General features: G+C 37.2%; 3 protein-coding genes and 1 long non-coding RNA gene across 6 annotated transcripts; 3 read left to right on the forward strand and 1 right to left on the reverse strand.

Annotated features, from left to right (window-relative positions):
* Positions 1-2,141: 2,141 nt before the first annotated feature.
* LOC138908727 (uncharacterized) lies at positions 2,142-2,897 on the forward strand. The gene is made up of 2 exons (XR_011415126.1): positions 2,142-2,449; positions 2,631-2,897. It is a non-coding gene; the product is annotated as an uncharacterized lncRNA (long non-coding RNA).
* Positions 2,898-13,066: 10,169 nt separating this feature from the next.
* Positions 13,067-16,930, forward strand: LOC104117711 (transcription initiation factor TFIID subunit 14b-like). Of its 3 annotated transcripts, none has more exons than XM_009628796.4 (6): positions 13,067-13,306; positions 13,445-13,542; positions 14,330-14,551; positions 15,241-15,428; positions 15,518-15,630; positions 16,560-16,930. In XM_009628796.4, the coding sequence occupies exons 1-6, from the start codon at positions 13,190-13,192 to the stop codon at positions 16,644-16,646; spliced, it is 825 nt and encodes a 274-aa protein (XP_009627091.1). In that variant the 5' UTR covers positions 13,067-13,189; the 3' UTR covers positions 16,647-16,930. The 3 variants fall into 3 exon arrangements, with proteins under 3 accessions (XP_009627091.1, XP_009627089.1, XP_009627090.1); XM_009628794.4 differs by having other exon boundaries at positions 13,068-13,306; positions 15,509-15,630; positions 16,560-16,793; XM_009628795.4 differs by having other exon boundaries at positions 13,070-13,306; positions 13,454-13,542; positions 15,509-15,630; positions 16,560-16,793.
* Positions 16,931-36,776: 19,846 nt separating this feature from the next.
* On the reverse strand, positions 36,777-37,595 carry LOC138907558 (uncharacterized). Its single transcript, XM_070198157.1, has one exon. It carries the CDS (start codon positions 37,593-37,595, stop codon positions 36,777-36,779), a length of 819 nt encoding a protein of 272 aa, XP_070054258.1.
* A 3,708-nt stretch (positions 37,596-41,303) lies between these two features.
* LOC104117712 (protein SMALL AUXIN UP-REGULATED RNA 12-like) lies at positions 41,304-42,109 on the forward strand. Its single transcript, XM_009628797.4, has one exon. It carries the CDS (start codon positions 41,469-41,471, stop codon positions 41,784-41,786), a length of 318 nt encoding a protein of 105 aa, XP_009627092.1. The 5' UTR covers positions 41,304-41,468; the 3' UTR covers positions 41,787-42,109.
* The last annotated feature ends 29,980 nt before the right edge of the window (positions 42,110-72,089 follow it).

Genomic DNA, 72,089 nt, shown 5'->3' on the forward strand with positions numbered 1-72,089 from the left:
GGTGTAATTGGGACAGATAAAGGATGACATTTGGGCCTTCGATTGAATAATGATTTGAAAAATAAAAGAGAAAAGGAGAAAAGATTTCGCGGACGGCACGAGATTAGAATACCCCCCCTCCCCATAAGGTGAATCACATTGAAATACCATGAAATACAGTTACAGAAGTATAGTATCGCCCCTAGGTGGATCAGTCTAATCATTTCAGATGTTCCCCGATGAGACGTAAGCCCTAGTGGCAATATATTATGTAAGAAGTTTCAAGTTATCAGTAGTAGATTGTAGATCAACATTGAGGTGAATCAACAATAGATGGATAAAGTTCCAAGTATGGGAGAAGATAAGGATGCCATCCTTTAGATGAACAGTAATAACGAAGCATTGAAGGACCTGAATTTATACATCTATGATAAGAAGCGAGAAGGTAGCCTGGAGTTTGGTAGCAAACCCCAGTAACGATAAATCGAAGTAAGAGTTATGGAAGTAAAGTCATGCATATAGATAACCGGGCCGATGAAATAAGATATAGCAATATTCGTAAGTTCAACAAAGTACCGAGCGAAGACCTTCAGTATACCTATAGATGCCCAAAGGGACAACTTGTCATAATTTTGTATATGTTTACAAAGTGAGGCCTAGAGATTGGCTAAAAACTGGAGGAAGAAGGAGAGAAGAGTCGCATAGGCGCACATACAAGGAAAAAGTCATACATGCTGCATGACATAAGGTAGCATGAGTTACGAGATTGGAAGAATTCCGACCACAAACCGTGGTGTGAGAAAGAGGCCTAAAGGGGGGAATGCCCTGGCCTTTGGATTTATTCATAGAACAGTTGCCTAGATGGCAAGGAGAGTACTAAAGTATTCGCAAGAGCTATAGGTTATGATAATGATAAGTGCATCAGTCAACATTCGAGGACGAATGTTCCAAAGGGGGGAATGATGTTACACCCCATATTTTCGTACGTGAAAGTACGCTATAAATAAATTGATGAAAGCTCGAAAATGAGATGTTACATCCCGCATTTTTGTACGTTAAAGTTTCGTCATAAATTAATCGACGTAAGCTAGGGAATGAGATTATTTTGGAATTATAAGTATTATGCTATTTCAACCAAATGATAAGTAAATTCGTGAAGGTGAGAGGGTAAGTGAATCGAAGAAAATGAGTCTTCGTCGAAGTTTATCATTTTGAGAAAAAAAAATACGGTCCGGGCAATAATATCTGGTATTTATGGACTAGTACCATATAAGGTACCACATGGCCATAATAGTAAGGTATACAAAGTGTGCTAAAAGTGAGTAGTATTTTAAGTAATTTTAGATAATTCCTGATTATGTGGATAATTGAATAATTAATAAATTTTAGTGGGAGATTAATTAGAAATTTATGTATAAAATAATTAAGTGTGAACTTTGGATAATTACTAGGGGACAAATATCCACGTGTGAGTGTGGAAATTTGGCAGCAAATTGCCATCTCTTCATGACCTTAAGAAGGTGGTGGCATCATTTAAAGAGATGTCCAACTTTATCTCATTTTGGTGGAAAGATGCTATTAAGCCTTATGACTACAAAATGAAAAGGGCTTCAGCAAATTGAATTGCTCTCTAAATTCACAAAATGAAATTGAGGCTTATGACTACATGTTACTACGGTTGGAATTCAAGACTTCATAATGAATCATTTACATAGGCTTATGGCAACGTAATTCACTTCAAGAAAAGTCATGTAAGATTTTGATCAAATTCATTTAAGAAAGATGTCATACAGATTTGCTTTGGCAAAGTGAATTGCTTCAACAAAATTCAAGCAAAGATTTCTTAGCATCTTAGCAACGTGAGATTTTGCAATTTTAAGAAAGTATGTTGTAATCTTTCTCAAGAACATCAAACGGATTTTTCCCTACTTCGATCTGCCGTTACGTGTTGTCGCAATTGACGTGTGTTAGAAGGATTGTTAAGAAAATCGGCTCAGGTATGTTAAGGCTATCCTTTCTCTCTTTTTGGCATGATCAATACGATACAAATGAAACGAGCAAATGCACAATTTCCATAACTGACTCTATTCATAGAAGTACTAGGGGTGTCTATATTGTTGATTCCCCATGTGAATTATTATTATATCTTCTGTTCATGGGTCTCAGAAAAATACGTATTTGATAAAGTTTATCCGAAAGGCATATTGATTTTATGACATTACGAGAAATCTTATTAACGTATTTCTTATGCATTTCATGCATTTATACATGTACATTGACCCATGACCAGATGGCGTTATATACGCGTATATTATATGTATATAGGATATGGAAAAAGGTTACGGCGTTATATACGCACCACCACCTGATCAGCTGGTATACGTTGATGAATTGCCCACAGTGGCCGAGATGATATAATGGGATGCCCTCAGAGGCTTGATGATGTTATGAACGCATATACCTAAGCATGGTATGATATTATACGCATATGCATGACATTGTAAATATTAATGTTTCACCGAGCAACTCAGACTTACATGTCGAGTCTTTTATCATGTCTATTATTTACTGATTTTCTTTCCTTACATACTCGGTACATTATTTGTACTAACGTCCCTTTTACCTGGTTACGCTGCGTTTCATGCCCGCAGGTCCTGATAGACAGGTTGAGAGTCCTCCAAGTAGGCTATAAGCTCAGCGGAAGGTGTTGGTGCGCTCCATTTGCTCCAGAGTTTCTTATGTGGTCAGTATGATTAGGACATATACTGATTAGTATGGCAGGGCCCTGTCCCGACCTTTATGACAGTTATGTACTCTTAGAGGCTTGTAGTCATATGTCGTGTACGTGAAAGATTGTACGGCCTTGTCGGCCTATGTTTTGAGTTTATAAATGATCATGTTGACCTATTAGGCCCGTATGTCACGTGTATATGATGATGTAATAAGAAAGATACGTTACGTTGGTACTCGGTTGAGTTAGGTACCGGGTGCCCGTCGCGGCCCAACGGTTTGGGTCGTGACAGCATATACACTCGTCATCTTATATATACACCGCCCCAACACATGTAGCTTGTAGTAAATAGACCCAATCACAACCTAATTCTCTCAAATCAAGGTTAACCAAGACCTCCGCTTTTTGGAACAAATCAACAACCCAAGACCGCTTTCCCGTTAAAACAAGCCTCCATACAACTCGAATCTAGTCATCTAATACTCAAATAAGTCAAAACAAGCTTTAGAAACCCTCCTAATACTAAAAAGGTTCGATCTCTAACATATTTGGAAAAGTCAACAAAAAGTCAACATGGGCCCACTTGGTTGAAATCTAAAATCAAGACCAAATCCCGATTACCTTCATCCCTGTCCAAATATGTGATTTGTTTCGAGATTTGACCTCAAATCGAGGTCTAAATCTCTAAAATTTATTATCTTAAGTTACTATGCAAAAACCATATTTCTGATCTATAAAATCCTAGATTTAGGGATGAAAATCGATGGGGAATAATGGAAATTAATCAAAATAAAGCTAAAATCACTAACCTTTGAATTTGGGAAGAAAATCCTCTCGAATCGCCTCCTAACGAAGTCCAGGTCTCAAAAATAGAACAAAATGAGCTAATATCGGAACCTTTACCTTTTTACCCAACTGCAATTATCGTAATTGCGCAGCTCGCAAATGCGAGCAGTAGTCGCAAATGCGAAGGAGTCCCCTAGCCACTAAAGTCGCAATTACGACAAGGACTTCGCAATTGCGAGTGTTGCAAATGCGATTCCAGCTTCGCAATTGCGAACTGACCTCCCCTCCCTAGACCTCGAAAATGTGAGTTAGCATTTGCAAAGCTGGTTATTGCAAATGCAATGACTACGGCACCAGCAATGACAAACTCATCAAATACCGAAATCAATCTAAAACTCACTTGAGCCTCGTAGGCTCCATTCCAAACATCCATACAAGTATATAAACCTCACATGAACTCCTCGTAATCTCAAAACATTAAAAAAAATTAAAACTAAGAATCAAGCATCAAAGCTCAAAGATTCAAATGTTCATGAACTCAAATTTCTAACTTTCAACGATAAGCGCCAAAATGGCCTCGAGTCACCCAGGACACAAACCAAACATATGTGCAAGTCCAAAATCATTATACGAACCTACTAACATCCTCAAAATACCAATCTGAGGTCGTTTACCAAGAATGTTGGCCATGGTCAAATCCAACAACTTAAAAATCTAGAATGAAGATATTTTTGTTAAAACGCATCTAAACTTTTCGGGAATCAAAATGAACCATGCACACAAGTCATAAAATATCAAACGAAACTATTCAAGGTCTCAAACAACAAAACGGAAAGCTAGAGCTCAAAATGACCTATCAGGCCATTACATTCTCCATCTTTAAAAAAACATTCGTCCTTGAACGGATAGAGAAATGCACCTACATTGGTGAAAAGATGTGGATATCTACTCCTCATATTAGAATCGGACTACCCCAGTAGCCTTCTCAGTCGGTTTCCTTTTCCAAAGCACCTTCACGGAAGAAATATTCTTAGATCTCAACTTTCAAACCTGCCGATCTACAATAGCTACTGGCTCTTCTTTATAAGTCAAATTCTCATCAAGTTGCACCGTGCTGAAGTCCAATACATGTCTACCCCTGCTAGGTTGGGAGGCAAAGCAAGCCTATAAGCAACCTCCGCAACTCTTTCTAACACCTTAAATGGACCAATAAACCTTGGGTTCAACTTACCTTTCTTCCTAAATCTCATCACACCCTTCATAGGCAAAACTTTTAAAAGTACCTTCTCGTCATCCATAAAATCCACATCACGGACCTTCTTGACCACATAACTCTTCTACCTACTATGCGCTGTCCGAAGATGATCATGATTCAACTTTACATTCTCTAAAGAAACACGAACCAATTCTATACCCAACATTCTAGCCTCATCGGGCTCAAACCAATCAATAGGAGAACGACATAGCCTACCATATAAAGCCTCATACGTCACCATATGAATGTTGGACTGATAGTTAGTATTGTACCCAAAATCCACCAATGGTAGGAACTGATCCTAATGGCCTCAAAAATCAATAACACGTTCCCTCAACATATCCACAAGAATTTGACCATCCATCTGCGGATGAAATGCAGTGTTGAGATCCACCTGCATGCCCATCTCTCTCTGAACCGCTCTCCAAAAGTGTGATGTGAACTGAGTACCACGGTTTAAAATGATACAAATAGGCACACCATGCGAACAAACAATTTCTCGGATGTAGATCTAAGCTAACCTTTCTGAAGTGTAAGAAGTCATCACCGGAATAAAATGCACTGACTTAGTCAACCTGTCCACAATGACCCAAATAGCATCAAACGTCTTCAAAGTCCTTGTTAATCTTACCTCAAAGTTCATAGCAATGCGCTCCCACTTCTATTTCGCTATAACCAATCTCTGAGTCAAACCACCTAGTTTCTTATGTTCATACTTCATTTACTGGCAATTCAAACACCGTGAAACATGCCCAATAATGTCTTTCTTCATTTTTTGCCACCAATAATGCTGCTTTAGGTCATGATACATCTTCGTGACACCTGGATGAATAGAATACCGCAAACTATGAGCCTCCTGGAGAATCAACTCCCTCAATCCATCAACATTCAAAATATAAATCCGTCCTTGAAGTTGCATAACACCATTATCTCTAATCTCAACCTTCTTCGCGCCACATCTTGTCCATCAACAACAATAATTGAGGATCATCAAATTGGTGAGCCTTGATGCACGACAACAAAGACGAATGCATCACAACACAAGCAAGAACTCTACTCGGCTTAGAAATATCCAATCTCATAAATCTGTTAGCCAAATCCTAAACATCCATAGCCAATGGCCTCTCCTCAGCTAGAATAAAGGCCAAACTATCCATACTCTCCACCTTTCTATTCAAGGCATCATCTACCACATTTGCCTTCCCCGGATGATACAAGAAAGTGATATCATAGTCTTTCAACAACTTCAACCACCTCCACTACTTCAAATTCAAATCCTTCAGCTTGAACAAGTGTTGTAGACTCCGATAATCAGTGTAGACCTCAACTGACATGCCATACAAATAGTGCCTCCAAATCTTGAGCGCGTTCACAATAGCTGCCAACTCCAAATCATGAACGGGATAGTTCTTCTCATGGGTCTTCAATTTACGATACGCTTAGGCAATCATCCATTCATCCTGCATCAAAACTCTACCAAGCCCAATGCATGAAGCACCACGATACACGGTATAAGGCCCCGAATTTGTAGGTGACACCAACACTAGAGGCATGATCAAAGAAACCTTGAGCTTCTGATAGCTCTCCTCTCACTCGTTATAATATTTAAAAGGAACACCTTTCTAAGTCAACTTGGTCAATGGAGCTGTATTAGATGAGAATCCCTCAACAAAGCGACCATAGTAGCCTACTGTAATGACCCTGCTGGTCGTTTTGAGATTTAGTATTTTGTTCAGCAGTTTGAGACCTTGAGTAGCTTCATATGATGTATTATAACTTGCGTATATAGTTGGTTTTGGTGTTCGTAGGGTTCAGAATTTATTTGGTAGAATAATTCTCAATTTGGAAGCTTAAATTAGAAGAGTTGATCAATGTTTGACTTTTGAGTAAACGACCTCGGAATAGGGATTTGATGGTTTCAATAGGTTTGTATGGTGATTTCATACTTGTGCGTGTGTTGTTATTTGGAGGTTCCTAGTAGATTTTGGCCTTATTTATCGGAAGTTGGCAAGTTGAGGAATTAGAGAGTTCATGAGATTGACCGGTAGTTGACTTTGGTGTTATCGAGCTTGGATTGGTGATTCGAGACTTCCTAGAGGTCCATTTAGTTGATTGGAACTTGTTTGTAAATTTTGGTTGAGATCCAGAATGTCTAAGTATGATTCGTACGAGTTCAACAAAGTTAGAATGTTTAGAAGTTAAGAGAATAATTTTGATCTTAGATTCACAATTTTGATATTATTTGTGGTATTTTGGGCCTTTGGATAAGTTTGAAATATGTATATGGACTTGTTTTCATATCCGAACAAGGTCCCGAGAGGCTCGGATGAGTTTCAGAATGGTTTTGGATCATATTAAGCCACTTTGAGGTTGTTGGTTTTCTATTGTTCAGGCATGCATCGCGATCATGATGTGTTGCATGGGATCGCAGAGTAGATTTTGAAGTAGTTGGGTTTTTGTCATTGCGTTCACCAATATGATGACGCGATCACGAAAGGTGGAGGGTTTGGTCTACACGTTCGCATGCACTAGTACGTGTTCGCGTAGAGGATGAGGCTGGCTGAGATTGTTGTTTGCATTTGCGGATCGCATGGCGCATTCGCGATTGAGGCAAAGCTGGAGAGCTCCGCATTCGCGTAGGTTAGGTCGTGATCGCGGAGGCTTATTGGGGCAGCTGCATTTTTGTGCTTCGTAATCGCAAAGCTTTTGACAGGGATCGCAAAAGGTTCACCTGAAACAGATATTTAAGTTGCTATTTTCAAGTCTTTGCCCATTATTTCACATTTTGAGTCCTATACTTCGAGAATAGGAGGATTTGAAGAGCAATTTCACTACTACCTTGGAGGTAAGTAATTTTAACTTGGATTTAGTTTTATATATTGATTACCCATGGATTTCTACACCTAAAACTTAATATTTTGAAAGGAAATATGGGGTTTTTGCATACACTTAAAGAGAGTATATTTTAGAGTTTTGGCCATCGATTTGGACTCGAATTTGATAACTAATTATATACTTGGACTCGAAAGGTTATGGGTCATCGAATATTTGTATTGGTTTCGGATTTCGGGCACGCGGACCCGGATTGACATTTTTGAAATTCTTCAAAGGTCGAAGCTTTATGGATTGGGATTGCTTCCTATGGCATTGTTTGACTTTCTTGGATAATATTTGGCTTGGATTTGCGTGATTGGAGGGCTAGAGCGATATTTTACTGCGGTTTGTGATTGAAGCTAGCCTGGGAAGAGGTAAGTCTCTTGGCTAACCTTATTAAGAGAGAAAACCCTTAGGATTTGACTTGATTTCTATTCGTTTAAGGTATTGGGGTAGTGTATATACGTGGTGGCGAGCGTATATGCACTTACCAAGTTTATATCATGGCCGGGGAAGAATTGAGATACTTTATGCCTTGTTTTGACTATGTGATTTGATTCATGATTTATTTGACTTATGTGACTATGTTGCTCTCTTATTCATGTTAGAAATCATGCCTAGTTTTATGATAATTTACAAAGGCATGGGAACTTATCCTTGATATGTTGAAATGCTTAACTTGACCGTAGTCACACAAAGATTTCATGAGCGCATATCCGTATAATTTTTATTAAGTCATTGTGCATTTTTTATCTGAAATTCTTGAGTATATGCATACATTTTGAATAGGGATACTTGATTTGGACTGAGAACTTTGACACGAAAGGTAAAGCATGCAGGTGAGATACAGTTATGTCACATTGGACATGATGATCAGATATTGATTTATGAGGGATTGCTATTATACCCCTCTTTGCGCTTGGATTTTGTACCATCCCTCCGGAGTCAGGTGATTACCCATGTTACTTTGGGCCCTGTGAGCGTGGTCAGTACATAGATTTATACCGGGTCGATACATGAATTTTGTATCGGGTTACTCTGATACATGGATTTTGTATCGGGGTGCATGGATCTTGTATCGGATACATGGATCTTGTACCAATTTGAGCATGCATGCACCTTCTTGATAATTTTAGCAGAATTCATTTAAATGCTAACTGTTTCATGCTATATATACATGCAGTTAGGAGCCTCGACTCCGTTGATTGAAGCATGCCAACTTTACTTGCCATACTTGAGCAACGTTATGATTATCTATCGAATTGGAAAAGCATGTTTTATGTCTTATGGCTGTTTTATATCGTGATACCTTTTGATTATAAGGATATTTACTGTTCCAGCTCTAGGCTTGTTATTATTTTTATGTTCTAAGTATTTGATGCATCTAGCCTCACCACTACTTCTTCGAGGTTAGAGTTGATACTTACTGGGTACCGGCTGTGATGTACTTATACTACGCTTTTTTGTGCAGCTTATTGCGGTACCCTTTGAGCTGAGTAGGAGTGTGTTATTGGAGACTTCATGGTGAGCTGTTATATTGTTTCGATTTGTAGCATATGGAGTCCCAGTCCTTATTTATCTCTTGTTCATTTTCTTTCTCACGGTCAGTTGTGATCATGTACAGTGTTTTAAAAGGCGTGGGCGTAAGGCGAGGCATTTTACATATGTCTCGGCGAGGCGTAAGCCCCATAAGTATTTAATTTTTAATATTTTATAAAATAATATAATGACAGTAAATATTTATAAACATGTAAAATTGCATAAAAATTGAAGATATGTGGAATATATATATATATGTGTGTGTGTGTATGTGTGTGTGTGTGCTCCATCCCCACAAAAAACTAGTTAAAATAATCTATTATACGCAACTTACAAGTACAATTAACTTGAGTCTAAAAGAATAAAGTTTTCTACATAGAGGAACAAAAATGATGATTAACCAGCAATTTGAACTTTGAACTTGTTGTTATGAAGGAGAATAGAGTTCTCTTTGTATTTGTAAAAAAAATTAAATATTCGTTACTTTTGGAAGATATTAGCAGACAAGATGAAGAATTGAGAAAGACCATGAATTAGGGCTTCAATCAATAAAAAAGGTTTTGACTTTTAAATTTAATACTTTTGAATTCCTTTTTAAACCTTTTGAGTAATTACCAAACTGACTTTTGAGAATTTGGGGTATTATATAAAGGACTTATTCAACAAATTTTGTTTTAATTTGAAAAAGTCTCTCGGGCTTACTCCTCACTAAAAAAATGCGCCTCGCACGCCTCGAACGCCCGAGTGTACACCCTGAATTGTTGGGCGTACGCCTCTTGAGACTTTCGCCCCACACCATCGCCCCGTGGTGTTTTTGGTACGCCTCGCCCCAAAACGCCATTTAAAACACTGATCAAGTATTCAGACTTGTACATATTCAGTAGTTGCTCGTGTATTTGTGTCATCTAGGTCTGGGAGTTGTACTGTTTTGGTCGTGTTTAGACCATGTTATACTTATATCAGATGTTTTACTCCTTTAAGCGTATTCCTGCGTTTATCATGATATAACTCTATTACTTAAAGAAAATTGGTCTTTATTCTGTTGAATGTGAATTAGCTTGCTTAGCAAGTACGGCTAGGCACCATCACGGCCTAATGTGGGATTTTGGGTCGTGACACCTACCAAACCCAAGAAACTACGGATCTTTGTTGCTAATGCAGGTCTAGGCCAATTCTGAACCGCCTCAATCTTCTTAGGATCAACCTTGATACCATCACTAGACACGACATGACCCAGGAATGAACTGAGTCCAACCAGAACTCACTCTTCAAAAACTTGGCATAAAGCTGACGATCCCTCAAAGTCTGTAGTACAACCCCCAAGTGTTGCTCATGCTCCTCTCTACTACAAGAGTAAACCAGAATATCATCAATGAACACAATCACAAAACAATCCAAATAAGGCTTGAACACTCGGTTCATCAAATCCATGAAACTAAATGATATCACCAAGAACTCATAATGACCATAATGGATACTAAAAGTTGTCTTATGGACATCCAAAGCTCTAATCTTCACTTGATGACAGCCAGATCTCACATAAATCTTGGAGAACACCTTGGCACCTTGAAGCTGGTCAAACAAATCATCAATTTGATACAATGAATACTTGTTCTTGATTGTAACCTCGTTCAACTATCGATAATTAATGCACGTCGTCATAGAACCATTTTTCTTCTTTACAAAAAACACGGGTACACCTCAAGGAGAAACATTCAATCTAATGAACCCCTTATCAAGCAAATCCTATAACTGTTCCTTCAAATCCTTCAACTCCCAGCTGGAGCCATACTGTATGGTGGGATAGAAATGGGCTGAGTGCCTGGGACCAAGACAATACAAAAGTAAATATCCCTTTCGGGTGGCATGCCTGGTAAATCTGCATAAAATACCTCTGAAAACTCTCACAACCGGTACTAAATCCATAGAAGGAACCTCCATACTAGAATCTCGAATGTAAGCCAAATACGCTAAACACCCTTTTCTAACCATGCACTGAGCCTTCAGAAATGAAATTACCATACTCGTATAATGGCCAAGGGCCCCTCTCCACTTCAATATAGGAAACCCTAAAACAGTCTTGGCGTGAAAATCTAAGATAGCGTGATATGACAACAACCAATCCATACCCAAAATAACCTCAAAATCCACCATATCCAATAACAAGAGATCAATTATAGTATCAAAACCCTTAATAGTAACAACACAAGACTGGTACACCCAATCAACTACTATAGAATCCCTAAACGGTACAGACATTACAGGAATATCAAGAGAATCACACGACATACTTAAGTGCTATGCAAAATATGAGACACATATAAATAAGTAGAACCTGGACCAAACAACACTGAAGCATCTCTATGACACATTGAGATAATACATGTGATAACTGCATCAGACGACTACGCCTCGGGCCTACTAGGAAATGCATAACAATAGGGTTCAACCTACCAGCCTATCATCTACCTCTATAATGACCTCTACCTGGATAGCCTCTACCTCTAGATGCCTAACCCCTACCCCTAGTTGGTTGGGCGAGTGGTGTAGTAACTGGTGCCGGAATCATAGCACGAGTATCCTGTTGTGGCATACCACTCTACGACCTAGGACAAAACCTCGGGACATGGCTCAAATCCCCATGCGCATAGCAACCCCTCTACTAACGTGGTTGTTGAACCTATAGCTCTCCCTTGACTACCCAAATGACTACTATAGTAACTCTGTATCATAGGTGCACTGAGTGGTGGCTGCTCAAAATGAGGTCCATAAGCACCATGGCTACCTAAAGTACCGCTAAAAATCCGAAGTGCTAATTGAACTAACCGAATAGCATCACCTCTACCAAAATGACCCTTGCCTCCAGTCGAGGAACCATTGAAACCACCAAAATGATGAGGCCTCTTATCAGACGTCGCCTCACTCCCCTAGCCACGAATGAGCTTGCTCCTCCTAGCAATCTCAATTGTTTGAGTGAATGAAGTCTCTGTCTCATCCTCTTTCTCCATGTAAAGTCTAATACCAAAAGCAAGTCCTTATATGAACTCCGCACCTTCTTCCTCTTAGTAGGGATAAAGATAGCTGCATAACGAGACAAAACAGCAAAACCCCATCTCATACCGGATGACTGTCATACCACCCTACTGAAGAACTCAAACTAACTGCGTAGATCATCTCTCTGAGTGAGCGGGATAAACTTCTCCAAAAAAGGTTGTGAAAATTGAGCCTAAGTAAGAGGAAGTGACCATGTTGGTCTGCTCATCTCATACGTCTGTCACAATCTCTTGGCTGAACCCTGCATCTGAAAAATAGTAAAGTCCACTCAATCGGACTCAATCAGTCCCAAATTGCGCAAAAACTCATGACATCGATCCAAAAACTCCTAGGCATCATCTGAAGGCGCACCACTGAAATGAAGAGGAAATAACTTCTGAAACCTATTCATCATCTTCAGCTCATCAGTGACCAACTTGGCACCCCTAACCTCCAAATCCTCAATCCACCCCTGGTTGGGGATAAGGGGGCATGTCATGTAGTGTCCACCTCACCCAAATGACAGTGTCACGTAGGATTGAGCATCCACCTTAGACAGTCTTAACGGAGGATGGATATATTTAAACTATTATTGTAACATCGAGGATATTTTTGGACGAATAGTATAACGGTGATATGATTGATCCTTTTCGCATATTAAAAGAGGAAATTTGGCCCTTTTCCCTCCAAGAAATTGTAGTGACTAATGATATGCAAGTCTCTGACCAAAGGTTAACCACCACAAACTAAAATAAAAGATAATGGGAATGAAGTGTTCTAACATAAAAAAGATATTGAGCCGAAATTAACACGCCAGCTAATTGACTACAATACCCTTTAGACAAAACGATACAATTGGTGTGAGATCTCTCATTAACCTGCAACAGGCCGCAGAGGATCCATTTCCCTCCTTTTCGTTATCCGTACACTGATTGTCCAATCAGAAACCCTAATTATTCCCCAAATTTGACCAATCGGAGAATAGCCGTAGAATGCCTCAAAGCTCGTCGACAAAGAAGCACGCTCAAGACCCGCCCGACGTTACCGGACCCAACCCCAAATCTCAGCATACCAAAATGGTTAAATCTTCAGATGACAGCGATAAAAAGGTTCTTTTAATTAAATAAAAATTTCCCAGCTTAATTTGTTGATATTTCTAAAAGATATTTGGTGGGGTTTCTTAGTTGAGCTAAAAAGTTTTCGCAGCTTAATTTCCTTGAAGATATTTTCATTGGGTGTGCTGTTAGTTTGTGCAGAATAGTGGTAAGAAGCTGAAAGAGCTTGAAGTTGGGGTCCCAATAGTGTATGGAAATATTGCATTTTGGCTTGGTAAGAAGGCGAGCGAGTGAGTACTCTCGCAAAAGTTGATAGCTTTTCTGTAAAGTTGATACTCCCTCGTTCCCGTTTTATGTAGCTCTGTTTGACGGAATATGCAGTTTAAGAAAGATTTTTTTTTTTTGAAACTTGTGGTCTAAAAAAGCCATAAATATTTGTGTGCTATAAATCTCATTTAGGATAAAATGAGAATTTTAGTTAGCGTTTGAACGTAGATTTAGTTGAAACTTGAAAAAAGCAAAGTTGTGTTTGGACATGGGAAGAAAAGTTGAAGTTTTGTGGGCGGAAGAAAACATTTCACCCAAAAACTGCCCTAAACCAATTTTTGAAAACTTGAGAAACAAATTCTATTTTTTTTCAAAAACTGATCATATTCCATGAATAATTAATGTTTTCAATTTTTTTTTTTAAAAGTAGCCAAAATCTATGGCCAAACGAGAGCTAAAGTTAGTATAGAAAAGTGTCATTTTTTTTTTTGGAGTGATTTTACGGTATGCCTCACACAACTGACATTAGTTGTGTGACTGACATTAGTTGTGTGAAGCCTCTTTTTATTTCACACATTTGTGGACCCATATCTTACACATTTAGGTCCACAAAATTCTGGGACCACAAAGTTGTGAGACAAAAAGGAGGCCTCACACAACTAGTGTCAGTTGTGTGAGACAAAAAAATAAAAAATTCTTTTTGAGACAAACTTCAGCAAGGTGTGTCACGTAAACTGGGATAGAGGGAGTAACTTAATTGTATATTACTAGTTGATGAAATATCTAAATGAAGTTTTGATTGTGGAGCAGGTTCCATTCCCATAAATGGACTGTTTACGTTCGTGGTGCAACTAACGAGGATCTTAGTGTGGTGGTGAAGCGTGTGGTTTTTCAATTGCACTCAAGTTTTAACAATCCTACAAGGGTTGTGGATAGTCCCCCTTTTGAGTTGTCGGAGTGTGGATGGGGTGAATTCGAAATTGTTTTAACCCTTCATTTCCACACTGATGTTTGTGATAAGCCGTTGCACTTGTGAGTTGCTTGCTCTTCTGTTATACAGCAGCTCTGTGGTTAATTAGACTTTGCTGGAAATGATTAAACAACACTTGTGCTTGGACCAGACCATTTAAAACTCTAGATTACTTGTACAGTAGACTTAACTGAGAAAAGAAAAAGTTCATGCACTTGTTGTAAGCAATTTCTTAGCTTGTTGCTTTATTGTCTTTAGGTGGATTTAAGTCACATTGAAAGGAAATTGTCTTAAAGGTTTTGCAAGCTCTTGATTTCCATGTGGACTCAGCTAAAAACAGAACGAGATGGAAGCAATTCATCTAGGCAATCGACTAGTTGGAAATAATGCTTGGTCGCTGTGTGTACACTTACATAGTTACATTAGACCCAGTGTCTGACATGAGTCTTTTAGTTTGAGAAAGAATGGAAATAACTGTAAGTTAAAGAACCTCTAGTTTTAGGAAACCCCTGATTTATTGAGTACTAGAATGAAATGAGCCCAAATAGAGCGAAACTGCAAAATGGATGGACGATACATGTAGGCAGTCCTAACTAGTTTGTGATTGAGGTTTAGTAGTTGTAGTAGCTTTTGTTCTTGTTGCTTTATTTTCTTTCAGGTTAGTCTTTGAACTAACTTACTTTCTGTTTCTATTTTTCCCTTTTATTCATGTAAACTATCAGGATTTGATGAAAGTTTTCTTTATTTGCAGATATCACCATTTGAAACTGTATCCAGAGGACGAATCTGGGCCTCTATCCACTAAGAGACCTGTTGTAGTAGAGTCATATGATGAAATTGTATTTGCGGAGCCTTCAGAGGCCTTTTTTGCCCGTGTACAGAACCATTCAGCAGTCAGTGTGCCTAGACTACTGCCTGGCCTAAATTTACCTCCTCCTGGTGTGTCTTCAACTGCTTAATGGGCCGGCAAAATTTACTGTATTCGTGTAGGTTGCTGATTTTGATGTCTTTATCTTTAGTACCAATAGAAGATGTTGATCGAAAGAAACGGGGTGGCACCAAAGATCATCCTCTAAGTCAATGGTTCACAAATTTCTCTGAAGCAGACGAGCTGTTAAAACTTACAGCAGCTCGCCAGCAGGTTATTATCTTTTAAATGCTCTTTCTTCTTTCTGTTATCACTAGTATGAGTATTTCTACGGCTCTCTTTCAGTCAGTTGCACAAATGTGTAATATAAAAAAAGAAACAATGAACTTTGGAGTTGTTTGCTAGCAAGATCGACTGGTGGCTTGGCTCTCCCCTGGGAAAATAGGAGTAAGAGGAGGTGAAGAAGAATCCTAATGATTCGACAAAAATCTGGGGAGAGAGCCCCAGGGACGCATGACCACAGAAGAAGTGACCAGAATGAGTTAATAGCAAGAAGTAACTTATCACAGAAAAAAAGAGCTTATGGCAAGAAGTATAATCCTTTATAATCTTCTGCATTTCTCGTGCAATGAGACAATGAGTGCAAGTGATCATAGGGGAATTATGCTTAACTGTTATGACATTCAAGACTCAAATGAAATAAGTTCTAACTCGGAGAGATATTGAGACATAGTGGACAGATGAATAATCGGAGGAAGTTGTCCTGATCATATGCTGCCATAGGGAGTATACTTCTTTCTGTTTTATCACTGACTTTATGCATTGAGAATTCATTCAAATTGTGGATTAACTGGATGGTTGCTCACTATAATCTGAAGATAGAAAAGTTTCAAATCTGATAAATTTGTGCAACAGAAAAGAGTTAAGTCCTAGAACCAGGTGTCTGTCTATGTATAAAGTAATCTTTCCTTATGGTTCACTTGGACGTGGTCAACTCTCATGGTCTAGAAAGAACAAAATGATGAGATATGCTGTCCATAGAAATTCTTGGTTAATATCCAAGTACTGTACGTCTCAACTAATGCAGATGTTTCATTTAGATATAGCTTGTGCTTGAAAGTTTTGTTGCCAGACAGTAACTTTTAATATATGTAGTGGAATCAGATCAGAAGACCCTTTTATGGTCTGTTTCAATATTATAGGTGCAAGGTCATATTGCAAGATTGAGAAGACAGTTGAGCTTGATAGAGGGCCAGCATCAACAATTGAAACCTGCCTCTGATCTGTGAATGTGTATCATCATAATATCTACGGTCATCCACTTGCTCCCCAGAGATCCCTGATGAAAGTGTCCTTTGCACTTTTCTTCTCCGTTTTCCCTTTTTCCTGGTTATCTTTGGCAGGATCTGGAGAACGAATTACAACTCTACCGTCATAGGAAGATGAGTTGCAATAGATTCATTTCCTTGTAGACTGATACAGATATTAGTCCACCAATGGTATTCTGTTAGCACAATCAATGCAATTTTATAATCTTTTGAAATAATAGAGATTCGTTACCTGCATTGCATAATTTGATTGTCTCGTTCTTTTGTATAAATTGATTCAGCAGTGCTGATTTTTTTTTTTGGCATTGGAATTTCTTATTGGAATAATAATCCTAAGAATTTTCTCCTATATAGCTAGTCCCTTTTTTATCTCTCCTTTTTAGGCGTTCAGACATAATTTGCAAGTTTTATCACCTACGGTTGCAGTTATTGAACTGTCATCAACTTATGTGAACTAGTGCTTGAGCCAAAGCAAGATTATGACACTTAAATATTTTATGTTCTAAAAGTTCTGTAAATTTACTCGGTATTTCTTATATATGGCTATTGGTGATGAACTGAATGTGATTATTAAGACAAGGTCTATCTTTGCACAACAGCTATAACGGCTAGCTTACTCTTCCATATATCGGTTTCTTCTCGTTTTTCAAGCTACATCAATATCTGGTTCATATCATCAAGAATTTATGTATTACAGTCATTCGACAGTGATAAAGTCTCTTTTTCTTGAATTTTCTTGAATATCTCTCGTTGTCTTCAAATAGCATGAAGGATTGGGGGCAAAGCAATCAGTTTAGCATTGGCATGCGAAAAGACACATGTAAGATATAGTTTTAATGTATGTATGCTTTTTCTTGTATCATCTTGAAGAGGAAAAAGAAGAAAAGAATGAAGGATCAGGTGCAAAGCAATCAGTTTAGAATTGGCTTGCGAAAGACACATGTAATATATAGTTATTCTTGCATCATCTTTTTTTCCATACAAATTATGTATAGGAAAACCTTGTGCCATTCTTGGTATTATATCTCCTTTTGATCCATAAAGTATGGGCGGAAGAAGTTGTACTCTGGTTTTCAAGTGACTCTTGCAAGTGCTGGTGTGGGGTCTTCGATTCTCAACATATTCAGCTGGTGCTGGTTTGTGCCTTTGCTACGTATACCATATATAGAATTCCAAAATAGCAGTTATGATGCCTCAATCCCGAATAAATTGAGTGTTGATGTAACGCATGCCTAAGTGAGCACGTCCCAACTTGTAATTCATCATAAATTAACTAATTTTATGTTACCCTCTTTTATCCTAGTTTTTGACTGACGAAGTGAGCAAGTTCACGAAGGTGGAGTTGAATTCCTATTTTAAATTTTGCAGAATTTTCTATATAGTATTCTCTTGAAATTTCCTTATTTTAACCATCCTTATATCTCTCTCTGTCACAGAGTCACAGTGATGATAATGTTATTAAGTTTCTTTTTTGTTAGAGATCCAGGCTTCTTATGCATAGACACGTGTGTGTGGCTATCTACTTTCTTGGAACTCTCCAAGAAAACAACCATGTTTGATAGTTAATTATCATGACATCATTCCCACTAGGGCTTGATTATGTAGATAGTGGTCTATACTAGTAGTATATGTTAGGGTAGAAGCAATTGAAGGTCCTTACACCTTTTATGCTACTGGGTGAGAGTTTCTCTTGGGTGGAGGGATGGTTATATTTCCTATAAATCTTGATCACGTATTAGTAAATAGGACCAATTTCCACTTCATTTGCAGTAACTCATGGATTCTTGAAATTCAGCGATACTTAAAAGAAAAGAGCGATCGCCGAAATGGTTGATTTCTTGTCAAAGCTACTGCATTTCTTTCAACTGAGTCCCCCCCCCCCCCCCCCCCCCCCCATAATTATTTGTTTAACATTAAGTTGATCAGTTATAGAAATTACATAAAGATGTTATACATGGTCAGATATATCTTTTCGGCCGTGTGATGCACCTAGCTACCATCCTCGACCCGTATATAAACAGTTAAATTTTTTTAAAATGTATATACTTATACTATGTTTGTGCCTATAGTCACAAAATTAATAGATGCACATCCATCTTAGTTTTGGTTCTATTAAAAATAAAGAGACGTACGCGATGAGAGAGAAGAGCGTTATCAATTCTAGGGGCCAATGAACTGGGTGTGCCCTAACCGTTGATAAAGTGGGTGATAATCATGTGACAGTGTTAGTGATAGAAAATGTTAGGTAATTTTTTTTTCATTGTCTAAACAGTTAAAGCGCGTACAAATTAATCCAGGCACCATATCAGTATAAAAGGGAACATCAATTCTAGGGGCAATAATAGGAGTGAGGCAGTTAAAGCAAACCAATGAGTGAGGAGGGAAGGAGTGAAGTTAAGCTGGCAGTAGTTTCAAGTAGTTGGTGCTGATATCAAAGGGCCTTACAGTTAAGTTACGGAGGTACATACGTCGGGTTGGTTCAGATTTTTCAATTATCAAACCAAACCAATGGTATTGAGTTTTTAAATTTATAACCAAACCAAATCAACAAAGTCGGGATTTTCAATCTCGTTTTTTCTCAGGATTTTCGGATTAATATTTCCTAAGTCCTAGTAAAATACAACTATATAATGTATTTTCCAAGAAACTAACACAATAATATGAGATAAGTCGTAGCATTATATTAAAATATTCAATAACAAAGATAAAATAATAAAATTACATAAAATAAATATTGCTAATTAATAAGTTATAATGAAAATTAACATAATCTAAAAATACTATATAGGTCAAAATAAGTATAGCTAATAAGTACTAATATTAATTACATAACTAAGCATTAAAGAAAAAAATAAACTAAGTTATGCATTTTCATTATAAACCAATGTAAAACTAAAATAATTATCCAACACTTTCATCATTCCTAGTGTTGAATTGAATTTCTTTTGTTATCATTAGTATTGATTTGAACTTTGTTTGAGTTACTACATTTATGGAGTATAAAATTTATTTACCTTTCAAGAATGTTAAGTCTAAACTTGAAATAATACGTTAAAAGATAAAACTGTGAAAAAAGTTAAGAAATATTTATAAATTACATTACAATATACATTTATATGTATAAAATATATTTAAAAATAAAAGAATTACTAGAAAATATACCTGACTTCATATTATAACAAAAAATGGCCCACATTTTTTTTGTTTTACCCGACCTAGCCTGTTTTGTACATATTTGGAAAGCACTACCAAAAGCATCAAATGACACCCACTGTTTCAAAATCCGTTTTCTTACAATCACTACTTCTAAAAGTTATGAAGTTAAATTTTGTTGGTCAAGTTCTCCATTTTATTTGGTGCTACGACAAAAAAAACTTAGTGCAAAAACTAAGAATATTTTTGTTCTGCAGCCCCGTGGCTTTTGACACTCTTCACGATTTAGTTTTTTAATTTCTCTTCTTTAATCTTTGAGTTAAAGAAGAGATCTGGGTCTTGAGAGTTTGTTAGTTGTTTGGATTGGATTTTGTTCCAATTAATTGAAAACATCAAAAAAAAGTTCAAAACTTAAATATGAAGTGATTTGCAGTAGATTTGAGCTATATTTGAGTTAAATTTTCGAAGAGGCTCAAGGAAGAAGACGAGGTGAGTTTTTGTATAATAATGTATAATGTTGTATAATAATGTATATGCGTGTATAAACACCTCTTATACACTATTATACACTTTTATACACCTTTATACAAACATCTGTAGACGAACTTTTCCATGATTTTCAGTTACAATTCTTGTTCAAAACTAGTACAAATCTCCATAAAATGACTTCAAATTTTGTATACAACCTTCTTATCCTATTTCTAACAAGTCTAAACAACACCCACTCTAAATTTCTTACAAAATCAGATTCGAAATTTAAACTCACGTATTTAAGCTTGTTCAACAACGGTGGATTACCTTAAAAATATAATTCTCACCACCCAAATGGATTTGATTTTTTAAACTAATATTTGAGTCACAATTACTGATTCAAAGATTGGATTAGAAGCTTGAATATTTTTTTTAATTGAATAGTGATTTTCAGACTCTATTTGGAGTTGGATATTGAATTTTAGCCTATTATTTTTGGACTACAATTTTGCAAAGTTGAATATAGGCCACCTAATTGCAATGTATGTGTGTGAGTTGTACTTATCTGTAATTCTCTCTTTAAAAATTATATAAATGTACTATCGGGTTGGTTTGATTTTGGTTTGACTTTTTTTAGTTAAAACCAAGCCAAACAAATCGGGTTTTATTTTTCAATACCAAATGAAATCAAACCAAATCATATCAGGTTTTATTTTCCGATTTAACTCGAATTATCGATTTGGTGCGATTTATAGATTTTCTTTGTACACCCATACTATCCTTACTAGTGAAGTAATGTTTATTTGGGCTGCAAAGAGTAACATGACATTCATGTGCTATACGGAAGCTTGCTGGGTCACCATAAACTCCAATTGCGTTTCGTAATTAGTTCTAATCATCACCTCATTTTTTGTGAGTGCAAAGGACCATTCATCTTTTAACAGCCCAACCGTTTAAATTAAAAATAGTTATTAAACATATAATAAATATATAATATGTGTATAATCGTATTTAACCAGTTTTATAAATTTATATATTGGTTAGAAAACTAAACAGTAAATCCGACTAATTTGTGTAAAGATTCTGTTTCCATTCTTCTATAGTTCTCTTGTTCCTTCAACTTTTCTCTTCGTCCATTGTAGTTATTTACCAACCGTGTCATTCTTGATCAAGAGGTTGTGAGTTTCTGACAAGATGGGTTGCTCTAGTGATAAGCACTCTCCAATTCCAGCCAAGAGGTTGTGAGTTCGAGTCACCCCAAGAGCAAGGTGGGGAGTTCTTGGATGGAAGGATGCCGAGGGTCTATCGAAAACAGCCTCTCTACCCAGGGTAGGGGTAAGATCTACGTACACACTACCCTCCGTTGTTTTTGTCGTCATTCTTGATCAGTCTCCTTTTCCAGTACATTCCATTTCCAGCAAATCCCCTATCCGATCCTCTCTCGTTCTTGCATGTGCCTTTACCTCCTATTGTTGCCTAAAATAATAGTAACACCTTCATATTCTTAACAAAAGTAGTGAAACTCTCTTGTACGTGTAATTCAATGCAGAGAAATGACTCAACTAAAGTGGAAAAAGATGTTGGCCTTGTTTTAACTGCTTTATTTTGGGCGATGATAAAATGGCTATTAATTAAGTTGGAGGACATTACAGCTTTCTTGATAAGTAGATATATGGTTGGGAAATTTTGTTGGTTCTCTTTCATAGACCATGCTCTAAAGATAGTGGAAAGGACATAAATTGTACAATATCTGAGTAAAACAAAAGAAGAAGACATGAGGAAACTGCAGGACGTATTCCGTATCATTGCATTTAATTGATTTACTTTTTTTGGATTGCTTTGTGAGCCTTAGAACATGCAAGAGATACTACTATACACCTAACTTTCTTTTCACCAATATATAGTGGAGCCAAAGCTGGTTTTCCTTGAGAGATATTTCCGTGGTGTTCGATAATTGGAGTTTGGAATAGGCTCAATAACTAGTGCTCTGCAGATGCTGCTGCTGGTCCTGTAATGGAGGACCACTTTCATCTCCCAATCTCCTCCTATTTCCAGTTACTTACCTTTGATCAACTTGAAAAGCCAAATGCCGGAGCTATGGGGAAAATTTATCCATTACTCATTCTTTACATTGTCTAAACAACTTTTTGCACTATCACATATTGTCTGCTATAACATGTAAAGATGACATTGATGGTGGTGTCTATAACTTAAACTCACATATAAATAACTTAAACTCACATATAAAATAAGGAAAAAACTGTACGTATTGATATGTCATATTCTTAGACGCATCCAGTCAGATATATATGTACCATAGACAAGGTACTTAATTTGAAATCATCAAAATATACGATATGAGCAAAAAAATCTATAAATACTTTTATTGGAGACTTGGACGCGTCCACATCAAATGGGTACCCGCAGTGGCGAAATCAGAAAATTCAATAAGGGTGTTCAGAACACCCTTTGCCAGTGGGCTATGCAAGAGTGTTCAAAGTCTATTTTTAATCAATAACAAGTAATATTTTACCTTATACGTAGTATAATTTTTCGGCGAAGGGTGGTCAGTTAACCACCCTTGGGCCAACATAGCTTCACCCCTGGGTACCCGTAAACGAGATACTATTGTGTGCTAATTATTTAAAATACATTCGAATATAGTACCCGTAATCAAGTCCAAGTAATATAGTATATATTAATCAATACAGAGCTAGAATTTTCACTAAGGTAATTTAAAATATTCTTATTTAGGCAATTCATACCATCCATACATATTGTTTTGATTTAAGATTTTTATTCTTTCGTGTTTCAGCAATAACATATTCTCCCATGAAGCTAAGGTTTAAAATATGAAAGAAACAAGCGTTTCCACTTAATCTCTCTTTCATAGCCAAAAGAATTAATCACACCAAGTAGCCGGAATGATTCAGCATCTATTATAAAAAATAATTTTTGATCTTACATAGTGCAATTTTTAGAAAAAAAATTGAGATGAAACCCTTGCACCCTGCTCCATACTAACTAGTATGTCATAGCTTATACTATAAAATACCGCTTCACATGGCATAACTAACATTGGTTCTACAGTAGACCGCAAATCAGCATGGGAGTTGCCAAGGAAGTCAGTTTTCTTGATTGTTGGAACCGGGCAGTTTAAAATCTGAAAGTGCAATAAAATCTTAGTAGTATAGACTAAAACGAAATTCTGCAACTCAAAGATTCGAGAGGTATCTGTTGGACACCATGATAAACAACGTTCATGTAACGCCTCTATACAATACGTGTCAAACCTGCAACTACTAAGAGTGTCTTGCTTTATCTTTGTCTGAACTGACGATTTAAAAAAAACTTCGCAGAATCACAAAAACCAAATTCCAACATTCACAAAATCCAAACCGCTTTTAAAAAGAGGAACTGTTCGTACTTCGTTCTTCTCCAGGTCGTCCGTGATTTCTCCGAATCTTCTAACGGTGGTTTAAATACCACCAGATCTCATATTGCTTTTGAATTGGTACCAGAACTAGTGGTGGTCAACGTCGATGGCACAAAATTCTTTGAATTTGACCCGTGGATTGTGATGATGCGTCATATAAAACTTAGTAGATCATGCTAATGAGCCATGTGAAACTTAGTTTGAGGGGCAGATTATTGGATGTACCAATAAAGTTCACGCAAGTAGCTGAAAGAATTGAGAATCTTCATATAAAGTGCATAGATACTCTTAATGGTGTTAGGACTTTTAAGGAAAATATAAGATTTGACCAAAAAGAATAATATTATTTTATGTTAAGAGTTTTTTAGGAAAATATTACAGAAATGGCCCCGTAAAGGGCTAGTCTTAACAGAATGTCCACGTAATTGGCGGTACTTAAAAATAACCCCCGCCCCGCACACCCGTTTATTGCGTTTCACGGATAACTCTACCTGATTGATAGAGTTTATGATATAATTATTCTACCTATCTGTTAAATTATTCATCAAATTCTATCTGGTTGCTATGATTTTATGCTTGTTCAATTGCACTAAACTTTACCAGATTAGTGTGAGTTTGTGTTATCTGCATTTTACTATTTGTTATACTTGTTCAATTGTTCATCACTCTACTAGATTGACATGACTTTGTGTTATCTGCCATCGACCTATCTGTTATATTGTTCATCAAAATCTATCTAATTGACATAATTTGTCTATATTGTTCAAAAAAATATTTTTTGAAATTATAATTTGGTACGGAACAATATGACAAAATGGTAAACTTTTATCCATAAATATTAGTATATTATTATTAAGGGTGTACATGAGTCGGGTTGGTTCGGCTTTTCTAAATACCAAACCAAACCAATTGTATCGGGTTATTAAATCTAAATACCAAACCAAACCAATAAAAGTCGGGTTTTTTAATCTCGATTTTTCTCGAATTTTCGGATTTTTTCATTTTTTTCCATAAAGTATTCATAGCACAAAACGTAAAATTTGTGCTCCAAATATTTCTTTAATCCTAGTAAGACAGAATTATAAAAGGTGTTTTTAAATAAAATAACATAATATGAGATGAGTGGCATTATACTAAAATATTCAACAATAAAGATAATATAATCGCATAAAATAAATATTATTAATAAGCCATAATGAAAACAAACATAATTTAAAATTATGACTAATAAGTACTATTATTTACATGACTAACCACTAAAAAAAATAAGTTATACATTTTATCTAAACCATGGAAAAACTAAAAAAATAGATATCCAATACTATTTTCATTAGTACAATTGAATTGAATGTCTTTTATTATTATTAATATTGATTTGATTTTGGTTTAGGATTTATTTGAGTTACTAACATTTATGGACTATAAAACTTATTGGAGCATCCAAAAATTATAAGCCCAAACTTGAAATAATACGTTAAAAGATCAAACTATGAAAAAGTTTAAAAATATTTATAAACTACACTACCATAAATATTTTTATGTATTAAATATATTTAAAACTTTTATACATATAATGTCGGGTTGGTTTGGTTTCGGTTTGACTTTTTTTTAGTTAAAACCAAACCAAACCAAACCAAATATGGTCGGATTTTTTTTCTAACACTAAACCATAGTCGGATTTTTTTTTCTCAGTTTGACTCGAATTATCGGGTTAGTGCGGTTTGTCGGTTTCATTTGTTCACCCCTAATTATTATATAGCATTTGGTACATAATCCTACAAGTAGCTAATCTTAGCTAAAACCTACACAAAAAACAGGATGCTAGAGTCATCTATTAAATAGAGAAAACTACCTCTGTAACCCCTCAATATTTTAATAGCCCATGTTATTGCCCATTGACACAAAATGGTCCTCCGGCCCAAACATATTACATTTAATAGTCCGAAATGTCTATTATATATATTTTTTGTATAGTGACAGTCTACTTTGTATATTTGTTGTATAGTGACACTCTATTTTGTATAGTTACAATATATTTTGTATATTTGTTTGTATAGTGACAGTCTATTTAGTATATATCTTGTATAGTGACTGTCTATTTTGTATTTATTTTGTATAGTGACAATCTATTGTATATAAATTGTATAGTGATAGTCTATTTAGTATATTTTTGTATAGTGACAATCTATTTTATATATATTTTGTATAGTGACAGTTTATTTAGTATATTTTTTATATAATGACAGTCTATTTTTGTATATATTTTGTATAGTGACAGTCTATTGTATATAAATTGTATAGTGACAGTCTATTTTTGTATAGTAACAGTCTATTATATATATATATTTTGTAATATACCAATATTCAAAAGAAATGCTCTTGATATTGACATCAACAGGTGAAGAATGAAGATAGCGGTAATCTTTTATTTCAAAGATTTGAAAGTCTTATCTTCCACACGAAAGGGTGAATGCCCAAGTTTTCTGCAAACATTGAAAGAAGATCCTCCAACAGATATGATTATATTGCAAATTTATGTGTTGCCAAATCTGCTCGAAGGCAGGGTATCACAAGAAACATGTTACATTATGCTATTAGATCGGCGAAAGCAAATGGTAAGGAATTAGGATGCACCAGTTCCATAATTGCTTGAATCACCAGAACACCTAAATCTGTTGTTTGTCAGACAGGTGCAGAAAAGGTGTTCGTGCATGTACGTACAAACAACGGAATAATTTATACATTAATTATTTGCAACAGAGGATAGGAAGATTAAGGGATTAATAGTGCAAATTTCCCAAATATTTTATTAGTTAACTGAATAATTTTGAGTTTTTAACCAAATAATAAACATTAATTTCTAATAGAATATATCCCCTCTATTTGGAACATTCTTGAAGAAGAAGAAATTTTGTGGGAACGCCCACTATTTATGTAAGCAAAGAGAGAACGGTGGACAGAGATTCAATTATAGAAGAACAAAAAAGTGATATGACGGCGGTCATTAGGTGAAGGCGGTCCCCTCAGGAGTGGATCACGACGGAGGGCGTTGATTGGTGGTTCAATACGGAGGCGGCGCTTGCGACTGCGGCATTCGGCAATGACTTTTTCGGCCGAAGAAAATGCGTATGATCGCTGAGGGAGAAGGAAGTTAGGGTTTTGAGTGGCAGTGGTATTGGGCTAGTCTTTTAATTAGTTTTGGACTGTTAATTGTATGGGATTATTTTGTGGCTATCAGGTGATATAAGTTTGACCCTAGTGACTACAAATGAACTTTGCTTTATTAAATACCGATAGTTACGAGGACATTTCGCTAAGACCAGCTCCATGTAAGACCATACCGTGCAGTTTTTTTGTTTATTAGGTTGGCCAAGCCCAACAAAATTTTTATTACGAAACTGTTTAATAGCAAGAAAATTTATACTAGTACGTACTTTCAATTAAGCTGCGACTAGGTCACATATCTAAACCTAAAAAAAAAATATTGCGTCACATATTTTATGCATGCTCGTAAATGGTAATCACCTTTAATTAATTTATGGACCAAAATAATTCAATTACTTTTCCATCCAAAATTACAGAAAATGTATCCCATAATCCACAATAAACCCCTCTAATTTCAGTTATTATTATATAATTGTTCTTTTAGTCTCTTGTCTAAGCCACTCTTTTCAATTGAGTTTTAACTCTTATAATATGCATTGATGGTGTAAAAGTTATTACAAAAGTAAAACTAAAATAGATACAAGTAAGTGTTTTATTAATGATTCAAAAACTAAAAAATGATCGGTAACATGTTGGAGTTGGTCCAGTTATTACCTTACATATGGTATACGGTTAAAATCGAGCCCATTCAATTTTTTCATCTGATCGGGACCAGGGAGCTGCATCGAAGATCGGCCCCGTAATGGATCAGACCAAGGTACGAAGACAAGGTACCAAGTTCGGGATTCGAAGTACCTGTCGAGATCGAGGACAGCAGCGATCGAGACCGAATAAGACAGGCATCGAGCAAGATCGAAGATAACATAATAACGGAAAGGCGAAATATCCGTGATTGGTCGAAGATCATGACGGAAATCTCGGAACGGATCAAATTAGGAATAGTTAATTAGCTAATCATGTGATTTTCTTCTGTAATTAGAGTTATACCATAAGCAGACTTCCTCTACTATATAAAGGGGAGTATTAACCATTTGTAAGCCATATATTGTTCATAGATATCAAAGTAATATAATTCTCTTTCTCGTTTACACTATTGTTCATCAGCTTGTTATATTTTAATTGTTCTTATATCAACCAGTTCGAGGGTATCCAAACTCGAGGGCTGAGTTCCATTCTAATACTGGTTTGCTTTACTTTATAGTTCATTTTTGTTATTAATCTTCATATTTATCAATTGGTATTAAGTGAAATCACATATCCTTAGAACCATATTATAAGTTTAATTGTTATCTAATTTTAAGGGTAAACACATATGTACATATATTTTTATATCGTCAGTGAATATAATTTAAATTCTTTTTAATTCAAGAACTAGATAAGGATAGTTACTACTGCACTAGAAAGTAGTGATTGCTCAAAAACAAAAACTTGAAAGTTTGCAACTTAAAAGAATTATGAAGAGGGCTGAAATAGCAGGGAGCCACAAAAGTGGATATGGTGCAAGAAATGAACCTCTAGTCTCTGGCAGGAGGGAAGAGGAGACAGAATGTTGGAAATGGAAACAAGTTTTTGTTTACCCGCAAAACAGTACAGTTGAATTTATACGTAGTGTTTAGACAAGTGAACTAATTTGATCATGAAATAATATAATAATCGAAGAAATACGCAGTACTTAGCCTTGGAATGTAGATGAAATAGCAAAGATAGTGATTCCGTGAACACGATTTTCGAACACAACAATGATGGGATCAAAAAGCAAGAGAGTGAAATTGTATAAAGCTTTGTATAGAATATAATATATGTTCTTGCCAGAAATTTTGTGTCCCTTACAATGATAACTGAGCTCACTATTTATAGCTATGTCTAGGGAAGAAGGTTCTAGGATCCTGCCCTCCTTTAATGTCAATTATGAGGGTCATTGATGAAGATGTAACGTTGAGCGTAAGTGCCAAATTCTTTGTAACGGACCGTCGCTCTTAATGCTGTAGAATATTCCTTAGTAAATGCTACTGGGCGCAGAACATTTAATATACTTTTATGAACGTTATCCGTTCCGGTGACAAGCGCAATGGCTGCGTTCGGTCCTCAGTCATTCCATCTTGGATTGCACGTGTCCTCCTTTTAGTCAGCCACGCGTCATATCATATTTTACCCTATACAGCGATGACATAATTTTGTGTTATCGGGAAGTTGGTAGAAACTCTTTTTTGACGGGAATTACTATAATTCCCTCTGAAGGTCTCTGACAGTTTATTAGATGCACGTCTCTCCGCATTTAATGCCCCGAACACGCATTATCCCATGATTAAACACAGCTTTAGCCGGTTATCGAGGTAATCATGGCCATGAATTTAGCCGCCAAAATTTTACTTATACGCAACTTTCTTTTCCTTTGCGTTTCACAATTGCTTGAGCTTCTAATTTGCATCCTCGTTTTTCATCCTTTTTCTAATTTTCTTCAAACACAAACTCTTTACCTTCTTCCTTTCCAATGGCTCCTTCCTCCAAACGTGGTGGTTCTACGAAGAATAAGAACAAAACCGAGGATTTCGTTCCTCCAATAGTGGATTCCATCATCCCAAGAAGGCTTAGTACTTCGAATGATTTTGAAGAGAGATTTCTTACTGCTAACCCTCGTACATGGACTGTTAGTAGGTACCCTTCTTCCATTCGTCCTTCCAGTATTCCTGCTGTGAAGGAGGACTGCCGCTGCAATGAGTTGGAAATCATCGCTCCTGATCTATTGGAGTGAGTGACCCTTCCCAAGGAAAGTTTTACATACTTTTTCACGTATCCATTTACTTTGGGTGCGTTTTCTTTGAGCGGAGAACTTGATTCCGCAATTGCGGAGTTTTGCCTTCACTACCAGGTATGTTTGGCACAGGTAAGTCCTTCAGTGTAGAGGACGATCGCCTGCCTCCGACGCTTGTGCCAAGAAACTGTGGAGGAGCTAACCTTAGCTCATGTGATGAAGCTTTATTCCCCCAAAATCTTCCGCTAGGGAATGATAAACCTTTGGAAGCGTGGCCACCATGCTTTGTTGTCTAGCATGGATAATGACAATGACTATGGGTGGATGGAGCGATTCATTGCAGTTGCCACCAATGATATCATTCTGACAATGACTTCATCCTTTCCGGTTGCTTGGAACCGCACTCGTAAGTTCTTTGTATAATATTTATCTTACTAGATATTCTTCTATGGTTGTATCATCTCTTCACCCTTCGCATATTTCAGCAACTCGATGGCTCCCACTGGTGGTGGAAGGTTTGAACCGATGGGTTCAGAAGATTTTGGACGTCACAATACCTGAAACTCGCCCGTGAAGAGAACTAGCCTTTAAATACGGGTGGAAGGCCAAAAATCATGATAACTCTAATTTACCTTGCTTCCATTTTTATATATGAAGAACTTGGTTGAACCCTTCTGACTTTGTTCATGGAATTAGGTCTATATGCGGGCTCTGTTGCTGTCCCCGATGAGGACATTCTGGCTGATCCTGCTGATGCAGCGAGGCTGCTTCAGGAAGCACTTACTTGAACAGGTATATCCGGGCCTGTTTCGGGTGCAAATATTTATTTATGGAGTCCCCGGCCGGAGGATAAACAAACAAAGAGAAGACGCTCCTCCGCGACCGGGGAAAAGAATAAAAGGGCAAAGGTTAATGCCCCCGAATCATCTCCGTCGGCGATGATGACTGGTCCTCCTTCTGGGCCGGTCGTAGACACCGTGATGATTGATGATGATGAAGAAGTTGTTGATGATGAAGCTTCTTTACACAGAAGGCGACGATCCTCATCATCTCAATAGGATGCTCGACCTATTGAGATAGTTACACCAACTGAAGATGATATCTCAACACTTTGGGAAGAGTCTAATTTGGTAGAATATGCCAACTCCCATTTTCGGGCCCCAATTACTGCAACCGGTGTTGCGGGGCTGAGTACCAGGTCCTTGCCGTATTTGGTTGGCGAGCATCAAACAACCAGCTCTGCATTTGTTGCAGCTGCTTCTCACTCTTCAACTCCATCAACTTCATTTCCACCTTCACCAATACCAGCAGCTGCTACATTATTTCTATCTTCGTCTACTCTTCCACTAGCGGTTGCTACACCATCTCCATCAGCCGCACCTGACCATGAAGAAGGTGTTCCTCTTCCACAGTCCCAAGTTCATGGGAACTTGGGGCAAAATTATGCCGCTCCTTCTGAAGATCCACAAAGGAGGAGGAACATTACTCTTTCGGACTCTACCAGGTGCAACCTGCTATCACGGCCGGTGGAGCTTGCTAATTACCTGAAGCCTTTGGCTTCAGAAAAAGATTGGGAAAAGATTCAGATACTCTCGGGCGAGTATTTGTTGAACAATGCTATGCATAACGCCGCGGCAGTACGTTCCTTCTTTCTTTTATTATTCCTTCTACTTTTGAACTCGTATTCTAAGTTTTTCCCCTTCCTATTTTATAGGACAACTTTCTTGCCTCTGAGGGCCTTCAAAGGTTGATTCGTGAGAAGGAAGAACTTACTTCTGAACGGGATCAACTTTTGGCGGAACGGGACCAGACTGTTCTTCGCCTCTCGGAACTGGAAACCGGAGCTACTAAGGCCATTGTTTTGGAGGCTCGTTTGCAGCAAAGCATGCAAGAAGTGGTAATCCTCAGCTAAGAAATTGGGCTGCTGAGGGTTAATTTTGATGAGGCTAAGGCCAAATGGACAGAAGTCTAAAACGTCGTTCTTGCTGCAACCGACCGTGAGGTTGCCTTTGCTTAAAGAGTGATTAACTTGGAGGCAGCCTTGAACTCCAAAAGTGAAGATCTTGCTGCTGTGGAGGCGAAATATGCCCAGTTAGAAGAGAAGTACAGGAAAACTATCGAGCATAATAGGCTCTTTAGTTCAACTGTCCGCGAGCTTGATGTCAGCCTCAAATCTGCTAGATCCACCGGGGAAAACCTTTTCGCCGAGGTTATTCAACTAAAAGAAGAACTTAAGCGCCGAGCGGTTTCCCTCATTGTTGCAAAAACTTATTCCATGTATAGCATGAGGAGGAAAACCTTGGAGGCCAAATCTGGTATCATTGATGTTGATGCCGAAATTGCTAAGGCCCGAGAGCTTGAGTTGGCTGCAAAAAATGGACTCCCGGCGCAGTCTGATGCTCCAGGTTCTTCTGATTCCGATTCCGAATTTTTGAAAACTAAAGAAGGATCAGAAGGTGATGAGGCCGAAGACCAAACTGGGGAAAGCATTGAGCCATCGGCGGAACCACCTACCCTTCCCGACAATGCGGATACTTCTCTTCCTCCTGGTTCCGAAGGCGCTGCAGTTTAGCCTTTTCTTTTCCCATTTTGCACTTGAAATGTTTTGGCCCGTTCTTGTAAATAAAGACATATTTTCTTCTTTTAGTTCAAGTGTCGTTTGAGTCTTACTTTCATTTGAATATCCATGCAAGCCTTTAACTTTTGCATTTGCTCAAGTATTCTGCGCATGTTGTTCAATTTACGCTTTAGTATGTATAGTCTCGGATGCCTTTCTTCGAAGCATTTTGGTTCCGAGTATTATCCCTTTTACGTGAGGGTTTTTATGAATATTTGCACAAGTTTCCCTTTTACATAAGGGTCTCTATGAATATTTGCGCAAGTTTCCCTTTTACATGAGAGTTTCTGTGAATATTTGCGCAAGTTTGCTTTTTGCGTCCTTTTCATATGCAGCTTCGGGTGTATTTTTCCCTGATGGCATTTTGGATTCTGGGCATTGATTCTTCCGGAACCAACCCTTTAACGTGAGAGTTTTTATAAGAGAGGGCCCTCTTATGTTTACGGTGCTCTTGAAGAGGACGTCTCCTGTTCATTACGGCACTAACATTTGAAGTACTTGTTTAACTTTCAAATGACAAAGTTAGCTCATCGTTCAGACAAGAAACACGATAAAAGCAAAAGGATTTCATTTTATTCCTTCTATTTTCAGAAATTACATAAGCATTTTGCTATGCAGAAAATAAATTACCATTACTTATGGCTATTTTGTACAACTTATTTTTACGGGGCTGACTACGCACTCCCCGGTCCCGATGATGCATTTTGTTTCCGGATTTTTGTTCTCGATTGACGTGGCAGTCATTGTTGCCGTATCCTAATAGCATTCCCTCTAGTGTTTGAATGCAAAGAATGCGAATTGGAATACTAGAAATTTTGTATCTTCGAAGGTCCCACCAATGAATTGCTAGGTAATCCTTCACTCGGTAACATATCTTATTTCCCCATAGGAATCCATGCTATTGAGCGAAAGAATACATAACAGTCCTCTGGCGGTTTGTGCCCATGAACCGTCGGATAACCTCTGTTCGGTAGCAAACTCAACTTCCCGGTGGGAATTTGCTATCGAACCAAAGATTACCTAATCATCCCCGAGTGGAAGCTTGTTCGTTTGCCTTGCTATCAAAGGTCTTATTGTTGTTGTCTGCGTAGTATGCTTTCCGTCGCCGCCTCATTAAAAACCTTGCCAGAAAAGCCCAATTGGGACAAAAACTGAACGAAGGGAAAAAGAGTGCAGCATATACTTTCTGTTTGAGTGTTGTTCATCAGCAATAATATCTTTTGAGGTGTTCCATGTTCCAGTTGCTGGGAAACTTGTCTCCATTCTAGTTTTCCAACTCATATGAACATTTTCTAGTGACAACTGAAATTAGGTAAGGGCCTTCCCACATTGGACCTAACTTTCCCGTGTTGAGCTCCCGAGTATTTTGTGTTACTTTTCTTAGAACCAAGTCTCCTACTTTGAAAAAATGGAAGTTGGCTCTCCGATTGTAATATCGCTCCATCCTCTGCTTTTGAGCTGCCATTCTTACATGCGCTAAGTCCCTGCATCCCTCGAGTAGTTCCAAGTTGATTAGCATTGCTTCGTCGTTTGATTCTTCGTTTGTTTGAGAATATCTCAAAGTGGGCTCGCCCACTTCAACCGAGATTAGGGCTTCAACATCGTACACGAGAGAAAAAAAGAGTTTCTCCTGTACTTGATTTGGCCATTGTTCGGTAGGCCCATAGGACTCCGGGCAACTCTTCAGGCCATTTGCCTTTTGCTGCTTCCAACCTTTTCTTGAGGTTTTGAATGATCACTTTGTTTGTTGACTCTGCTTGACCGTTTACGCTCGGATGATAAGGTGAGGATGTGATTCTTTTTATTTTCAGGTCTTCGAAGAACTTTGTAACTTTTGCACCGATAAACTGTGGCCCATTGTCGCATGCTATCTCTTTTGGTATTCCAAACCTGCAAATTATATTTTCCCACAGAAAATCGACCAAGCATTCTTTGATTTTCTGATAAGAACCTGCTTCCACCCATTTAGAAAAATAATCAGTCAAAACTAAAAGAAACCTTACCTTTCCGGGAGCCGGTGGCAGCGGTTCGGCGATGTCCATCCCCCATTTCATGAATGGCCATGGGGACAGAACCGAATGTAAGAGTTCTGCCGGTTGATGTACTAGTGATGCGTAGCGTTGGTACTTATCACATTTTTGTACGAAATCTTTGGAGTCTTGTTCCATGCGAGGCCAGTAATATCCTGCCCGTACCAATTTAAGCACCAAAGACTCTGCGTCTGAGTGATTGCCGCATATCCCTTCGTGGACTTCTCTCATGACATAGTCAGCTTCTGATGCTCCTAAACACCTGGGCCAGCGGGCCTTGGAAAAATTTTCTATACAATTGGAATTTGCTGAAGCTATAACGTGCAGCTTTGGTGCGTAACGCTCGTGATGCTTTGGGATCGTCGGGCAACTTTCCGTTCCGTTCCTCCACTCCCAGACCAGGCTAGCCGAATTCACCTCGTAGTAACCATCTGTATCAAGGACTGAGCTCATCATTTGTACCACCGTTCCGGACTCTGATCCTTTTATTTCCGTCGATGAACCTAAGTTTGCTAATGCATCCGCTTCTGCATTATCCTCTCTCGGGATATGGGTTATTGACCACTCACGGAATCGTGCCAAAAGAGCTTGGACCTTTACCACGTATTGTTGCATACGTTCTTCTTTGGTATCAAAGATCCCGTAAACCTGATTTACCACTAGCTGTGAGTCGCATTTGATTTCTATAACCTCGGAATCAAGTCCTTGGGCCAATTCGAGCCCTACAATTAAAGCTTCATACTGTGCTTCATTGTTAGTTAAAGGGATCGTGCTGATGGCTTGACTTAAGGTTTCCCCCAAAGGCTTGATTAAAACTATTCCAAGCCCAGAACCTTTTACGTTCGAGGCTCCGTCCGTAAATAAGGTCCAAACCCCTGATGCCAATTCCGACACCATTACTGCCTCCTTGGTTGCCAGAGGTAGCAGTCCCGGACTAAAATCGGCCACGAAGTCAGTCAAGACTTGTGACTTAATTGCAGTCCTCGGTTTATATTCTATGTCGAATTCACTCATTTCGACGGCCCATTTGGCCAATCTTCCCAAGAGTTCGGGTTTATGAAGGATATTCCGCAAAGAGAAAGTAGTCACCATAGCTATTGGGTGGCATTGGAAATAGGGCCTCGGCTTTCGAGCGGCGACTACGAGAGCTAAGGCTAGTTTTTTCAAATATGCGTACCTTCGTCCTCCCGGACTAAAACCGCACTTACCGCAACTTCTGAAACCACGAGGTAGACTAGCAATGTTTCGCCTTTTTTTGGTTTCGAGAGCAATGGAGGGCTTGATAAGTACTTCTTCAGGTCCCTCAAAGCCTGTTGGCACTCCGTCGTCCATTCAAAATTGTTCCTCTTTTTGAACAATGTAAAGAAGCAATGACATTTTTTCGACGACCGGAAAATGAACCTGCTCAAAGTTGCTAACCTTCCTGTGAGTCTTTGGACTTCCTTTATGTTTAATAATTGATCTGAGATATCGTCTATGGCCTTGATTTTGTCGGGGTTTACTTCAATTCCCCTTTCTGAGACCAGAAACCCCAGGAACTTACTGGAGCTAACCCCGAACGCGCACTTCTTGGGGTTAAGTTTCATGTTATGCTTCCTCAGGATATCAAATGTTTCTTGCAAATGCTTAAGGTGGTCACCTGTATTCAAAGACTTAACGAGCATATCGTCTATATAAACTTCCATGGTTTTTTCTATTTGCTTTTCAAACATCTTATTTACGAGCCGTTGATAAGTGGCTCCGGTGTTTTTCAACCCGAAAGGCATTACATTGTAACAATATGTACCAAAATTTGTAATAAATGAAGTATTCTCCTGATCTTCCGGGTTTGTCTTAATTTGGTTGTACCCAGAATAAGCATCAAGGAAACTCATCAGTTCGTGCACGGCCGTGGCATCAATCATTTGATCGATATTTGGCAGTGGAAACGAATCTTTCGGGCATGTCTTATTAAGATCTTTATAGTCTACACACATACGAAATTTATTGTTCTTCTTAGGAACTACTACTACATTGGCTAGCCAGTCTGGATATCTTACCTCTCTGACCGAACTGTTTCTAAGCAAGAGGGTTACCTCTTCTTTGACGAATTATTCCTGGCCTCGGCAATACGACGCTTCTTCTGCCGTACCGGTGGTACTCTAGGATCCAAACTCAGCTTGTACACGGCTATTTCCGTCGGGATACCTGTCATATCCTCGTGCGACCATGCAAAACAATCAACGTTAATTTTAAGGAATTCAATAAAATCAGACCTCAACTCGGGATGTAGTCCTGTCCCCAAGTGAAATTTTCTTTCTAGGAAATCTTCAAACAATGCCACTTGCTCTAGTTCCTCTGCCGTGGATTTCATTGCGTTCGTTTCTTCTGGAACTTGAAAATATCTCGGCACCTGATATTGTTCTGACGATTCTGCCCCTGGAATAATCTCTTCTAACTCGGGAGTAGGCACTGGTTCCTGTAATTGCTATGACGTACGCTCCTTCCCTTTGCTACTGGAAAATGAGATTGCATTCATCTCCCTCGCTGCCGGTTGGTCACCTCTTATCTGCTTGATTTCTTCGGGCGTCGGAAACTTCGGCAATTGGTGATACATCGAAGGTACAACTTTCATCTCGTGTATCCATGGCCTTCCTAAGATGATGTTGTATCCCATATCGACATCCACTACTTCAAAGAGTGTTGTTTTCATTACTCCTTCAGCATTCGTGAGCAGCAAGATATCTCCCCGGGTCGTCACGCTTGCAAGGTTGAATCTAGCGAGGAGTTTTGTCGTCGAAATAATGCTTTCGGTGAGTTTAGCTTGTTCCAATACTCTCCATTGTATGATATTAGCCGAACTTCCTGGATCCACTAGAACACGCTTAATTTTAAAATCTAACACATTTAAAGAGATTACTAGTGCGTCATTGTATGGTAACAACAATCCGTCTGCGTCTTCCTCTGTGAAAGTGATATCGTCCTCCCGGAGTCTTTTGCTGTGAGTTATCGATACTTTAGTCTTTTTTTCCGCCGAAAAGGTGACCCCGTTAATCTCGTTCCCCACAAAGATCATGTTGATCATTTGGCATGGGGTTTCTTCTCCTGCTTTCGAGGATTCCGTGTTGTCTCTGTTGCGACTGTTATTGTTTTTAGCTCGATCACTCAAGAATTCTCGGAGATGACAATTCTTCAATAGCGTTGCCACCTCCTCCCGAAGATATCGGCAGTCCCTTGTCCGGTGACCGTTCGTCCCGTGGTATTCACACCATAAATTAGGATCCCTCTGGTTGGAATCGGACCTCATAGGTCTCGGGAATCATGCTTCTTTAATGTTCCTCATGGCTGACACCAGTTCCACTACATTGACGTTGAAGTTATATTCTGATAATCTGGGGTAAGAAAGATCTCGAGACCCCAACGTTTGTTTATCTTGAAGTGATCTATTGCTTCTACCACGATCAGTGCCCCCGTCAACGGTAAACTTGTTTGCTCCTCGAAAATTTCTGCCACGGCCTTTGGTACGCTTATAAGGTAAAAACCGACCTCTTGAAGTCCGCCTATCTGCATCGTAGTCATCCTTTGGTTTTTCTCTATTCTTCTCCCGTCCTTTGGCCGATGATGTAGAACCGACCTAGTCATCTTCGATCCTTATCTTTGACTCGTATCGGTTGTGAACACCATCTGCCCAGGTTGTTGCTTGAAACTCAAGAAGGCTCTCCTTCAGTTTCCGGGAAGCGTCTGAACCTCTCGGATTCAATCCTTTGGTGAATGCTTCAGCTGCCCATTCATCCGGGATGGCCGGGAGCAACATTCTTTCTTTCTGGAATCGTGTAACAAACTCTCATAATAATTTTGATTCTCCTTGTGCGATTCTGAATATGTCGGCCTTCCGGGCTTGCACCTTTCTAGCCCCGGCATGAGCTTTAATAAAAGAATCTGCGAGCATCTCAAAGAAATCTATGGAATGCTCGGACAGTAACAAATACCACGTTACGGCTCCCCTCGTGAGAGTTTCGCCGAATTTCTTTAGCAACACAGATTCAATTTCGTGAGGAGCTAGATCATTTCCTTTCACCGCCATTGTGTAGGTGGTAATATGTTACTGTGGGTCTGAAATTCTTTCATACTTTGGAACTTCAGGCATTTTGAAATGCGTCGGGATTAGTACTGATGCCACACTTGGCTTATACGGTAATTGAACATACTTCTTCGAGTTCGGTCCTTTCAATACTGGTGGTGCACCCGGGATTTGATCCATGCGGGCATTTACTTCCTTCATGAACCGTAAAAGCTCATCTTTGAATGAATCGTTCTTGTTGTTAAGTCCTTATCTGCTCCCTCTAGCCCCATCGGAGCGATTTTACCCCTGAGAGTGTTGTTATCGATTCTCTGTGTTGTTTGGTCTGCGGGAATAACAGGATGAATCGGATCGCGCTTGTTCGCATTATTCGAAACACCTGATAGCGCCTGCTTCAGTTCCGTCATAACCTGATCCTACCGCGTGAGATGGCCTAGAATGATTGCTTGTTACTCTTGCAGGATCCTCACAGCATCCGTTACTTGCTCCTCGTCAGCATCATCGGGAGTTCTTTCCTGAACCTGTCGAGGGTACCGTATGTCATGCACCGGCGTGGCGTCATTCCCCTCATTGCGGGTGTCACTGATTGAGTCCTCGAAATGAGGTTGATCCCCTCGAATTTTAGGGTTGTGTGCATCGTTAACAGTGTTATCTGTCATTTATTGCGATTTTTTCTAAGACAAAAATAGTCAAAACACGTTAGTAAAAGAGGCAAGGATTAATTTAATTGCACAACTGTCTAGGCCCCACAGTGGGCGCCAAACTGTTTACCCGTAAAATGGTACAGTTGAATTTATACGTGGTTTCTAGACAAGTGAACTAATTTGATCCTAAAATAATATAATAATAAAAAAATACGCAGTACTTAGCCTTGGAATTTAGATGAAATAGCAAAGATAGTGATTCCGTGAACACGGTTTCCGAACAAAGCAATGATGCGATCAAAAAGCAAGAGAGTAAAATTGTATAATGTTTTGTATAGAATATAATATATATTTTTTCAGAAATTTCGTGTCCCTTATAATGATAACTGAGCTCACTATTTATAGCTATGTTTAAGGAAAAAGGTCCTAGGATCGTGCCCTCCTTTAATGTTAATTATGAGGGTCATTGATGAAGACGTAACGTTGAGCGTAAATGCCAAATTCTTTGTAACGGACCGTCACTCTTAATGGTGTAGAATATTCCTTAGTAAATACTACTAGGGACAGAGCATTTAATACACGTTTATGAACATTATCCGTTCCGGTGACAAGCGCAGTGGCTGGGTTCGGTCCTCAGTCATTCCATCTTGAATTCCACATATCCTCCTTTTAGTCAGTCACAAGTAATATCATATTTTACCGTATACAATTTCATTAATGCCTTGATATTGAAACTTGCTACCAGCCTTAGGCAATGAAAGCCATGTTCCTGGGCGTTAGCCAAATATACCTAAACACAACAGATAAAATCAAATACATTCTGAATTCCTTAGCAATAAAATCAAATATTGCTGAAATCAATGGAAGCAAAACATCAGTAGAATTACTCCATACACTCTTTTCTTTTCAATCTATTTCAAAAGAGTAATCGAATTTTTTAATATTTGAAATTAATTTAAATTTAATCATCTCACTTTACCTTTAGTAATATATTGTATAGTCACAAAACTATTATGGCATAATTAAGATCACAAGTTTTAATTTTTTTTCTTAAACTCAGTAAGGTCTAAACTCAGTAAGGTCATATATAAGAATTAAAAATAAACTATTTAAAAAGAAACTTTTCAGCTACAAAGATATACCTTATGATTTTATGTATTTCAAATCAACTAATGAGGGTAATTTCATTGGCACCCGTTAGCAAAGAAGTAGATCTATATGTCTATGATGGAGTTCATTACTTAAATGGTCACTCAACTATCTGAAAATATCTAGTGAAGTCATATTTCTTTTGTTTGTAACAGAAAAGTCACTTAACTATGCATATAGCGCTCAAAAAGTCACTCAACCAGATTTCTCAAACTTTTGATTATCAAATACCGATTTTACCCTTTAAATTATCAACTTTTATCCTTTTTTTGTTACTTTTTTAATATAATAATTTTTCTCTTTTTAATCTACATTATGGACTTACCTATAGAACAAATATATTTTATTTATAAAATAAAAAATAAAAATTAATTTTCTAGCTTATATAATATCGGAATAATATAACTGAGTAATTTTCAAGAATATATAAAGTATATTATAAAAATACCTTTTTTTTAAATAATTATTTTATATTACGTGCATGGAATACATATTTTATAACTTTTATTTTATTTTATTCTCAATTGTGTAAATATATTTTTGAATTTTTTGTTCTTAATATCAAAATTATTATTACGAATAAATTGTTCTAATTAATATTTTTTTTACTATGCTCAATATTTTATTATTCTTACATTGTATATGCTTAAATACTATTTTTATTTTTTTAATTTATAAATAAATTTAATTTTAAAAAATCATAATATTAAAAAGTTTTAAAATAAATAAAATGAAGATAAAAGTTGATAATTTAGAGTGTAAAATAGGTATTTTGTAATTAAAAGTTTGAAAAATTTAATGTAGTGATTTTCTGAGTTGATAAATACATAGTTAAGTGACTTCGATGTTACAAATAAAAAAAAATAAATTTAATAAATAATTTCGGATAATTGATTGATAATTTGAGTAATGTACTCAATGATTCGGAAGGCCAGAGAAAAAGGCCCTCTTTGCCTTTAGGAGGTTCGACATAGAAATACAAGCCTTTAACCCCCACCTTGTCCTTCTTCTTGTACTCTTACCCCAAATTACACCCTTGCTCTGTCCTTTGCACCCACCCTTACCCTACCCCACCCCCCACAAGATCATGTTCTCTCCCCCACCCCCTCTCACCCTTAAAAATTTTATAAACCAAAAACAGAGCTTTTCCTTTATACCTTTACATCTTCCAATTCCTCATCACCACCACTTTTTGACAACACTTTCTCTCAAGCAAAGAAGTGTTGCGTTGGGCTTCTCTTTTTGTCCCAAAACCCTCTAACTTGTTTTCATTTGCATTACTTAAAAACTTTAAGTGAAGCAAAAAATGGCAATCAGAAAAACAAACAAGCTGCCGCAAACTGCAGTCCTAAAGCAAATCTTGAAAAAATGTTCGAGTTTGGGGAAGAAACATGACTATAACGATGAAGATGGTCTTCCCCTTGACGTCCCCAAAGGCCATTTTGCTGTTTATGTTGGAGAGAACCGAACTCGATACATTATACCAATTTCATTCTTAACTCACCCTGAGTTTCAGTGCCTCTTACGGCGCGCTGAAGAGGAATTTGGCTTTGATCATGACATGGGCATCACTATTCCATGTGAAGAAGTTGTTTTCCGATCACTAACTTCTATGCTTCGATAGAGAAATACTGAAGCAAAAATTGAAAGAGAAAGCAAGGGAAAGTGAATAGTGGTAGTGATAGGTTTTGGGTGAAGAAGATGGGTTTAAGATGAAGCAATTTTGTTGAATTGTTTCTCTTTTTTCAACGTCTTTCTTCACTGTAGTTTTTATTTTTATTTTTTATGTTTAATGAGGCCAGGAATTATTTTGGTTCTTTTTATGGGTCAGATTTGTAAAGAAGAAGAGATTGGAGCTTTTCCCTTGCAGAGGTGTTTTTCTTACACCCTGTGAGAGAGGTTATTAAATTAATGTTAAGCAAAGATCAATTTGCCTCGTTTAGTCAATTCCCAAAAGGAAAATCTTGTTTTATTTGTTATTTTTGTACGGATTAGGTTTTGTACGGTGATATAATTTAAAGAATTTTTACGTGTAATTTAACCTATATTTTAGAAAGTTATATTACTTTATTTTCGAGATTACCGTATTAAACTTGACATGTAAAGTAGGTTAAGTTTATGTGATAGGTGTAAATTATTGGTGCATAAAATTTAAATTCTTTCTATACTGTCTGAAGTCAGCAACTTTACTGCTTTTAAGTTCTGTTTTTAGCTTTTGTTCTTTCGATGCATGTATTTATTGTTCAACCTGCATGACTGAAGTCACGGTAGAAGTAGATGAATGATTTTTCACCTTTTTTATATAATTATAATAACGATAGACAGAGTAAATGCAACGCTTGGGGACTGATCAGTGAAATATGAACTAAACTGTTCTGACATGTATGTACAAGAGTTACAGATGGAGTGGAGTGTGGACTCAAGAGTAGGCCTAAGAGTGTTTCTTGTTAAGAAATTTATACAAAATACCTATTGAGTTAAAATAATTATCCTCCACTGCTCATTTGAAAACTATTTACGATATATGCATATTCAGTTAAAAATAATTACCTAACCTAGCTTATCTTGATTTGACCTGGCTCGGCTCGGCTCGACTTGGTTCGGCTCGGCTCGACTTGACCTGATTCGGCTTGGTTCGGCTTGGCTTGGCTTGATTTGACTTGGCTAAAAAAAATGGATAGGGAGAAAACTTTAGGGGTAGTGGGTAAATAGTTTGTGGCTCCGATCCACTTTATATGACATAGTTTGTCGAATGAGGTCAAATTAACTAATTTTCAATTGAAATTCTAATTCTAATATATAATTTTTAAAATTTTAAAATAAAATAAATTTTTTATATTTTGATACAAAAACTAACTTTAATTAATTTTTATGATACTTAGATATAGTTGAACGATCTTTTATTATAAAAAATTTAATGACTTTAATTAGGATAAAATAAAAGTTAAGTGATATTATGCCAAAGTGCTATACTTTTAGTACATTACTCACCTTACATATTGTTAGTTTAGTGGTTAATTGTGCGACGTTTGAGCTAAATTATGTTGTTTTATGTGTAGGAGCATCGGAAGATAAATACGAGTGAAGGTTGCACAAAAACAGGACGAAAATGCAAGAAAAGAGCACAAAAATGGCAAGTACCCAAACCGTGTTACAGACCAGACTTCGCGAGATCTATAGCCAGCTTGACCCCGCTACAGACCAGGTTTTGAGAGGTCTATAGCCAGCTTGACCGCGCTACATACCAGGCTTCGCGAGGTCTATAGCCAGGTTGACCGCGCTATAAGCCTGGCTTCGCGAGGTCTATAGACCGGTAATTAAAAGTCGCGGGTTAAAAGTCTCCAACCCGAATTTGGACTCAAGGACTTCAACCCTAACCTATAAATACTCCCTAAACATGTCTAATAGAAGGGGGGGGGGGAAGGACATTTTTTAGAGCAGATCCGACCAAAAAGGAGGACATTTTGAGAGGGAATTTCGACCCAAGGAGGCAAGAACACACTAGGAGCAAGTCGAGAATTCTTCTACGAGTTTTTCACTTCCTTCTTCCTATTTCCATTATTGGTTATGAATTCTAGTATTGTACTTTTGCATACTATTATGAATAGCTAATTTGTTATCTAGGGTTTTGATGGAACTTTTTGTAGGATGAATTCTTATTACGTTTTTATATAATTGAGTCGTGGAATTTCTCTACTTGTTCAACTACGTGTTTATTATTGTTGATTGAATGGCCATCAATTGACTGTGCCTATTTAGTGTGTATATTGCTCAAGAGAGAGTACACATTTAGGTAATTGTTGAAGAACATCACTCCTAACGTATGTGAGAGATCAATATAGAGGGTTTAAAGACGGGATTAGAGATAATGAAATATTGGTGAGATCGTAGTGAGCGGTGAGTTAGTGCCAGCTAGCGTAGTTCGAGAGAATATGTCTAGTAAATTATGGTCGTTGCTCAAGAGACACCCGAAGTACTCACAATCGGTAGAGAATACTTAGGCGAAATTATAGAAGACATAGCGAGAAGGATTCTGACAATTGGGAAAATCATAACTCTAGACCTCCTTAATCTTGTCTCCAACACTTAGTATCTTTAGTTGTTAATTCACTCCTTTAATTTGTTAATTAATTAGTTTAACATAAGAATCTTTATATTTATAACTTAGGAATTGTTCGAGCTTGTCTTCTTAGTGATAGTCAACAGTTGTAGCTACACCTTAGTTCTCTGTGGGATTCGACTCCGGACTCTTAGACCGGATTATATTTGCAGCGATCACTTATCCTTTTTAGGACTAGAGTTGGGCGTGATCAAATTTTGGCGCCATTGCCGGGGAACTAACAGTGTAACTGTAGGTGTATTATTGCTAAGTTTCAAGTTTGAACTTTATTTTGTTTTGTTTTGTTTTTATTTTATTCTACTTGTTGATTTGAGAAGCATGACATCTTGGAATTATGGGAGTTTAGGTATTGGTAATTCTACTATTGATCCTCATATATATATATTGTGAAGAAAACCAGCCGTGAAAAAATTATCAAAATATTCCTGAGAGCGAGTTATGTGAACCAACTCAATATTATGTGTGGAATATATGTGATATTTGTGGTGGTCAAGATAATCACTTTTATGATTGTGCTTGTATTTCTTATCCTCCCCCAACCCCTTATTATGATGGTTTTACATTTTCATGTGAAGTTAATAGGAACAAAGAACCTGGAGGAGCTAACCTAAAGGAGATCATATATATGTTAAAGTGCCTCATGGAATGAAGTAATGAGAAACAACTGGAAATACAAAGGCTAGGGGACACTAACCAAAGGCAATGTGATACTATCCAAAGGCAAGAGGCAACTATTCTTAGCCTGGAGACACAAGTGAGGCAATTGGTTGAGGCTTTAAATGCTCAACAAGATAATATTATGAATAGTAGCCATGAGCAGTGTGCACTAGAGACAGAAATTGAGGTGTGAATAGAAGAGTCCATAGTAGAACACCAACAATCAATCAAACTAGAATTTGAGGATGCCGATGTTGTAGAAGAGATACTAGAGTCAACCAAGGACATTGAGGATACATATTTAGTTGACTCTACTGTCATTGGTGTTGATGTTGTTGACAGTCCCAAAGTTCATGTAGTTGAGCGCATTGGTCCTCACTCCAATTATTTTCGACATTGTGTTTGGAATGAGGTATGGAAATTGATCTGTATGAGCCAATGCAAGAGTCAAAGGAAGAGGTGGATGAGCCCTATATTCTGGAATTTTTAAGACCGTCTAGGCAAGGTGACACTTCTCGGTTGAAAGCCAAAAGTACATAAAGAATCACTTAATTTTTAGCTCGCAACAATTTGTATCGCCCCAAGAGCATGATCATAGAGCAAAATCAAAACTTGGGGTCCAATTCATAAGTTCGAAGTTGAGGCAAAAAGTGATTCGCGTCGTGCCGCGACGTTTAAATAAAGCGCTTGTTGGGAGGCAACCCAACTTTACTTCTTCTTTTTTTTTTCTTTTTTTTTTTCTTTTTTTTTTATTTATTATTGTATTATTCTTGTAGTGTTGTTTTTTATTTCTCTAGGAGCATGGGAAGAAAGGCCATTGGAAGAAAGCAAAAGAAAGTGAGAAGATGGTTAGAACTAAGTGTGGGGTGCCCGCACAAAGAACCAAGTATGGGAGAAGTCTGAGTACCTCATGAGCTGCTAATGCTTCGGTCTTTGGCCTACCATGGAGTTTCTTTTACCCTCTTGTATTTATGGGTGTGCATTGGGGACAATGCATAATTTTAAGTGTGGGGTGAGGAGATTGTCTGGGTGACTTTCTATGCTATTTTAGTTGTGTTAGTCTAATTGAATAATTTTTTTTATTTAGAAAAATAGAAAAGATTGGACTTTTCCCCACGATGGATCTATTAGACAGTTTTCCCCCGTGGTTTTTCTTTGTGCCTCGGTTCTTTACCATGGAATGTAGTTTGAACCGGGTCATAGTTTTTTTATTTTTAGAGTAGAATAGGATTTAGGAAAAAAAAGAAGGAAGATGAGATTTCTAGGTGCCTTTTACTTATTTGATAGTAGTATATTTAGGCTCTAGCATGTGTATTACCTTCCCTATAGTTTGAAATTACTTATGATGCCTTATTGAGTTAGATAGCATGTCTATTGGTGCCTATTTCTCATTTTCTTGGCTCGTGTTAACTTTATGCTTAATGCTTAATATTTTATGGCTCCGTAAATACTTGTAATTGTTTGAGAATCGGAATTGAACTGTCCTTAGTGAGTCATGTTCCATGTGTGGTGAGAAATTGTATAGTCCGTGTCATTGCATTAGAGTCTAGAACTTGCCCGGCCTGTGAGTTGAAGCGAAATTTTAGGTTTTGCTCGATTTGAAAAATGATTTTAGGCTTTCTTTGATTTGTTTGAGCTTAATGCTTACTACAAATAAAAATTATCCCTAATCAACCATTTTGAGCCTATAAACTTTTATTTTGCAACCACATTACAAGCCTATACCCCTTTATTCTTAATTATTATTATTTTAATCATTTTACCTCCTAAAGCACTTTAATTATGAAATGAGCGCTAGAAGAAGTAAGGACTAAGTGCGGGATGGCTTTCGAGTGGAGCCAATGAAAGAAAGAAGGGCGCACTTGTTTTGTAAAGTTTTCACGACCCAAAATTCAACTAGCCGTGATGGCACCTAACCTCACCCGCTAGGTAATCCAAATAAAAAACAATCTGATTCAACTAATATATAATTGACTCTAATACACTCCCCAAGAGTATAGTACAAATCATGAGCTTCTAAGATTAGAATTTACAAAACTAGTGTGGAATAAAAATACGTCATCTGTCTAAAATATACATGAACAGATTAAAAATTCTAAAGCTACCATGAACAAGGGGCAGCAATGACTGAAACGCAGGTACATCTTCAAATCCAGCTCTCGTCGTACGCAGCTACATCAGCATCAGAAATCTGCACACAAGGTGCAGAAGTATAGTATGAGTACAACCGACCCCATGTACTCAATAAGTAACAAATCTAACCTTAGGTTGAAAGTAGTGACGAGTTCGGATAAGGGTCAAAGTCCAACTCCAATAACCAACAACAGTTCATAACAATATAATTTAAAGCGGCACAAGTAATAACTCAATAATAAAATGTTCAACTCGTATAAAATTCCGAAAAATAAATTTTTTCTTTTCAATATAACAGTAAAACTCAAATCCTTTGCCGAAAGTCACCAAAAATATGAGTAAGTCTGAAACCTATAATTTTTCTCAAAACTTTAACGACAGATAAGAAATACCATTATCATATGGCATGATGAAAAAAAATACTTCTCTATGCCTACATATCAAGTATGCATGTCTAATGCAATGCACCACAATGATGAACTCATGTACTCACACTCTCAGAGTACTCAATCTTACAGTACTGTATATGGCCAATCCAGCCCAGGGAAGATCCATCCCAAATATATATATACATAATATCTGACATTCAGTCATTCAGTACTGTGCAAGGCCAATCTAGCTCAGGGAACTCCATCCCAAATATAAATAAATAAGGCAACTCCATGCCCAGGGAACTCCATCCCAAATATAAATAAATGAGGCAACTCCATGCCCTGGGAACTCCATCCCAAATATAAATAAATAAAACAACTCCATGCCCAGGGAACTCCATCCCAGAAGTGAATATATATGGCAACTCCATGCCCAGGGAACTCCATCCCAAATATAATATTCATTGCGCTCACTGTGGGGGGTACAAACTCCGGAGGGGCTCCTTCAGCCCAAGCGCTATAGTAAGACAATCGGGCCTGGTACGGCATGCAGCCCGATCCCATAATAATAAAGTATATTGTCATGCCCTGACCTGAGGGAACGCGGCCGACGCTCAACAGAGTTGCCTCGATTGAGCAAGCCTGCACAGTGTCGTCTACCCAACTCACCCACAAATGAAGAGAAGAATACAGTTCATTAATAAGTCAATAAGAAGTCATGTGAACAACACCTATTCATTTCCATTGGTTACGTCATTACCAAGCCTTCAAATCGTACATTGTACAATCATAGTTAAAGTGGAACATATGATACCATTACAACATTTTTAGTTTAACCTTCCCAAAAACAGATACAACTCACACTATGTCTACGGAGCCTCTAACAAGAACAGAAGAGTGCTATGACAATGCCGGCAACAAGGCCCCGGCTATCAAAATGCTTTATACAAAGGATAGAAGATACATGACCCCGAAATGAAATGGAGCTACCAAATCAGCTGAGGAGAGGGTGTGCTGCTATCACTGATCAATACCACCTGTTATGGAATCACCTGCATCCATTAAAGATGCAGCGCCCCCAGCAAAAGGGACGTTAGTACATATGGAATAGTACTAGTATGTAAAACTAAACACCCTGTCAATAGAACGAGAAACAGTAAACGGAGAATAAACATGATATCAATAAGAGACTCAAACGGTATCAAAGTGCCACATTAGGGGAAACGTAAATTTCATGTAGGTTTCGGTAATTTAAGTTGGGAGATCTTTAGCACCGATATACCACCGTATTTTAGCACGGAGTCCAATCTCAGCCCGACCGGCTAAGCCGTCTCACCCCGAGACATACACTCATAATACCACCATATTCGCAGCATGGCGTCCGATCTCAGCCCGATCGACTAAGCCGTCTCACCACAATATCGTGTGGGTCGACATTACATCACATCTAGCTAGCAATAATCTCATCCCATTTAAGGGGAACATATCTCAACACACCAATCTCATCCCATATAAGGGGAAACAGTCTCATCACATTAACATGGGGATTTACCCCTTAATCACTCCTACACCGGCACATGTAATTTCGGGGTTAGGTTGTTCCGACCTACCCTTCCTCGGTGGCTAATCGATACTCCCAAAGCATTTGTTATTAAAAGTATTTACCACTCAATTCATATTCCTTTACATGTCATTCATTTTATTGACATCATTGGCCATAACGTAATATCATTCTTGGCACATAGGTCGTACTTCATAATTCAGCTCATAATTCCATTTTCAATCGTTATCACGAATAAGCAACAAGGCCTTTCAACATTAAGACTTTAATCACCTACTTGAGCAAATTAGGGCCTTAGGCACATATGAATTCTTACACAATTGATATGGTAGCTTTCATAAGAATTCATGCTTTCAAATCATTACATAGTAACACACAACCCATATTAAACCACATCCTCAAACATTAAACTTAACATAACAAGAATCTTTGGAATACCCATTGAACACATAAAGTTACGTCCCGTAGTATTATATTACGACGATGTTACACCCTGTAGTATTGTATGTTGAATTTGTAGCAAGATAATTGACATCATCAGTTCAAGGACAAGATTATTTGGAGATTTTAAGTATTATGCTATTTCAAACAAGTTCGTGAAGGTGAGAGGGTAAAGCAAATCGAAGAAAATGAGTTTCGTCGAAGTATGACATTTTGAGATAAAATACGGTCCGAGCTATAATATCCCGTATTTATGGACTAATGCCATACAAGGTACCACATGACCATGATAGTAAGATATATAAAGTGTGTTCAAAAGTGAATAGTATTTTAAGTAATTTGAGATAATTCTTAATTATGTGGGAAATTGATTAATTATTAGGTAACGAGATATTATCTAATTAACTAATAAGTTATGGATAAAGATTAAAACCACCCCATCCCCACGCGGCAGCAAGCCACTACCAAACCATATGACTCTTAGTCATTATGGGTTAGGTGGCAATCAATTCAACATAGGGCCTTTTAATTCAAAGATAGATATGTATCTTTCAACCATTTTAAAAGAATAGCAAAGATTCTGATTTTGGTCTCTTTCAACAATTTAAAGAAAACAAAGACTCTAATTCAAACAGAGATTTCAACAAGTAAGGTTATAAAATTCATTTATTGTAAGGAATTATACAGAAATGAAAGACAAGGAATGAAGGTGACGAAATTTTTGAAGTTCATATGAAACTTCATAGCGACGACAGTACTTAAATTTGTAAGAAACTCATACGAAATTGCACTGCGTAATAACAACAGGATTTTTTCAATTCTAAGGGAATAAGGTACAATCCATCTCAAGAATATCATATGAATTTTTTCCTACTCCAGGTATGTTAAGGCTATCCCTTCTTTCTTTTGGCATGATCCAAATGATACAAATGAAACGAGCAAAATGCACAACCTCCTTAAATGACTCTATTCATAGAAATATTAGGGGTGTCTATATTCTTGATTCCCCATGTGAATTATTATTATATCTTTTATTCATGGGTCTCAGAAAATACGTAAGTTGAAAAAGTTTAATTCATGATATTATTCAAAGGTATAATGGTCTTATGACACTCCGAAAGATTTTATTGACGTACTTCTCATGCATTGAATTCATTTATATATGTACACTGACCCATGACCAGATGGCATTATATACGCATATATATGTATATATATGTATATGAGATATGAAAAAAGGTTACGGCGTTATATACGCACCGCCACCTGATCAGCTAGTATACGTTGATGATTTGCCCACAGTGGCCGAGATGATATGATGGGATGCCCTCAGAGGCTTGATGATGTTATGAACGCATATACCTATGCATGGTATACCATTTATACGCATATATATGATATTATAATATTAAATGATTCACATAGATATTCAAATATACATGTCGAGTCTTTTACTCCATGTCTCTCTCATGTCTATTGTCTATTATTTACAGATTTTCATTCCTTACATACTCGGTACATTATTTGTACTGACATCCCTTTTGCCTAAGGACGCTGAGTTTCATGCCCGCAGGTCCCGATAGACAGGTCGAGAGTCCTCCAAGTAGGCTATCAGCTCAGCGAAAGATGTTGGTGCGCTCCATTTGCTCCGGAGTTACTTGTTTGGTCAGTATGATTTAGACGTATATTGTTTGGTATGGCGGGGCTCTATCCCGACCTTTATGATAAGTATGTACTCTTAAAAGCTTGTAGATGGATGCCATATATATGAATACTTGTATGGCCTTGTCGGCCTATATGTTAAGTATATAATGGATCACATTGGCCTTATAGGCTCGTATGCCACAAATATGAGTTTCTATATCAGGTTGGGTCATTCTATGTCGGGTATTCCTTCATGTTTACTCTGATTATCTCATGACGCCCCTTGTGGCCCACTAACCTATGATGCTTTAATAAGGAAGATACGTTACATTGGTACTCGGTTGAGTAAGGTACCAGGTGCCTGTCGCGGCCCATTGGTTTGAGTCGTGACAAAAGTGGTATCAGAGCAGTTCTGTCCTAGGGAGTCTACAAGCCGTGTCTAGTAGAGTCTTGTTTATGGGTGTGTTGTGTACCACACTTATAAGCAGGAAGCTACAGGGCATTTAGGACTCTCACTCTTTCTTATTACTCTAGATCTTGTGGTAGAGCTCAGTTGTAAGAACTCAATTTCCTAAATTCTATCTTATTCATAATACGATGATGCCTATATCCAGAAAGACGGTTGGTAAGGGATTGAATGTGGCTTTAGAAGAGTTAAGTTAGAGGAACTCAATTTTTGCATCATGCTTATGATGGATAAATATGAGGTATTCAACAGATCATGTGTGTACTAAGATGCGTAAGATTCTTGATAAGGATCCCTAAGGCAAAAATGTCTATCCACTCTTACGGTAAAAAGGAATAAGAGAATCGGACGGTAGAGAGAAGTTTCAGCAAGTAAAAGAAACAAGATGAAAAAGGGTACGAGCTACCCAGCTAATGAAGATTATCACAGAGGAATATAAGCCTTTTGAGTTACCTTCAACAATAATAGAGGTATGTACAATTGGCCATACCCATCTCAGTTTTGCCCTATGGGGGCTAACAGAGGTAGTATAAGAGAAGGCAGGATATCAGGATCTAGTTGGGGTTAGGGTAACCCAAAATGGTGGATGGATTATTAGCGTTAGCTGACATTTCCGAAGGGTATTGCGAATGTGCTAATAGATCTCCTTGTGAGACACCCATATGATGCACTCTAAAATAGTACAGCTAGATACGAGTACTACAAAGATAGGCACTAGAATCCTGGAAGGGATAAATATTACCTTAGTGTGGCTCCCATCTCTAGTAAAGAAAGAATGTTGGGCAACCCAAAGAGCCAGTAGATGGAGCAAGGGGAGCTAAAAGCAAAAGAATGTCCTGTTGAAATCTCAAAATAAAGTGATAGATAGAAATGTTAGTAGGAAATGAGAAGAGAGTTAATGAAGCATTATGAGTAAGATGTGATACATGGATGACAACGGTAAAAAAATAAAATGAAAATGATGACAGTATTACAAAGTCTATGGCCAAGGGAAAGAAAGGATGAGAGGTGACAGGCCTTGAGACAACAAAAGAGTATAGGCCATAAAGTCATATCTTCATTTCGAGAAATAAGTTCGTGACTCTAACGTAATCACCAGAAGGAAAAGTTAGACCCCAGAGTAATGGAAATCAGTATGGGCGGGTGAACAAGATAAACTAAACATGAATTAGGAACTGAGTAATAGTTGGCATCATGAGAATTTAAGAGATTGCGTCCCGACGATAATAGAATGGACAACAGAAGAATACCCTTTAAAGGTCATTCAGGAAGACGCTTCCCTAAAGTAAGAAAGGTGAGTAAAGTTAAGCTTAAGGGACTGTATGTGCCAGTTACACTAAGTGAGTGAGGAATTTCGTTATCCTTATTACATAAGGATTACCGCGAGGCGAGTAAGGATCATCGATGATGTGAAAAGATGCCAAAGATGGAAAGGTAAAACATCTATACATAGATCATCGTAGCACTAAATCTTAGTACTTCCCTAAAGGGGGGAATATGGAGTGATGTGGCATTAAATTAGAATTAAGTGATTCTAGTAACTATGGAACGGTAAAGGAAGAATGCGATAAAAATGAGAAAGGGATGAGATTGCATTTATTCAAATCCTACTGATATGCTATGATTCCAGAACATTATGCAAACACGATGTCAAAAAGAGGAAGTAAGGGTTCCTGCCCGAGATGTTATTGATAGATGAGGAGCCAGTGCGAGACGTAAGTTAAGACAAAGGAAATAACCCAAGAAAGATTACGTAGAATATTTATATGACAACGGGCCAACGAGTAGTTAGTAATTGATTCAGGAAGAGCCTAGTTATGGCTAAACATGAGGTTACATATGCGTCAGCAGATCGTGCAAGATAAACATAGTAAAACCCAATATAGTGAATTCAACCTCGCAGTAATGTCATACTTGAGAAATATTCAGATAGGAATTGGGGTAGTTAAAAGTACTGTATGAGTATTACGGGAATAAAAAAGAGTGCCACGGGGAAGACAGTCAAAATATAAGTTCAGAAGCAACCCTACAAGCACACGGGCATGGAAGTAAGTAACTACGGATAATTATATGTGAGTACGAACATCAAAAATCCCATCGAGTATACAATGTAATAAGCTCGTAGCCTTGTAAGAATCAGAGGGTCCTCCCTAAGTACTACAATGAAAGACTAGCTGAGGAAGTAAGGATGGAGGATTTAACCTAAGCTCAGCAACCTAAAAAGGAAGTGATCTTATAACAACAGTTTAACAACAACGTTGTATGCACTCCATAAGAAAGTGGCACCTACCGTGGCTAGTGGACGAGAAGTAAAAAAATCAGAAGCGATATTCAAGATCATATGAGTGGTATGGAATTCCAATATGTATGGGTACTAAGGTAAGCTAAGTATGCACACAACAAGGGGCAGAAAGACCAGGAAAAGTAATTACTTATGTTTAAAGAAAGTTGAGAGTGAACGAAAGAAATTATTCGATTAGTAATCCAGAGTTAGTTACATCATGAACGCACTTACGATTTCGGAATATTATCCATGCAACATATATACTGACATTCATACAGCCGTAGAAGACTCCAGTATAAGTTAAAAGAAAGAATTGAGACCATGGTATAAATGAAGGATTGAATTATTATAAGATTGTATCATGGATATTCTATAGCACCCATGGAAGGATAAAGTAATAACTCATACCATGAGCCGCAGATCGGGAAATAGCTTAAGCCTACATAAAGGATGATCAGAAGAAAGAGAAAACTAAAGAGTTACATCAATGAAGTAAATCAGGAGTCTGATTATTGGACCTAGAAAATTATAGAAATCGTGATTGAGAACATAACGAAATCACTCTTAATATCAGAGGTACAAGACAGATAGTACAGTAGCCATATTCTATAACGGCTCTACGATAAAGCCAGTTAGAAGAGTATCAGCCTCATAAGAAGTCAGTATGAAACTTCCATCGGATTGTGTATATACCAGAGGTGCAAGTATTATAATAGAGCTTCAAGTTGTGGATGTGAATTATACCTATGTGGATGAGAGGTCATGAAAGAGATAGAAGATGTGATGTGAGATTTTAAGGTAAGTAACGTAAAGGTGAACAACGTACAAGATACTCAGGTGCAGAGGGTTGCGAATAATCTATACTTCAGATAGAAGGCTAGAAGCACTGGGATTCAGTATCCAGGAATGATAATGGCGTTGTTAATGGCATATCTTCCAACCTATAGTTTCTCTAAGTTATAGAAAGTTCAGTATAGCCTGAATAAACTCAAAGGAGTCTAAGACTAATAATATTTAAAAGAGATGGAATGCTGCCATGATAGTAGAGTGAGGGTGTAATTATGATAAATGAAGGATGGCATTTGGGCCTTCGATTGAGTGATGATTTGAAGGGATTTCATGAATTGTACAGGATTAAAATACTCACGTAAGTGAATCACATTGGAATACTATTAAATACGGTTATGAAAGTATAGTATCGCCTCTAGGTGGATCAGTCTAATTACTCCAGATGTCCCCGATGAGACGTGAGCCCTAGCGCTAGTGTTACATAAGAGATCAAGTTATTAGTGGTAGATGATAGATCAAAATTAAGGTGAATCAACAATGGATGGAAAAAAGTCACAAAATATGAGGTGAGATTAGGCCGTCATTCTTAAGATGAACAATAATGAGAAAGCATTAAAGGACATAGATTTATACATATGGGATAAGCAACGAACGTAACCTAGAGTTTGGTAGCAGACCTTAGTAATGATAAATCGAAGAAAGATTTATGGTACAGTATGACTTACCTTGATGCGCAGTAAAGTCATACGGATGGATAACCGGGTCTATGAAATAAGATATAGCAATATTCATAAGTTCAAAAAAAAAAGTACCGAGAAAGGACTTCAAGTATACCTATAGATGCCCAGAGGAACATCTTGTCAAGCTCTGTATATGTTTACAAAGTGAGGCCTAGAGATTGGCTAAAAGCTAGAGGAAAAGAGGAGAGAAGAGTCGCATATGCGCACTTACAAGGTCAAAGTCGTACAAGCCGCATGATAGAAGGTAGCAACAGTTACGAGATTGGAAGGATTCCGATCGCAAGTCGTGGTGTGAGAAAGAGGCCTAAAGGGGGGAATGCCCTGACCTTTGGATTTATTCAAAAAAAAATAGTTGCCTAAATGGAAAGGAGAGTATTAAAGTATTCGCAAAAGCTATGGGTTATGAGGATGATAAGTGCATCAGTCAACATTCGAAGACGAATGTTCCAAAGGGGGGAATGATGTTACGCCCCGCAGTATTATATTACGACGATGTTACGCCCTGTAGTATTGTACATTGAATTTGTAGCAAGATAATTGACATCAGTTCAAGGACAAGATTATTTGGAGATTTTAAGTATTATGCTATTTCAAAGAAGTTCGTGAACGTGAAAGGGTAAAGCAAATCGAAGAAAATGAGTTTCGTCGAAGTTTGTCGTTTTGAGATAAAATACAGTCCGAGCTATAATACCCCGTATTTATGGACTAATGCCATACAAGGTACCACATGACCATGATAGTAAGATGTATAAAGTGTGTTCAAAAGTGAGTAGTATTTTAAGTAATTTGAGATAATTCTTAATTGTGTGGGAAATTGATTAATTATTAAGTAACGGAATATTACCTAATTAACTAATGAGTTATGGATAAAGATTAAAACTACCCCCACCTTCACGTGGCAGCAAGCCACTACCAAACTATATGACTCTTAGTCATTATGGGTTAGGTGGAAATCAATTCAACATAGGGCCTTTTAATTCAAAGATAGATATGTATCTTTCAACCATTTTAAAAGAATAGTAAAGATTCTGATTTTGGTCTCTTTCAACAATTTAAAGAAAACAAAGACTCTAATTCAAACAGAGATTTCAACAAGTAAGGTTATCAAATTCATTTGTTGTAAGGAATTATACAGAAAGAAAAGACAAGGAATGAAGGTGACGAAATTTTTGAAGTTCATATGAGACTTCATAGCGACGACAGCTCTTAAATTTGTAAGAAATTCATACAAAATTACACAACGTAATAACAGTGGGAATTTACAATTCTAAGGGAGTACGGTGCAATCCGTCTCAAGAATATCATACGAATTTTTCCCTACTCCAGGTATGTTAAGGCTATCCCTTCTTTCTTTTGGCATGATCCAAATGATACAAATGAAACGGGCAAAATGCACAACTTCCATAAATGACTCTATTCATAGAAATATTAGGCGTGTCTATATTCTTGATTCTCCATGTGAATTATTATTATATCTTCTGTTCATGGGTCTCATAAAATACGTAAGTTGAAAAAGTTTACTTCATGATATTATTCAAAGGCATAATGGTCTTATGACACTCCGAAAGATTTTATTGACGTACTTCTCATGCATTGCATTTATTTATATATGTATATTGACCCATGACCAGATGGCATTATATACGCGTATATATGTATATATATGTATATGGGATATGAAAAAAGGTTACGACATTATATACGCACCACCACCTGATCAGCTAGTATACGTTGATGATTTGCCCACAGTGGCCAAGATGATATGATGGGATGCCCTCAGAGGCTTGATGATGTTATGAACACATATAACCATGCATGGTATGCCATTTATACGCATATGCATGACATTATAATATTAAATGATTCACAGAGATATTCAGATATACATGTCGAGTCTTTTACTCCATGTCTATCTCATGTCTATTGTTTATTATTTACTGATTTTCATTCCTTACATACTCGGTACATTATTTGTACTGACATCCCTTTTGCCTGGGGATGTTGCGTTTCATGCCCGCAGGTCCCGATAGACAGGTCGAGAGTCCTCCAATTAGGCTATCATCTCGGCAGAAGATGTTGGTACGCTCCATTTACTCCGGAATTACTTGTTTGGTCAGTATGATTTAGACGTGTATTGTTTGGTATGGCGGGGCTCTGTCCCGACCTTTATGATAAGTATATACTCTTAGACGCTTGTAGATAGATGTCATGTATACGGATACTTGTATGGCCTTGTCGGCCTATATGTTAAGTATATAACGGATCACATTGGCTTTATAGGCCCGTATGTCACAAATATGAGTTTTTATATCAGGTTGGGTCGTTCTATGTCGGGTATTCCCTCATGTTTACTCTAATTATATCATGATGCCCCTTATGGCCCACTTAACTATGATGCTGTAATAAGAAAGATACGTTACGTTGGTACTCGGTTGAGTAAGGTACCGGGTGCCCGTCGCGGTCCATCGGTTTGGGTCGTGACACATAATTATTTCGATACGAGGCTTATTTGATAGAAATTCAATTTATAAAGGGCATCACGAGACTTACAAGGACATTACGGGGTTCAAATGTAAGAGAAGAGTTTAGCCAACATACCTCACTTGAGCTTCCTTAAACTCTAAAATGCTTCAAAAATCTTAGCAACTTCAATCTATTGTAGAAATGTAACAAATTTAACCAAAATTAGGAAGATTCTCATGGTTCTAGCTCCTTTGAGCATTTTATCAAATACTAGGTGTGCATTAACGTTTCAAAGCCCTTTCATGGAGGATCCCATCGTCCCATAACCCATTCTTTACCATTTTAGCTCAACAATCTCCCTACATCCCTTGATAACACATGCATGCAAAATAAACAACTCCCATACCCAAAAAGTATCTTACCAATTACCCATTCCTAGTTAAATTTTGAAATTGAGGTTTAAGGTGTAGAATTTTACCTCTAGGATGAAGACCTAGTGTGATTTCCTTGATAACCTTCCAAGATTTGAGGAACAATTGGTTGAAGAACTTTATCCCTCTCTAGAGCACTTTCTTTCTCTCAAAATATCAGGTTTTTTGCTCAAAAGATGGTACATATCGTCTATTAAGCGAAGTAGGGTCGGGTTATAAAAATCCAAAAAGTGAAGCTCTGGAATAGGATCTGCGGTCGCATATGCAACCGTATAATGCATCTATGGTCCGTGAAATGGACCGCATAATTGCCCTCCGGAACTGGGCAAAACTGACTCGATCTACGGTCATTATGCGGCCCGCAGACCTGTTCTGCGGTCGCATAATGCATCGCAGAACTGGTCTGCGGTCACATAATGCGCCGCAAACCTGAATCATATTAAAAATCATGCTGAGGCTATATGCCGTTATTATTGAGACCAACAGAGGTCATATTATTATTGAATTATTTATTTAAATTGTAATTTCATACTCAGTCATATTTATTCATTTCATATCATATCTCAGTCTTTGTTGCTAATTATTGATACATCATATTATTATTTTTGGGCTGATTTTTATGACATTTTGAGCCCGAGAGACTGGAGAGATTGATGACGGAGTGAGGGCGAGGTCCTGATTATGAGAATATTTATGGGATCGAGATGCACGCCGCAGCAGGCCATATTTATATATGTAAGGCCCCATAAAAGTATGTAAAGGAATTTAAGTTTTCGTGGTGCCGAACTAGGATCACGTGTTTGAGGATTGTAGAAATAATGAGTCGCGACTCGAACTTTTTGGTTGAACAATGCACTGGTGGGTAAAGAAAAGTTTTGGACAGAAAAATGAGTTTCTGCGGCCGCATAATCACTCTGCGGACCGCATAATGGCCGCAGAGTGAAGCAGCTTAGGCAAGTTTAGATTTCTTTAACACATGAAAGTACATGGATAATGCCAAGATTATTTGATTACAAAATTCTACTAAATCAATTACGTCACAAATTTCCACGGTGCACACTCACACGCCTGTCACCTAGCATGTGCGTCACCTCCAAACAATTCATATAACACGTAATTCAGGGATTCATACCCTCAGCTCCAAGTTTAGAAATGTTACTTACCTCAAACCGTGCAATTCTTTATTCTAATAAGCCTTTTCCTCGCGATTCGGCATCTGAACGCCTCGAATCTAGTCACAAATAATTCGATACAATCAACACGAGGTGTAGGAATCAATTCCATATAAAAATGCTAAATTTCACAATAAATCCAAAAAAGTCAACAAAAAGTCAACAGTAGGGCCCACGTCTCAGAACTTGATAAAATTTATAAAATATGAACGCTCATTCAACCACGAGTTCAACCATACCAAATTTACCAAATTCCGACTTCAACTCGACCTTCATATCCTCAAATCTTATTTTCAAATCCCTAGTCCCAAATTCTCGAATTACACCTCAAAAATACGTAATCTAGTCGGAATATTCGATGATAATTCAATATTATTGACTAACAATGATCACAAGTGACTTACCTCAAGATTTCCCGTAAAATGTCTCTAAAAAATCGCCCCAAGCCGTGTTCTTTCACTATTCTAATAGCTCCGTATGGGACCCCAACCACCATACAAAGCTATTGGAACCATCAAAACTCCATTCCGGAGTCGTTTGTACAAAAGTCAAACTTCGTTAACTCTTTTTATTTAAGCTTCCAAATAAGGATTGTTCTTTTAATTTAATCCTGAATCATCCGAAAACCAAAGCCAACAATTCACACAAGTCATAATACACATTACGAAGCTGCTCAAGACTTCAAATTATTGAACGGGATATAAATGCTCAAAATGACAAGTCGGGTCGTTACAAAAGTAATACACCACTAGCGAAAACTGAAAAGGGAAAAATAATAGTAGAAAAAAAAGAGAAAAAAAGAAGGAAAAATATAGATGAATAAATTATTGTCTTGTTCTTGCTAGTGGGTATGAATTAAAGTAGTGCTTAAAGAAAGAGAGAATATTTTTGGGGTGTGATCTTGTTTGTGAAATTGAAGTGGATTGAAGAATTTGCGCTTAAAGTTTATTATGTGATGTGTTAAAGTGCTTGGGAGGATGAACCACTAATCTAAAATATATCTTACCCTTCCCTTAGCCCACATTACAACCATGAAAAAGTCCTAATTAATGTTAGATTGAGCAAGCCTACATTAGTAGAGGTTTACATAATGGGCAAGCATATGGTACTTTGTGCATGCATGTGAGTTCTTTGTGAGAGTAAGAGATTTTTTTGATATATGTGAGTCTTTAAAATATATTTGAGCATTTGATTCGAATGTGTGGATTCAACTTACTCTTTTGTTCTTGTTGTGAGGGCACATGATTTCACAAGGGATAGGTGACATTATTAGATGTCTCTATGATGCTAAGTGTTCAAGCCATGAATGCATTGTGATATTGAGTCGGTTTGTGAGGCTAGGATTGTTATAATCATGTTGTCTTGTTGCTGAATAAAATTTTGAAGTATGACATGGAGTAAAGAGAAGTGTGTGTTGAAGGCATATGTTAAAGTTTAATTGTTGCTATCAACCATAGTCATATGTATGGTGTGCTTTGGATGTGCTAAACGAAAATAAGGTGCTCTAGGAATTGGTGGTTGACTCGAGGACGAGCAACGTTTAAGTGTAGGGTGGTGATGTTAGGCCAAAGTACTATACTTTTAGTACATTACTCGCCTTACATGTTGTTAGTTTAGTGGTTAATTATGCGACGTTTGAGCTAAATTATGCTGTTTTATGTGTAGGAGTATCGGAAGACAAAGACGAGTAAAGGTTGCATAAAAAGAGGACGAAAATGCAAGAAAAGAGCACAAAAATGCCAAGTACCCAAACCGTGCTACATACCAGGCTTCACGAGGTCTATAGCCAGCTTGACTTCGCTACAGACCAGGCTTCGCGAGGTCTATAGCCAGCTTGATCGCGCTACAGACCAGGCTTCGTGAGGTCTATAGCCAGGTTGACTGCGCTATAAGCCTGGCTTCGCGAAATCTATAGCCCGATAATTAAAAGTCGTGGGTTAAAAGTCTCCAACCCGGATTTGGACTCAAGGACTTCAACCCTAGCCTATAAATACTCCCTAAATATGTCTAAGAGAAGGGGAGGACATTTTTTAGAGCAGATCCGAACAAAAAAGAGGATGTTTTGAGAGGGAATTTCGATCCAAGGAGGCAAGAACACACTAGCAGCAAGGCGGAGAATTCTTCTACGAGTTTTTCACTTCCTTCTTCCTATTTCCATTATTGGTTATGAATTCTAGTATTGTACTTTTGCATACTATTATGAATAGCTAATTTGTTATCTAGGGTTTTGATAGAACATTTTGTAGGATGAATTCTTATTACGTTTTTATATAATTGAGTCGTTGAATTTCTCTACTTGTTCAACTACGTGTTTATTGCTGTTGATTAAATGACCATCAATTGACTGTGCCTATTTATTGTGTATATTGCTCGAGAGAGAGTACACATTTAGGTAGTTGTTGAATAACATCACTCCTAACGTATGTGAGAGATCAATACAGAGAGTTTAAAGGCGGGATTAGAGATAACGAAACCTTGGTGCGATCGTAGTGAGCGGTGAGTTAGTGCCATCTAGCGTAGTTCGAGAGAATATATCTAGTAAATTGTGGTAGTTGCTTGAGAGAGAATTACGACACCCGAAGTACTCACGATCGGTAGAGAATACTTAGGCGAAATTATAGAAGACATAGCGGGAATGATTCTGACAATTGGGGAAATCATAACTCTAGACCTCCTTAATCTTGTGTCCAACCCTTAGTTTCTTTAGTTGTTAATTCACTCCTTTAATTTGTTAGTTAATTAGTTTAACATAAGAATCTTTATATTTATAACTTAGGAATTGTTCGAGCTTGTCTTCTTAGTGATAGTCAACAGTTGTAGTTAAACCTTAGTTCTCTGTGAGATTCGACTTCAGACTCTTAGATCAGATTATATTTGCAGCGACCGCTTATCCTTTTTAGGACTAGAGTTGGGCGTGATCATTAAGCAACCATCAATAAAATCAGCCCGTAAAATGCTGGCTTCTATTCCAAGAATATGGAATTCACTAAATATGTCCAAACCCCAAAAAGAAAAAAAAAAGAACAATATTTGGATATCACTGGGATAAATGATAATCATTACTTCTAAGATGCCGTTTAGATCAGAAAACAATTTAATTATTTTATTGGTTTAGTTTGTTCGATCTGTTAGGTTAATCGGTTGGATGGTTAATCTTTTAGAAGGTTGCATTATTCTTGTGTAAAGTCCGTCCCATGGTCTTGTTTTATTTCGACCACTAGACTATTCTTTTCTTGAAGAGTTTAACTCTACTCTCAAAAGTAATTTTAATTTGAAAACTTAAAAAATATAATAAGTAATTTAGTTTAATTAATTAAAATTATATTAATAATATAAAATTTATTTATACTATCAGCACATATAAGTTAAATCCTTTTAAAAAATGAAAATTTGTGTCAGATGTGAAAACAATAGAAGATTTACGGGAAAAGGAAGAGGTGGACAAAGGACTTCCTCGGATAAGGATAATATCTTGAGGTGAAATGGATTTAGATTTTCTTATTCACTCCATACCTCATACTATCCGAATAAACTGTTATATCAATAATTTTGTTATTATTGTACCTTGTTCACAACATGATCAAGCATGATTGTAGAACCTAACTTCTTTTTTTCATGTAATCTTAACCAGGGCGGATCTATATCGAGAGTTGGGGATAGCACGCTACCCATACGCTTGAGAAATTTGTGTATGTATATATATACATGTATATATATGTATATATAGTATGTATACGGATGAAGTCGAGCCCTTTGGACGCCTCGGTTCCCGATGAAGTAAACGGAGAAGAGATGTGACTGTAAGGAACCGGAATCGGGGCAAGGAGCCCCTCGAGTCAGGGTCCGGGCAATATACCTGCCCTCGGAAGAATCGTCGTCACATCCCCCCAGGTCTGATTCGAACCCTAAAACTTTGGAGAACATTACCAGATAATCGAGTACGGCAAATAAAGGGCCGTGATATCCGTGCCCAACCGGATGTTACAGCGTGAATCTCGGCACGTATCGGCAGAAAATCAATGATTAGTAAAACGAAAGATTTTTACCTCTTTTGTAGTTGTACTTAGGGTAAAACTCCCCTACTATATAAATGGGAGTCTAAGTATTCATTAGGCATCATTGTAACACGCATATCAAAACAAAATACTCTTATTTTCTCATGTAATCTTAACCAGGGCGGATCTATATCGAGAGTTGGGGATAGCACGCCACCCATACGCTTGAGAAATTTGTGTATGTATGTGTATATATATATATATATATATATATATATATATATATATATATATATATATATATGTATGTATGTATACGGGTGAAGTCGAGCCCTTTGGACGCCTCGGTTCCCGATGAAATAAACGGAGAAGAGATGTGACTGTAAGGAACCAGAATCGGGGCAAGGACCCCCTCGAGTCGGGGTCCGGGCAATACATATACCTGCCCTCGGAAGAATCGTCGTCACATCCCCCCAGGTCTGATTCGAACCCTAAAACCTTGGAGAACATTACCAGATAATCGAGCACGGCAAACAAAGGGCCGTGATATCCGTGCCCAACCGGATGTTACAGCGTGAATCTCGGCACGTATTGGCAGAAAATCAATGATTAGTAAAACGAAAGATTTTTACCTCTTTTGTAATTGTACTTAGGGTAAAACTCCCCTACTATATAAAGGGGAGTCTAAGTATTCATTAGGCATCATTGTAACACGCATATCAAAGCAATATACTCTTATTTTCTCTATTATTCAAAGTTCCTACTTTTGATCATCAGTTCTTCATTATCGTGAGCCCGGGATCGAAGGCATGCATTTCATTAAAGTTGTTACTGAATCCGGGATCACTCCCCTTAATTGGTTTGACAATTTATTACGTCATTTATCCGTTTAATCTAACGCAATTTATTATTTGTATTGAATTAATCCGCGTATCCTTAAAATCACATATAAATTTAATTGTTATCCGTTTTTAGGGTAAATATATTATTTTATACAAAAACTCTATATATTAAAAGGATGACACTCACAGTAATAAGTTGGTCCCAGATGCCATGGTTAAAGGCTAACATTATTGAATCCTCTTTATTCCCTTTCTACTCATTTTCTTAATTTCTTGTATTTCTTCATCTTTTGATTTCCTCTTTTAATACAACTATTTTATTATTTAATCAATAATATATTTGCTTCTTTTTTCTTTGCGTGGATCTTCAATATTTTATTTGAATGTAATTTTAATATTTTCTCTTTTATCCATGTGATTTTATTGTTTCAACGATTTCAAAAATCTTTTAGAATGATGGTATCAATAGACATAAAATCTAGCTATAAGGGGTGTATTTGCTAATTTAAAATTTTATATTTAATTTTGTGCATCTAATCACACCATTCAATTGAGCTAGAGAATTATATCGTATTGGACAAATCGTTTGACGGTCAAATATTTATTTGTGTACGAAAAATCTTGTAAATCGAACTGAATTAATTCAAAATAGACCGAACTGAACCGAACAAAAATTTGTTCAAAACAGATCAAATCAATAAAATATAGACCCTAATTCAATCTCCTTCACTAATGATAGGTTTGCGTTAAAAAGTGATACCCGTAGACATCAAATCTTGAATCCGCCTCTGATTCTTAACACTTTAGTACTTCTTACACTGTGAACAGGAAAAACGTAACAATAGAAAACTTTATTAATAGATATCTAATAAAAGTTAATGCAATTTTGTTTCAGGGATATCTCTATTACTTGATATTTATTTATTTAAATATTTTATATTTGTCGAACTTGTAGGATTTCATCTCAAAGTCCCCCAAAAACTGAATATATATATATACTGTAGCTTGTTATAATTAGATTAACAGCTCTATAAAAACCTAGAACACATAAATGAGGAAGATACTAAGCTTTATTTTTAATTTGGTAGGAAAAGTGGAGGTTAGAGCTTTCAATTAGGTATTTGTATGAATCAAGCTCGTTCGGTTAAAAGTGCAAGATATATCGTTATAAAGACAAAAATTGAAAGGTTTTCTGAATATGCCATCTGATAATTAATTTGTTCTATTCGTGCTTTTGTGAATAAATTTAGAATGCATGTTATGACTGGGGTACTATAACACCCAATAAAGCTTCAAATTCATCTTGATTAGTCAGGGATATATACAAATCCTGCACGCAAACATATACAGTGCTTTAGAGCCCGTTTGGACATAAAGAAATTTTTTTTTTTTAAAAAACAATTCACTTTTTTTCGAAATTAGCGTTTTATCATAAAATTTTCAATTTTCACTTGAAGATACATTTTGAAAATTTTCGAAAATTTGAAAAACTTCAAAAAACTGTTTTTCAAATTTTCACTCAAATCACTCACAAAACTTCAAAAACAACCCAAAATAATATTCATGTCCAAACACAACCCTAAATTTCAAATACCATTTTCACTTAAAAAACTTTTTCTCCCTATTTTGGATATTTACATTTCTTATGTCCAAACGCCCACTTAACATGCATGAATTAGTGCAATTAATCTTGAAAGACAAATAGCTTTTTCAGTGTTTGAGACCAGCTGAAAGAGCAACGGATGCCTAATTGTCTTGCTAGCATGCAGATCCAGGATTTAACTTGAATTTTGTGGGTTTGAGTTCGAAATTCTATCATAGTTCATATGATTTATTCGGTTCAAAATATATTATTTATACATATTTAATGATTTTTTTAATAAATATACATTGTCTGAGCTAAAATTACCGGGTTGATAAAATTAACTCATTTATATCTTTTACATTACATCCGCCCTGCTAGCGGATGGTCCTCTCTACTCTACTCTGTCATATTTCTCTTGTTATAAACACTACCCCATTAAAGCATGCATAGTTTTCCTTTGTTCTTGTATCTCTCTTTTTGTCTCAGCCACAAAAGTTTTCTAGTTAACCAACCACTCCTCCTTAACTGCAAACCTATCTTCTCCCTCTCCCATAGAATTCTAATATACAAATATATAGCAATATATTGGGAATTATGATATTGAATGTTGTTAGTTGGTATTCAATTCTTCTCATGTACATCACAGAATTCGATCTTTCTTACAAAAATATCTCTTACAATTATGTTATCCATAAATAGCACACTTTCTTCTTTATCCTTCATTCTAATTTCAGACTTCCTAGCTAACTACTTTCTGCCTTAACCACTTCCACCAATTTATTTTTTTGGGGACCTCCCTATATATGTACAACTATCTAATGCAGTTGATGCACATTCTGGTGGACGCGGACATATTTATTGTTTTCGATTCAAATTATATACATATAATTAGAAATATACAAAAAATGTTATAAGGTGAAATGTAGGGGTGTACAAACCAAACTGATAACCCGCACCAACTCGATAATTCGAGTCAAACCGGAAAAAAATTCGACTAGTGGTTTGGTTTGACTTGGTTTGGTATTGAAAAATAAAACCCGACCATAATAGGTTTGGTTTGGTATTAACTAAAAAAAGTCAAACCGAAACCAAACCAACCCGACATTACATGTATACATATTTTAAAATATTAGATAGATAAAAATATTTATTAGAATGTAAGTTATAAATATTTCTTAATTTTCTTATAATTTCTATATTTAGCATAATAATTTAAGTTGGTTTTATAGTCCATGTAAGTGTTTTTTTTGTCTGGCCATAAAAGTATTTTGTGCCTAAACCAAAAACTAGTTCTAAAGTAGAACTATGACTAGTCCTAAACTAGTTCTAAAAGACTAAAAAAACGAAACCATTTTGCCTCTTCTCCAAAGGCAAGAAACCTTGCGTTCCTGTAACATTCCGACCGGTCGTTTTGAGCATTTATGCTCCTTTCAACTATTTGAAGTCTTGAATAACTTCCTATGAGGTATTATGACTTGTGTGAATTGTCTGTTTTGGTTTTAAGGTATTTCGGAGTTAGCTTGGAAGAATGAACTTTCATGTTGGAAGCTTAAGTTGAAATAGTTGATCGGATATTGACTTATGTATAAACGATCTCGAATTTGAATTTTTATGATTTCACTAGCTCCGTATGGTAATTTTGGACTTAGGAGTATGTCCGAAAAATTATTTGGAGGTCCGTAGTGGAATTTGGCTTGAAATGGCGAAAGTTAAATTTTGGAAAGTTTGACCAGGGGGTTGACTTTTCGATATCGGGGTCGAAATCTAATTCTGAAAATTTGAATAGTTTCGTTATATCATTTATGACTTGTGTGCAAAATTTGAAGTCATTCCGGATTAATTTGATATGTTTCGGTACAAGATATAGAATTTGAAAGTCCAAAGTTCATAGATATTGATTTGAGGTGCGATTCGTCATTTTGATATTGTTTGCTATGATTTGAGGCCTCGAGTAGGTCCACGTTATGTTATAGAACTTGTTGGTATATTCGGACGGGGTCCCGAGGGCCTCGGGTGAGTTTTAGATGCTTAACGGATCGAATTTGGATTTGGAAGAGGAGGTGAAGCAGCTGGGCTACTGGTGTGATCGCACCTGCGCGAAAAAGGGCCGCAGGTGCGAGCTCGCGGATGCGAGGAATTAGTCGCAGAAGCAAAAAATGCATGGGCTGGCCATGCACCGCGGGTATGAAAAATTTTGCCGCGGGTGCGAAGACCGTAGGCGCGAAGAAATCATCGCAGGTGTGAAGACCACAGGTGCGAAGAAATCATCACGGATACGAAGACCGCAGGTGCAAAGAAATCACCGCGGATGCGAAGACCATAGATGAGAGAAAATCACAACGGGTGCGAAGACCGTAGGGCGAAGAAATCACCGCGGGTGCGAAAATCCTGGATAGAATGTTAAAAACAGAGGGGTTTCGAGTTTTGCCTTTTTTTTGGACCTTCAAGCACGGTTTTTGGGGCGATTTTGAGAGAGAATTTAAGGGACACTTGAGATAAGTCACTTGTGGTAATTTCTACTTCATAATATTGAATTATCATCGAATAATCCGACTAGATTACATGTTTTTGAGGTGTAAATCGGGGGTTTGAACTTAGGGATTTAAAAATAAGATTTGAAGATTTGGAGGTCGAGTTGAGGTCGGATTTTGGTAAAATTAGTATGGTTAGACTCGTGGTTGAATGGGCTTCCGGATTTTATAACTTTTGTCGGGTTCCGAGACGTGGGCCCTACGGGCAAAGTTTGAGCTAAATTTCGGATTTTATGGAAAATTAGTATTTTCTTATGGAATTAATTCCAATAAATTTTTATTGATTGAATCGAATTAATTGTGGCTAGATTCAAGGCGTTTGGAGGCCAATTCATGAGGCAAAGGCATAGCGGAGGAGTAAAGAATTTATACGGTTTGAGGTAAGTAACACTTCTAAACTTGATTTTAAGGGTATGAATCCCCGAATTTGGTACGATATAAATTGTTTGGAGGTGACACACACGATAGGTGACGAACATATGGACGTGCACCATATAAATTGTGTCTTGAATAAATCATGTGCAGTTATAAGTTAAAGAATCATGTTATTATCTGAACATTCTCCACGTGTTAGAGAAATTGAGCTGAGGCTCCTATTAAAGATCATGTTTAGGTTACGTGCCAATATTTTGGGACCCATGGGGTCGTGTTGTTGTTGAATTAATTGTTCAAAAATATATATTTCACACTCGATAATAATTGTCCATTGTGAGGATATTTATGGGATTGAGCTGCGCAACGCAGCAGACCATAATGGCTTTATACATCATTATTATATGGATCGGGACTGCCCGCCTGCAGCAAGCCTTATAGGCTTTACTATTATATGGATCGGGGCTGCCCACCTGCAGCAGGCCTTATAGGCTTTACTATTATATGGATCGGGGCTGGCCTTATAGGCTTTGTTATTATACGGATCGGGACTGCCCGCCTGCAGTAGGCCACATTGGCTTTGTATTACGATTGGGCTGACATACTTTACTGTTTGTAGCATATCCAATGAAAACGCAATCAACAGTTTTTGGTCCGATTTTAACCCTGTTAGGTAAAGGAACTTGTACCTTTGCTAGACACCCCCACACTTTGAAATATTTCAAGTTGGGTTTTCTTCCTTTCTATTTTTCATATGGAATAGATTGCGTTTTGCTGTGGGGTACTCTGTTGAGTATTCGGTTAGCTGTAAGGATAGCTTTGCCCCACAAACTTTACGGTAATCCGGAACTTATTAATAAAGAATTCATCATTTTCTTTAATGTTCGATTTTTCCTTTCCGCGATTCCATTGGATTGAGGTGTGTAAGGTGCGTTTGATGGATAATTTCATATTCCGAACATATTTCTGCAAATGAAAATTCATATTCTCCACCCCTATCACTTCTAATCATTTTGATCTTTTTATTCAATTGATTCTCCACTTCATTCTTGTATTGCTTAAATGCTTCAATTGCTTCATCCTTACTATTAAGCAAATAAACATAACAATATCGAGTGCAGTCGTCAATAAAAGTAATAAAATACTTTTTCCCACCTCGAGATGGTGTCGACTTCATATCACAAATGTCAGTATGAATTAAGTCTAAAGGATTTGAATTCCTTTCAATAGACTTATAAGGATGTTTTACAAACTTAGACTCAACACATATTTGATATTTTGATTTATTACACTCGAATTTAGGCAACACTTCTAAATTAATTAACTTTCGTAAGGTTTTGTAATTGACATGTCCTAAACGAATATGCCATAAATCATTTGACTCTAATAAATAAGAAGAAGCTGCAATTTTATTCATACTGTCAACAACCATTACATTTAGTTTGAAGAGGCCCTCTGTGAGGTAGCCCTTTCCAACATATATTTCATTCTTGCTTACAACAACTTTATCAGAAACAAATACACATTTGAATCCATTCTTAACAAGCAAAGAAGTAGAAGCTAAATTCTTCCTAATTGTAGCAACATGAAGAACGTTGTTGAGCGTTAACACCTTGCAGGAAGTCATCTTCAGGAATATCTTCCCATAACCTTCCATCTTGGCTGTTGCAGTATTTCCCATGGAAAGCTCTTCTTCGGGACCAGCAGTAGAGTAAGTCGCAAATGCTTCCTTGACAGCACAAACATGTCGAGTGGCTCCAGAGTCAATCCACCACTCCTTCGGATTTCCAATTAGGTTGCATTCCGAAAGTATTGCACACAGATCATCAATGTCATCATTCTTCTCCATTATGTTGGCCTGTCCCTTCTTCCACAATCAGGGGCTTTGTGACCGGTTTTTCCACAATTGTAGCAGCTGCCCTTGAATTTCTTTTTGTTCTGCTTCTTAGTCTGTCCAGAAGACCTCTTTCTCTTCTTACTTTTTGGAGCAGTCTCCTCAACGATATTAACTCCCATGATCGTTGAATTTCCACGAGACTTCTTCTTGGCTGTTTTGTTGTCTTCCTCAATCTTGAGACGAATCACAAGATCTTCCAACTTCATTTCTTTGTGCTTGTGCTTAAGATAGTTCTTGAAATCTCTCCACGAAGGAGGCAATTTTTCAATCATTGCAGCCACTTAAAATACTTCATTCACGACCATACCTTCAGCAATAAGGTCATGAAAAATAAGTTGAAACTCCTGAACTTGGGTTCCAACAGTTTTACTATCTATCATTTTATAGTCTAGAAATTTGGCAACCACGAACTTCTTCAAGCATGCATCTTCAGTCTTGTACTTCTTCTCAAGTGCGTCCCATAATTCTTTCGAAATATTCATCGCGCTGTACACATTGTACAAGTCATCCTTTAAAGCGCTTAAGATATAGCCTTTGCAAAGAAAATCTTCCTGCTTCTACGCCTCAACAATCATAAATTTCTCGTTGTTCGGCATGTTCGCAGCAGGCACTGGAGGTTCTTCACTAGTGAATTTCTTCATACCAAGTGTGGTAAGCCAGAAGAACACCCTTTGCAGCCATCCTTTGAAGTTGGCTTCGGAAAATTTCCCCGGTTTCTCTGCCGGTGGAACAACAGTCCGGCTTAACGAGGCTATCGTCGTTGCCGCAATAGTCGCAGAAGAATTTCCGTTATCAATTGCCATTTCTCACTGTAAACAACAGAAGAGTTCAATTAATAGCAAAATCAGAACAGTAAATAATACTGTTATTAACAAAAAACAGTATGTATAATAAATAAAACCGAAGTTTTTATATACTGTTTCACAAAAAAATGATGAAGTTTTTATGTTCTTCAAATCGTTTTATGAATTTCAATACTCTGATGAAGTTTTTTATATCTCAAATCAGAATAGTAAAATTCAGAAGGAGTAAAAAATCACACAGGTTTTAATCTCCACAAACAAAATACAGAATATAATAAAATAATTTCCTTAAGAATGTTATAATTCTGTATTGCTGTAATAAACAATTAAACTTTCTGAAAAAATAAAACAGAAAGTTAGTAATACTTGTTTAACGAAATAGATTTTGAAAAATAAAAAATAGTATAGGAATAAATCGAGCCCACTGAATTTTTTCGTTAATTAATTAATTAAATAATTAAAAGAAATTTTGTCCAAAAAGATTAATCAATCAATCGTTGACCGAGTCCGAAGCCGAAGCCGAAGCCGAAGCCGAGCGAGCGACGACGACGGCGCTAGGCTTGCCTTTTTCTTAACTCTTTAAGAGCTAGAAGAAGAGCAATTATATATATACCCATCAAAAGCCTTTTC

This window comes from Nicotiana tomentosiformis, chromosome 3 (genome assembly GCF_000390325.3).
Source record: "Nicotiana tomentosiformis chromosome 3, ASM39032v3, whole genome shotgun sequence".
Taxonomy (NCBI): domain Eukaryota; kingdom Viridiplantae; phylum Streptophyta; class Magnoliopsida; order Solanales; family Solanaceae; genus Nicotiana; species Nicotiana tomentosiformis.

Bases quoted from the DNA above. Each gene is read 5' to 3' on its own strand.
- LOC104117711 (XM_009628794.4), top strand. From the start codon at position 13,190: ATGCCTCAAAGCTCGTCGACAAAGAAGCACGCTCAAGACCCGCCCGAC. The intron at 14,552-15,240 runs GTGAGTTGCTTG...CTTTATTTGCAG, and splicing joins TGTGATAAGCCGTTGCACTT to ATATCACCATTTGAAACTGT. The intron at 15,429-15,508 runs GTGTGTCTTCAA...CTTTATCTTTAG, and splicing joins CCTAAATTTACCTCCTCCTG to TACCAATAGAAGATGTTGAT.
- LOC138907558 (XM_070198157.1), bottom strand. From the start codon at position 37,595: ATGAGGTCCGATTCCAACCAGAGGGATCCTAATTTATGGTGTGAATAC.
- LOC104117712 (XM_009628797.4), top strand. From the start codon at position 41,469: ATGGCAATCAGAAAAACAAACAAGCTGCCGCAAACTGCAGTCCTAAAG.